Consider the following 72,089-nt stretch of genomic DNA (forward strand, 5'->3'; position numbering starts at 1 on the left):
TTTCAGAGAATCTGAGACAACTTAAAGCTGTACAAAGATTTCCTGGGAGAAATCTTCTCTTCATGTAGAAGCTTATACCTACAGGAATAATTCCAGCATCAGTCCACCACATAATTATTACACAACATTTGGTCTAATCAACGATCACCCTTAAAACTGTTCTGTTTCTGAGAAATTAAGGTTCTGACTAAAATCAAAAAGAATTCACAAAAACAGTGGCTTATTATGTTTTTGGATCTCTTCGACAATCTTTATCAACTCATTTGGAACTGTAAAAAAACAAAAACTATTTACAGTATTCAGTTTTAAATACATTTCACAACTTCTAAAGTAGTTTTATGTTACAAGAATTCAGAGCTCATGGCTTAAGTCCAATTATCAATCCGTCTCTTCTCTTATCCTGTCTTCCCATGACTGTACCTTACTGTGTACAGTTCAAGATTGTATTCTTTCTTGACCAAAAGTAAACTCAAACTACATGTTCATTTTGATTAAACAGCTTCTTTATTAGTCTGAAGACGAGTCATAGCTTCTAATTTCTGTCTGTAGGCCTCTGCCTCCTGTTCTTTTTTTAGAAGCTGCTGTCGATATTTTTGTGCTTCTCGATTTGCTTCATCCAGCTGTTTCTGAAGAGCTTCTCTCTCCTAATTTAAAAACAAAATTTTTTTCAATTTTTGCAAACACATGAACACACATAAATACACATCCTTTAAAATAAGGTGGCAGTTAAAACAACCACTATTGATATTTCCTAGAAATGTTACCTTCCCAACAATTCACTAATAAAATCTCTAATTTTGTGTATCACACCAGGATATGAATAATTTCATAATTAGAAAAAGGACGAACATAATGAAACCATACTACAAAATTTAATGAAGAGCTTGAAGGGGGAAATACACAACCATCTCTTCACATCTGTGTGAGTTTTAATCTAAAGGTAAGAACTACAAAACATTTATTGACTACCCAATATATGACTAAACAGGGTGACTTCTAATAACAAGTTTCTACAATAAATAGGATGTCCATTTTACAGATGAGAATAATGATGTTCAGAGATGGTTTTAGTTTTCCCATGAACATAGTAAAAAGTAGAATTTATGAGGTTCTATTATAACAATTCTGCTTTAAACAACAATCTTCCTTCATCATAGCAAGATTCCTCCCCTCTAAAACAGAGCTGATCTAAACTAGTATTTCCTAAATGAAACAATTTTAAAACCCAGTAAAATAATTTCTCTAATAACGATTCACTACATTATACTGCTATAATACACACATATATATATTAGATTCCTCAACATATTGAGCTGAAACACAAATCTAGTACAACGAAAACGATATTCTTTCTCCATCTCTTCACTGCAACCCAATTTAGTTACCTTACGAAAAACAAGGGTAAACATTTCAAAAAGTCCTTTCCCATACCTCTAAGTACATGGACAACAAAGCACAACCTCATTACAGAGGTCCAGGACCTCTTAGTGGGGTGGAGGCTGATGGAGGCCTACTAGCCACAAGGAAGTCCAGGCTCACACTGGACAACACACTTGACCAGAGGGAACTGAAGGTGAGGTGTCAGCAGCCTGCTGGGGAAGAGGATAGCATGAGGGTATTTGACCCTTGTCCCTTGTGAACACCAAAAGGATCCCTCCCCTTCACTATTCATTTGGTCCACAGAGGAAGCAAATATAATACTCCTACCTTCCTGTAACCCCAATCCCTCCTCCACACTGGGAATGAAGCTAAATCCAACACTTCACTTAGTTTTTGTATGGGTCTACCAGAGGTGGAAGTGACTGATTAAACAAGCAGTCTCCAAATCTTGCAATTACATAAAATACAGAAGAAAGGTGTGCCCCTTGTTCCAATTTAAGTAAACCCCAAGCCCTACTTACTCCAGGTAAGGTGACAGAATAGGAACAAGTGAGGACATCCAACAGGCAAATCTCATTTAAAGAGTTGACACCAGTCCCCTGACAAGACTGTGAGAACACCAATGGAAGAGGGGAGGGTTGGGTTTTGCTTCCCCAGGACTAGAGAGCACCTCTGGACCACTCATAGCCCTGCAGAAATGTTTTAAACTTTTGTGTGTTCAAGATCCTTTGGTAGTCAAAGTTTTGAATATAGAGAAAAACTTGTCCCGATTTGGCCAGACGTATTGGAAAAGATTAACTCTAAGGTATCTTCTGGTATTAGCTATTTATTCAATTTAGAACCAACAAAGGATTCACAATTACTTCACAAGATGGAAGCAAACTGAGGTAAACACTCTAAAAAGGAATACAACTTAATCCTATTTTCCTTACAGCATATTTTCATTTCAATTAGTACAATGCACCTCAATATGAATGGAAAACAGAGCTCCCACCTGCCATTATGCCAAATAAGAGACTAATTTTACAGTTCATTTCTTTCTTTTTTTTTTTTTTTAAATAGAGGCATGTTTTATTTATTTATTCATTTATTTGTTTGTTTGTTTTTTGTTTATACATGCACTGGGTACAGTCAGAAGCGCGGGAGGGTGAGAGAATTCACCAGAGCCAGAGCGGGGAGCAGAGCAGGCAGAAGGACCGAAGTACACTGCTGAGGGGAGCAGCGGGCGGCAGGAGAGGTCTGCGCGCCATGTGGGACCCTCCTCCGGTGGCCGGGGAGCAGCCGGGGATCGAACCGGCGCCGGAGAGGCCGCGGGCAGCTTCGCAACCCAGCGCTCAACCGCTGCGCCACCGGGGAGGCCCTACAGTTCATTTCTTAACTAAACCTGCAAAATCTTAAAGAAAAACATCACATGTACTTCTCTGAATATATTTAAATCCTTCAGAATGAAAGTATAGTTAATACTATATTTTTAAAGACTGTGTGTTTTCATTTTTCTCAGGAATATAGGTATTTGGGGAAAGAATGATTTTTCCCTCTCACCTTTAAAATCAAATAAAAAATCTTTAAAAGTGGAAAATATCACTTATTTTATGTAAAGAGACCTTTTTTCAAAATTTGTCAAATGCTTACTGAGCATGTATTAAATGCCAGACTGTTCCTTCATGCAAACAATAATTTGTTTATCTCACTCATATACAGTGCAATATTAGAAAGCTGATATATTTATTTAAAAAGAAATACCACTCCCATGGTTTTGACCTTTTGCAATAAAACTACAATAAAAGGATTTTGATTTTGACATTTTTAAATAAACAGACTTTAGTTTGCTAAGATGTAATACTAAAGAATTTTTTACTTCACAGATCTTAACACTGAAGAGCTCTAAGAAAAAAAAAATTCTGATGATAATCAAGATTTGGCAGTAATAAAGGAGATATTTGTCTTACACTACTACTCCAAACCTGAGTAATACATTATATTAGGCAATGGAACAATTGCATAAGGGAAGACTTGAGTTTGCTTTTTTATTTTCAAACATGATTCTTGAATTCTTCTTTATTTATTTTTTTAAGAGGCATGTATTTTTATTTATTTATGATTTTTATTTATTTGTTTGTTTGATTGTTTTGTTTATACATGCACTGGGTACAGTCAGAAGCGCGGGAGGGTGAGAGATTGAAGTTTATTTCTTAGAAGTTTATCATTTTAAATATATAATATTTAAATTTATATTTTACTTTATCATACAGCAAAAATTTATAACAGTGAATTATCTTCTACCATACCTCATATAAATTTTATATTTATCTACTGAGCTTTTTACTATATGCCTGTCTATATACTCGTTCTTCAGATGCATTCTCATTTTAAGCCTACAATATCATCTTTTTTTTTTTAATTTTTTTTTATAGAGGCATGTTTTTATTTATTTATTTGTTTGTTTGTTTTGTTTATACATGCACTGGGTACAGTCAGAAGCGCGGGAGGGTGAGAGAATTCACCAGAGCCAGAGCGGGGAGCAGAGCAGGCAGAAGGACCGAAGTACACTGCTGAGGGGAGCAGCGGGCGGCAGGAGAGGTCTGCGCGCCATGTGGGACCCTCCTCCGGTGGCCGGGGAGCAGCCGGGGATCGAACCGGCGCTGCAGAGGCTGCGGGCAGCTTCGCAACCCAGCACTCAACCGCTGCGCCACCAGGGAGGCCCTACAATATCATCTTAATGTAGGTGCTATAATTTTCTGCTTTTTGCAGATGAGAAAGCCAAGGTGTGAAAGGTTAAATAACTTGATCAAGATCACATGACCAGTAAATTATAATTCAAACCTAAATGTGGTTCCAACCCATATTCCTAATCATTAAAATTAAAAAAAAAAAAAAACCCACACACAGAGAAAACTTAAACGTGTTAGATTCTGTAAAAAGAAGTACTTTTCTAATTCCTTTAGAGCAGAGTTTCTCAATCTTGGCATTGATATTTTTGGAATAGACAAGGCTTGGGGGGGGGGGGTCTGTCTTTTGCATTATAGGATGTTTAGGAGCATACCAGGCTCTACCCACTAAATGTCAGTGGTATGCCCCTAGTTGTGACAACTAAAATGTGATAACTGCAAAATGTCCACTGGAGTCAAAATTGCCCCAGATGAGAACCACTGCTTTAGAGAAAGTCCTCAGGTTAATGCCCAAGCTGTCACTAAACTTCCATTTAAAGACAAGTATAAAAATCTGACTCCAAGACAACTCTATTGTCTACAAGACAACCTAAGAAAATAAATTCAAAAGATTACCTGGTTACATGAAAACATTTGAGGTTCTCTCTTCATTCTACATGCCCTGCCCACCTATACCATCTCTACTCATTCCTTGCTTCAAGGCTTCTCTGGAATAAGTGAGGTCATACAACCTTGGTTTGCACATTTCCAGTGATGGAAAAGAAGATTTCCGTTACCAGAAAGCTCTAATTACTAAAAACAAAACAAAAAACACTCTCCTTTTTAACAAACTAAAACTCCATCTCCTTAAAGTTCTAACTTCTTCATTCTGGTTAATTTATATACCTCATTTCATACTTTCCTGTTATTTGCAATTATTCATCTTGGGTTCTGAAAGTGCACAGAGAAAGCAAGCTAACCTCTGAGGAAAAATAGCAATTCACACTGGCCATTAGGTAAATAAAAGTACAGGCTACACATTGCTTAAAATATAGCTTGTTCAACTGAGCATGTTTAATAAAAATTTAGAAAAAAAAATGACAGTTTTCACTTCCATGCCAGAAAATAAGATCTGACATATCAGAAAAGGGTAATAAAAAGATGATTAAATTTTATTCAGATATTATTCAGTGGAATAAATTGGTAGTTTCTAAGTATTTCAATGTTCTGAAGTTACTTTGAAGTTTTGAAGAAAACAGCTCATCCTCAAGAGCTAAAGCCATAATTTTATTAAACTTTCTACTTAAACCATCATTCAATTCTCCTCAACACAATACTATATTATTTGGATTAAAGCCAAAGATAAGCCAGTCTAATATTTAAATTAACTTGGGCAAGGGCATCTTTTAATTGTCTTTAGTCAGAATTGTTTTCTTTTTATTGACTTAAAAAAAAACCCTCTTTTCTATGATACCATAAACCGCAAGAAAAAATTTCCTAAATATTCACTCACATTTACTATTCACATATATCAATGTTATGAATATGTATGTAGCGAGTATTCTAACTTGTTCAATTCTCATTAAAAACCCTGAATGGAGATATTGTTATTCTCAGTTTCAATTTGTTATTCTCAATTTCAATTTCAAGTCCAATATTCTTTACACTGCACTTGCTCTTTCAAAGTTATTCAAAAATAGTATTGCTTTCAATTGATATAAGTTAGTATCAAACTTGGGGGATATGATTTTATTTCCAGGCATATGAGAAAAAAACCTGAGATAACTATGGCTTAGTTACACTTACAAGCTAGTTTATACTTACAGATTCAGTTGGGGGGGGGGGGAATTGAAAAGTTGAATCCTACCAACAGCTAAATTAATTTAACTTAATTTCCATAAAGAATTTAATAGTGAAATAAGAATTATCCACCACATTTTAAAAATTAACCCAGGCAACAAAAATCAACCTTCTTTAAAAGGAGTATCGTCCAGTCCCCAAAAGGCATTTGCACTTCATCTTTGAAAGAAAAAAAAAAAAAAACTCCCTTTAGTGACTTTTGAGAATGATGTAAGTTTAATAGAAAATAAAGATGGGGAGCAACAACCAAAGACATTCCAATGTTACCATAATGACAGACTTTTTACAAACAAATTCTTCACACTCATTCATTCATTCATTCATTCAATATTTATTTATTGAGGGCTTGCTAAATGTATAAGGCAAAAAAAAATAGACAAAATAAAATTATTTACTTTCGTTCTGTATCAAAACAACATTGTCAGTAATAAATATAAAAGACAAAAATATAAAGAAAAGTAAATTGAATTTATTTTGGATGACTGCAGCAAAACACACCCGGCAAAAGACTCCTTACTTCTATTTCTGCTGACTCCACCCGGTTCTCAATTATTTCGATACATTGTCTCTTAGCTGGTGGTTCTTCACTTATAACAGTTTCTTCAGCAATGTCTGTTGCTGGTACTGTTAATACTAAAATGAAAAAAACATACATTTTATTTTCTGGTAGGTTTAGCAGATACAAAACATTTTGACACTGTAGATTTAAGTCACCTAAAATAAATACATTCTGAAACAATAATTTCAAAACATTTATTTTCTTTTTATTATGAGGATATCTATATTTGCCTTCTTCTTGCTTTTAAAGCTACTAATTTTAAAGTTCCTACTAATTTAAAAGTCATTTTTATAGGTAATATATTCACTCATATGGTCTAAATCAAAACTATTTAACAAGCATATCCTGAGAGGTATCACTTTACCTTTGTTAAGCTATTTTTATTATTCTTGTGTATTGTTCTTGTGTTAATTTGTGTAAAAACAAACACATAAAAGTGCATACATACAAAATATACATTGAAACATACATACAATAGATACATCATTCTGCATATACTTTTTCACTCCCTATATCCAGGATTACCACTCATAGAAAACTTCCTTTTATTTAGCTGCATAACATTCCACTGTGGCTATACACCACCATGAACAATGTTTGTTGACAAACTTTGCTTGTTTTAGTTTGGGGTTGTTGGGCTTTGTCTCAATTTTTGGTATTTCTTTACATAACTAAATATATATAGAGAAAGTTGTTGTCATGCTTTGCACAACAGTGCAGGACCAGAAAAATGACTGTGCATGCTGAAACCATGCAAAGCAATCTTAATAATCAGTGGGAAAAATTACAACTGTTTCATAGCCTCTAAGGTTTTTTGTTAAAACATTAAAAACTCTTTTAGTGTCATTTATAAATACACACAGAAAATGAGACAGTAAAACTAATATTCATTTAGCACAATGAACTTAAATATATTAGAAATATTTGACAAAGTATTTTCTTCTAAGTCATATATTATTATACTTACAAATTAACTCATGAAAGAAGTCAGATGTTTTTTATCTGTTTCATTCTACAGTCTGTGTAGTCTATATATTCATCTTAGTTTCACATTTTTTAAGTATGGAGGCTTTAAAGGTTTATTTTTCAGTAGCTTCCCATTGCTTTTCTTTCCCTTCTTTCTCCTTCCTCCCACCATTAACATAAACACCAGAATCTTTTTGACTAATTCCAAGAAAAGACCTGTTGGTCTTTGTTATGGATTCAATCTCAAGTTCTCCTCAAAAAGAAAATATGGAAGTCCTAACCCACGGTACCTCAGAATTTGGCTGAATTTGGAGTCATTGAAAGAGGTAAGATGAGGTCATTTGGGTGGGCCCCTATCCAATATTACTGTTGTCCTTATTAACAGGAGATCAGGACACAGACAACACAAACAGACTAAGGGAAGAGCATGTGAGGAGACAGCAAAAAGACAGTCATCTCTGCAAGCCAAGGCGAAAGCCCTCAAGAAATCAAACTTGCCAACACCTTGATCTTGGACATCAAACATCCAGTACTGTGAGAGATAAATTTCTGTTAAGTCGCCCAGTTTGAGGTATTTTGCTAGGGCAGCCCTAGCAAACCAATAGTCTTTTTTTCACATTACATTTAAAAATTAGAAAAATTTGAGAACTTTATGATATTGAGCCTTTCATTGCAAAACATGGGTTTCTTACCATTTGTTCATCAATAAGATTAGTCTAAATATATAATGTCAGGTTTTAGAAACAATGTTTTATCTGTTTTAATACAAACATTTTATAAGTTTTCTTCTTTTTCATAAAAGTAGAATTAGCTCTTTAAAATTTGTAAAGCTTTGTGGAAGTACCTTGGTCTGATCTAAGTCCTGGAATAGCTATCAGCACATTTCTGCAGAATAGGAAAGAAATGCCTCCTAGGTTTCCCAAGCCATGGTTCCCTTCACTGCAATAGCGACAAGCTCTTTTCTTGAGACCTGGTCTTTCTATTAATGTGTCATATTTCCTGTCACTTTAAACCACACTTGATTGAGGAGAATTTCTACCTTTAGCCCTTCCCTTCCCTAATTCCCTTACGAGCCTCGACGAGCCATAGGTCTCTGTAATCCTAGTCATTTTCTAAAAGGTGATGTGCATGCACACTTTTTCCAGCTAGACATGGAGCAGGGCTATGCTTGTTCAAATAGGAATTTTCTGCCCTTCTTTTTCCCTCCAGTCTTCATGCCCAATTCTACCTTAGCCCTGGGTATAACACTTCTTACTCAGACTGAGACTTGTCTTTCTGGGACTTTATATTTACTGATGATTTGTGAATTAAACCCTTTTTCTTTTCTTGATGCACCACTGTGGGTTTCCATAGTGTGCTCTTGCCATTGCTGTAATGATGGTAGATGTTTTTGGCAGCTTTTAAAATATGAATCGGGCCTCCCCTGGTGGCGCAGCAGTTGAGTACTGGGCTGCAAGGCTGCCCACGGCCTCTGCGGTGCCAGTTCGATCCCCGGCCGCCGGCGAGGGTCCCACATGGCACGACAGACCTCTCCTGCTGCGCCCGCTGCTCCCCTCAGCAGTGTGTTTCGTCAGTCTGCCTGTTCTGCTCCCCACTCTGTCTCTGGTGAATCCTCTCACCCTCCCCGCTTCTGACTGTGCCCAGTGCTTGTATAAATAAATAAATACTTAAAATATGAATTTTGCAATTTTCTTAGCCTTTTAGTTTCACTGAAAATGTTGCTGCGCTTTTGTTTCAGCCATCTTATTATTCTCTGTGATTTCCAAGAGGAAATACATGGGAATGTTATCAACCAAACTGCAAAAGTAGCTATTATATTCCTACCAGGAGTCCTATGTCCAACTTCGTTCAATGTAGCTTCTTATTACATATTTTTAAAAATTCATGCAATGTGTAAATCGCATTGAATGACCTAGTGTAACAAGATGGTCTTCAGGAAAAGGGAAGGTTCCAGGTTCCCTGACCCACCCAAGGAAGGGTGGAATTGAGCAGGGAGGAGGAGAAGCTGGAGAGGAGACTGAAGGAGGAAGGAAAGAGAGAGGATGGGGAGCAAGAAGGCGATCTGGAGGAGGCACATGGATCAGAGAGACATGTGAAGAAGCTGCACTTGCTTTTTGGTCCTGGGCTGGTTAAAATAGATGTAGGTGAGAGAACCATGGGGAGGTTAACAATGGGCAGCTTTTATCTTGATTTTGATTTTGCTCTTCTCCTCCCAGAGTTGTCTTGCTGTTTCTGACCCTTCTCTATGGGTCCCCACCAGAAGAGGCTTTAGACTTGTGGCAGGCTTTCGGGCCTCAGTGGCCACCCTGTTTGGCTGGGCATTTACCCACAAGAGGAATGGTAACTTTGGGTGCTTGATTTGGAAACTGTATTCTTTGTCTTGTCTTTGTTGCACACTAATTGTATTAAAGTTCCATTCCATTAAATGTCATACACACTAGAGTATGTTTTGTCTTAATGTGGCGGATGGCAGAACCTATTTAGAACAGGCAGGTCTGGGGTTTTGGGGTGCCCCCACACCCTGTCCCATAACACTAGGAAGTTAATGTCCTATGCTGATTTTGAATTATTGAAGTTCACTTTCCAAAAAGAATATTAAGGACTAATTCCCCTATCCACCTAGTAAATACTCAGGAAAAGTACGCTAATTTTAATATTAGTACAGGCAAATAAAATTAGGCAATTAAAATCAATTGCACCAAGACTATAAAATATAATGCAGGCAAAAATAAATGCCTTGAGAAACATCACAATTTCTTGAGATATAGAAGTAGACACAAGCTTTATATAAATGTCTTCTACCAACCTTGCTGTCCATCTGGCATGGTCACAATGATGGGCTGACCTATTCCGCTGGTTGGAATGGAGTGCAAATTTCCAAGCTGAATTCCATCTGTAACTATTGTGATGACTTGCTGACCTCCTGAACTAACTACTTGCTGAATTGCACCATCCACAGATTCTGCGGTAACTACTTCCTCCGTAGCCACTACTGAAAAGACAAAACGTATGTAAAAATCGGTGATCACATCTAAAAATATGAATAAAAGTTTATTTTTGCTTTGCTACCATGGTTTTCACTGCATCTTTCTAACACACAAAAGCTTTTATATGGTTTTTAAATTCAGTTTCCAGTAATGCCTAGGTATCTTTGAATAGTGACTACAAGTCCCACAGTTTTCAGTGAGTTCCAACCTATGCAAATGTGTATTTAAATAAACAATTCCCCTTCATTTAGTTATATGAGATACAAAATTTATAAGATCTCCTAAGGTCACAGATATAATAAAGGCTAAGCTTGCTAACCAAAATTCCACAACCCAAAAGGAAATTTTGTATGTGATTATACTCAGGTATATTTACATGAGTTGATACAAATTTTCTATCCAATAAATATAGAAATTTATATTTTTCAAGTACAAAAAATAAAGAGTATTCCTTTATTGGATTATGTAAGCAAGGCTGCCTTATAATAAGTGATATACACTATGATAGTGAATGATACATTAACACTAAGATGATTAAAATCAAAACTATACTCAATATTTTATGAGGTTTAGAGAAGATTCAGACAGCTGCATATACCACCCCTGGTTTTGCCTAGGTAAAGAAATCACGAGTTACGGGGGTCTCCCTGGTGGCACGGGGGTTAAAGTCTCAGTACAATCAACCTATCACCAGCAACTGCGGCATGAGTTCATTCCCCAGCCAGGAAGCTAACCCACATGGGCAGCAGACCTTTCCAGTCTCGCCCACTGCTCCCCTCAGCAGCTTATTTCAGTAGGTACACCTGTTCTGCTCCCCACTCTGTCTCTAGTGAATCCTCTCACCTCCTGCACCGCTGGCCTATACCTCAGTTCTTGTATGCATAATAAATAAAATACATCTTTAAAAAAAATCACTAGTTAATACTGCCAAAATCCTTTCCCCATAAGCAAACTTATGCCCAACTACCAATCCCAAAAGATATATACAGTAAACTACTTTACTCATTATTCAAAAACCTGAAACAAACTTGAAAAATATACCTATCAAAAGTAGAATGGATAAATTGTGATAGATTTACACATTGAAATCTACATAGCAATTAAAGTGACTAAATGCAAAATACTTAGTCCGAAAAAAAAGCATGCTGAATGATACAAATCATACATAAAATATAAACTGTGTCCTCTACATTTTTAAACCAAACAATGATCATTATGTATTAATCAATAAATGACTAATAGTTTATATTATACACTTTTGTATATATGCTATATTCAATTAAAAAGGAATTATGACAATGATGGATTATAATAGTGAATTTTTAAACATCCGTTTATTATAATACCTCATAATAAAGGAGAAGAGGGGGAAAGAGAAAAGATCTTTATAGAAGAATGACATTAATTAATAAAATAAGAAAAATTATAATTGTGAAAACCAAAGAAATAATTGATGCAAACAACGATCACTAATGAGTATTAAAATCACTGGTGAATATTTTGGAGAAACAAGATGTTCAAATGTTTTCAAAGTATCACACCAAAGGGGAAATGTGTCTATGAAGACCCAACAGCCACCACTCTCACCAAGTAGTCATTATCAGGATGGCCTGACATTATGTGCATACTGATGTGATGTAATGGGAGATTACAAATATCACTGTGCTCTTCCTGGAAATGTTTGATCCAAATCTAATTATCAAAAAACAGATGAATCAGAATGTGGGTGATCCTGCAGACAACTGACACAGACACTACAAAGATTTCAGCATCAGTAAGAACAAAGGAGGTAGTGTGACTGTCCTAGATTGAGGGAGCCGAAAGAGACACAATAACCAAATACAATAAGCTTTGACTGGATCCCGGATGAAAAACAAGCAGCTGTAAAGGAACTTTGGAGGATAATTTGGGGAAACTTGAATATGGAACATATATCAGATGCCACTAAATTAATGCTCAAGAGTTGAGAAAATATAATGGAGCTATGAACATGTAGGAGGATGTCCTTATTCTTGGGGCATGTTAAAGTATTTAAGGTCTTAGTGTCATGATTCCTGAAACCAACTTCCAAATAATCTGGCAAAATGAAAAGAGGAAGGAAGGAGGGGAAAGAAAAAGAAAGAGAACAGATAACATATAAAAGGCATGCATGTTCATCCACAATTTGTCTATGGATTTGAAAACTATCAACATTTTTAAAAATGCTTTAATATAATTAATTCAGAAAAAGAAATGACAAAATTTCTAAATGACATGTTTTTTTGTTGAGACATTTCACAAAAATTAGAACTAAAACCAAGCTCTCCTCCAGTCAAGATACCGTTCAGATACACAGTTGCTCTGAAACATGCTTACTTAGTTGCAACTGACTCCCAGTAGAAGATTATGAATATCAATAAACACAGGATTTATGAAAAACAGAGAGGCCATAAATACACGAAATCCGCTTTTAAAAAAACAAGTATTGGAATCCTAGCTTTCAAGTATATACTCAGGGCAACATGTCTGGCTTTGACCCTATTACTGTGTTCTGTGGTAATCAAAAGTCACAATACAAACTACAGAAGATAATAGCCAAAATGCAAACAACCTTTATGTTTTGAGTTCTCTTATTTGTCTTAAACTATAATTAGGCTTCATCAGCATGCACTTTAGAAAATTTCAGGAAGACAATTATAAAATGAAATATAGGGCATAAACTAGTAAATATTCAATAGAACAACTACTAAGATTTTCAAACACATTAATTATTGCTTTGATTTTAAAAATATCCACATGAAAAAGAAATATTCACTCTGGTTGAATGCTAACTACAAGTACTAAACATTTTGAAGTACAATCATATGTAAGAAATTTCTGAGATCACACACAATCCAGGTGCAGCTCAGGAACTTTCATCTTGGCATTATCTGCAATGACTGTCATTAATATAATAGAGTTCTTGTCTTTCATCTAAAAAGCTTTCTTTTCAAGTTGTGCTACAGAAAAGAATTTAAAAAAAGAATTATAAGGACATCAATTACATAAGACGAAGTACCTCCCAAAAGCCCTAAAAACAACCCAACAGTGAAATGGTAAATCAGAAAGCCTAAAAACTTTGAAAAGTGTTATTCAGAAAAGAATACAAATATATATGTGTGTATACAAATGCACATACATGTCTCCAAAAATAAAAAACACCCTCAAATAAAAATTAACAATATTGGGCCTCCCCGGTGGCGCAGCGGTTGAGCGCTGGGTTGCGAAGCTGCCCGCAGCCTCTGCGGCGCCGGTTCGATCCCCGGCTGCTCCCCGGCCACCGGAGGAGGGTCCCACATGGCGCGCAGACCTCTCCTGCCGCCCGCTGCTCCCCTCAGCGGTGTACTTCGGTCCTTCTGCCTGCTCTGCTCCCCGCTCTGGCTCTGGTGAATTCTCTCACCCTCCCATTCTTCTGACTGTACCCAGTGCATGTATAAACAAAAAAACAAACAAACAAACCAGCAAACAAATAAAGCATGCCTCTATAAAAAAAAAAAAAAAAAATATAAAAAAAAAATTAACAATATTCATTAATCTAATTCAGAAGTCAAACTGTAATATATAAAGTCAATCTAATTCATCTTTGAAAATATCTGATAGCTCTTATTCAGCAAGACTTTTTAATTATAATGCTATAAGATTCAAATAAGATAGGAAAAAACTATCTTTAAAATGTTCTGAAAGACTGAAGATTCTATGTATAAACATTTCAATAAAATAGATGCTGTATTGAAGAAAAAATATTTCAAAGGTATTGTGCCTTCAATTAAAGCTGAAATTAAAAACAAAAAAGCAGAAATAAAGCAATCTTATGAAGTCCAGCAATGTATTCCTTAAACCAATTCACTTTTATTGTTCTATTTTAGAAAGATATAAAAACAATCTCAAAGGGACCTAATTCAAATTTCACTATTAAGATAAAGAAAGAAGACAATTACAGAAGAAAAACAACTTTAGCAATTAGCAGAATTGCTCATAACAAAAAAGGGTAGTCATGGATGTCTACTGAATCAAGGAATAATAGAGCTGGGTCACAAGGAAGAATAAGGAAAAGCAAAGCAAAATCAATGTAGACTGCAGCTAGAGCATAAAAACGGTTTTAGAGAGTTTATTTTGAAAGGAACAAACCAAACTGCAGGTATAAATCCACGTCTAACCAAAATAACTTGCAATTCTATATCCCAAGTAACTCTCAAATATATTCACTTATGATCTCTTTGCCAAATCCTGAAAAGACAAGCTTTTTCCTCATTCAAAAATTCCTCATGTCTCCCGTGCTAAGACATTCTTCCCTCACCTTTTGCCCCCTAACTCCTATCTAATCTTTAGTTTAAATGTGTGCTCCTCTGGAAAATTCTCAGACTAAGTTAAAATCCTGTATTCTTAAGATATAGCATTAATCACATTATTTATCTGGATTAATTATATGGGTGAATAACTGTTTATTATCCCATTCTACCAAAAAAAACAAGACTAATACTCCATACAGGTGGAAATATTAAATCTGAAAGCGAAACCTTGACCAATAATCAATGATATATCTCTTTTTTTCCCAAGTCATTTTGTTTTTTATCGAGGTAGCACTGGTTTACAAGACTGTATATGAATTAGAGGTAAAGGTTCACACCTCTTCAGATATGTTACCACACCACACCCACCACCAAAGCTCCAATAATCCTCCACCATAGTCCAAGGGGGTAGAAGGCCCAATGACTACTGTGAGAACAAAATGAGATACTGCATATAAAACACTTAGCACAGTAATAGGCATATAGCAAGTCCAATAAATATCTTTATTTTTCTATAATTCATTATGCCAAGTTAAATTTGTGGCTAATATCAAATTATTTTTCTATACATTAAAGAGATAAAGAATCAAGAAAATTATGCAAGGAGATATAAAACTAATCAATTTGAAATTTGGAAATACAAATATTGGTTTATGGAGAAAAGAATAAAACTGAAAATATTTACGTGGGAAAATGCAAGGAAGAAATTCAACTTAGATGTTTTAATCATCAAACATTGAAATCTGCACTGATACCTGCTTGTAACTTCAAGAAAAGACAGATATGTCATCTGGTTTCACAATAAAAGTATTATAATAGACTGATTTCAGCTATGTGATTCCCATTGGAGTAACTTGTTTCATATGTCAAGGATGACCTACAGGTAACTAAGGAGCACTACTTAAAGTCATAGCTCCCAAGTGAAATGACCTGGTATCCTCAACTATCTTCTCTCTACATAGGACCATGTCAGTCAGTCAGCTTCCATTTAAATAGTCCATCTGCTGCTATATTCTGACTATTTGATATCCAAACAATGTGTTTAATATATCACTTGGTAAAAGAAAATAATATGAGCATTAATTTAGTATCTGATGTTTTTATATTTGGTCTTGAATCATGTTAAAAAAAAAAAAAACAAAGGCAAAAGAGGAGCAGGACATTTAACAGTCTACAATAGACACCTCAGAAGTAAAGGCAGGAATAGCGATACTTTTGTTTGAAATAAAACAAGATAATCACACAAATATTCTTCCTATCACAGGCCAAATTATAAACATTTTAGATGAGATCAGCCCACTAATCACCTGAAGAAGCAGCACAGAAGAGACAGTATATTGCAGCTGTCACAGACACAAAACTTGGGAAGTGGTGAGACCCTAGCAAACATCCTTTCACCAGTTATTAGCCATGTTAAAAAATTATTTAACCACCACAAACCTCAGTTTCATCATATATGAAATGCAAACATTACTTTATTTCCCAGATCCTAAGATGTCTTCGAAAAAACAAACATTTCTAAAATTAGGATGAGTAGAATAATTGCTGTTAAGAGACACTGGACCATCGAGAGAGAGGGGTAATTTTAGACTGATTTATCTTTGCCTAAACATGTGCAAATTGAACTCTGAGAAGATATTTCTTTATGTCATCATGCATCGCAGTTGAGTTGTTTAGTGCTGGCAATGTATGTACTTACCTGAACTTTAACTTAATTCAAATCCTTAAAAATGTCTTCAAAAAGATTCCAGAATGATGTGGCATTGAAATAATTATTTTGCTCATAGAAGATTGTTAAGTTACATGCAATAAAAATCAATTGAAGTTACTAATTTTTTCAGACTAGACCATACAAAAATAATATATTCAAAGGTAGGAGAAGTTTCAAGAGTTGGTATGACCAATTCATGGAGCCAAACATAAAAGCAAAAGCTAACTATTAACTTTCAAGAAAAGTTGTTTAATTTTAGGGATATGCACTTTGATCAACAAAAAATTTAAGTCTAAGCAAATAGAAACCACCAATGGAATTCATTTTCTTTGATATATTCACACATTAACAAAGATATTAGAGATTCAGATATAGCAGTATGTCAATACAATGGTGCACATAACAACGAATGATCAAAAAGGATTGGGAAAAATCTTAAGATTCCCAAATATAAACATTGATTCAAATAAGACTCCCAAACTTAAACATTGATTACAACATTAGAGAAGCAGAGAATGGATAAATCTTTATTATCAGCAGTTAATAAAGAAAGAAAGGGGAGAGGAGGGAAGAGGAGGGTAAGCAGTAGGTCCTTAGCCTTAGGAAAAAAATACATCTTTTAATCTGCAGCACCAAATCCAGTAACAGCTACCTTTCAGTTTTTTGGTGAGAATTAAGAGAGATCTTAAGTAAAATCATAGTACACGGCACATGCAGTAAGCATTTGATGAACTACTGTTATCATTAAACATTAATCTAAATAATGAATGATAAATTATTCTTTACTTTTAAAAGTAATGATCTAAATGACAAACTATACTAAGAATATGTTTGTGTTTTTTTAAATTCCTAATTTAAAATATATTTAAGTTACATAATAATCAGAGCAAGAACAGTCTGGTTAAGTATAAAGATATGTTTTATCTAAATCAGCTATAAATATTGTCATCATTTATCACTGGGTCCTTTAATGGCAGTGATGGTATGCTGCTTTCAGTGGGCCAGCATTAAGATTTCATGTCATTTGAATAGAAATGGCCAAAATTTAAAGTTACAAAAAAGACAGCAAGTCCATATTTATTTATCTACTTTATTTGTACAAAAAGCCACAGACTAGTAAAACAGGCCAAAATGGCTATATAGACATGTTTTCTATGAACTACACATTTATTTTCAATTTTAATTTCTAAGATTTAATATTCTCTTGAAATCAAGGTTTTATAGTTTCCTAGGAGGAAAATAAAACCCAGAATCTGCAACACGGAGCACCTGCCTATAATAAGCTAGAGAGAGGTTGAATAGCATATGGCCCCCTGTCCTGCCCAACTCTCTTCAGAAGGATCATAATCTCAACCCACCCATTTTAGCCTTTTATATTACCCTCCCACACTTTGCAAGTATTTGAATCTCCAAATTTTAATGTATAATTTTGACTAATTTTTCTAACCTGGAGTTTCTGAAGAATTGGACAATGGAGCAGATGCTTCAGCTAAGGCAGCTAATGTAGCTAATACTGATGTAGAGGAATTTCCAAACTGAACAGCAGATACACCCGTTTCATCTACGAGAAAAGAGAAAATAGGTTTGAATTTCTATGGAGTTTAACCTAAGGCACTTTTCTGATACTCTCTTTTATTTTATTCAACTCTTAACTGGAGCTTGGATAATATTAGTGTTATGAAAAACAAACTTGGATAGCATTAGTTTTTGAAAGACGATACTGCAGTACATTTTGCAATATCACCTTTCTTTTGATTATTTAGTCTCTTAAGAATTTGTTTTTTGCCAGTTATACCAAAGAAAACCAAGGTGGCTGATAGAAGCTTACCCTCTTTCTGCAACAGTCCTTTCTTAAAAGGAGGAATACCTACTAAAGCATAAAATCCCAACAGCTATCCTATATGCATCTCAATACCTGTTGCCTTGGATGAATTTTCTGAAGATACCAGACCTGTTAGGTTCACCACCCCTCCAGGTCCAATGATAAACTGTGGTGTTGCAGTGTGTATCGTCACAGTGTCGGGGCTCTCTGGGTTTGTGTTGATTTGGTTCTGCATAGCAATCTAGGAAAAAAATCACCACAGCGTTTTCAGAATTATAAACAGAACATTTAGCACAAACTCTCAATGTGGTATAGACATAAATATAAAGTCTCTAATTTCAGAAGAATCATATAATACAAAAAGAAATCTCTAATTATGGTCTACTGAGAGTATAGTAGCTAATCAGAGGTATGAGTTAAGTCCCCGTACTAGGCAAAACAGCAAAATCCCGGGAGGAAAAATGGGTATATGGCAGTATTTACAGAACACAGTTGGATGATATTTTGCTTCCCTCTGGCTAAAGAAATTAAAAGAATTAAATCAAATTATTTCCTCTACTTTATCCTGTAACATAAGATATTACAACAATAAAGCATGTCCATCCTGCCCAATTAATTGTTCTACATCTTCAACCCTAGCCCCAAAACTGCACTCTAAGGAGTAAAAGAATTGGAAGATGCAAGACAAAATTCACTTTCTCTAACATAACACCTTTTAAGTAACTAGTTGAAGTTCAATAGAGGTAGAGAGTCTTAGAGAAGAATGGGAAGGAGAAAAAGAAGACAGGCAAGAAGAGGCAGTCATAAGATAATTCATATCTTTGTTTAGCTGAAGAAAATTAATTTTTAATTACTAGAAAAACTAACCCAAAAGCCATACATAACTATACTCACAAAGATTTTTTTGAGTATGGTTAAAAATAAAATCATAATTACATTTCTGCATCACTCATTCAGGGGTCATTGTTATGGTTGCTAAAAAATAATTTAGTGGGGAGTACAAAAGACTGAAAAACCATGTAGCAACCAAATATGCAAAAGAAAAAAAAATAATAAAATGTCTAGGAGGGAATTTTAGGAACTTAGAAACCATCTTCTCTAATCTTCTAATGTTTCATAAAAAGACTATATTCTTGGGCCTCCCCGGTGGTGCAGCGGTTGAGCGCTGGGTTGCGAAGCTGCCCGCGGCCTCTGAAGGCCGGTTCGATCCCCGGCTGCTCCCCGGCCACTGGAGGAGGGTCCCACATGGCGCGCAGACCTCTCCTGCTGCCCGCTGCTCCCCTCAGCAGTGTACTTCGGTCCTTCTGCCTGCTCTGCTCCCCACTCTGGCTCTGGTGAATTCTCTCACCCTCCCGAGTTTCTGACTATACCCAGTGCATGTATAAACAAAATAAACAAACCAACAAACAAATAAATAAATACATGCCTCTATTAAAAAAAAAAACAGACTATATTCTTACAATCAGGAAAATGAACAGTAACGAGCAAAGAAATGAAATCGGAAAAGTCCTACCCAAATTAACAAAATCCAGAACTGAAAGCTACAAGCTAAATAGTTCAAATCATCTGTCAAATCTGTCAAAAGACAGAGATTCTTTATTTTCTTAAATTAAAAGATGAAAGTTACCTGTAATATCTCTGCTAAATCTTCATTCCCATTGTCTATTGAAATATCAAATGCAGTTTTACAAAATTTACTTTGCGTGTGTACATCAGCACCATATTTGATTAAAAGTTCCACCACTTCTTGATGATTGTGTTCTGTGGCCCAATGTAGAGCTGTCATCTTTAACATGTCCTTTGCATTGACATCAGCACCATGCTACAGAAATATTTCAAAATAAGAAATTTCTAAAATATTAATTACAAAGAGTTCCTGATACAAAAATACTGGTCACTATACTTTAAAGGAAGAATTTGTTATTAACATGATCAATTCTGTCTTTTTGTGTTGAATAATCTCTATGTTTCAGGAATCATCACCTGTCAAATCAGTTTTCCATCATGTTGACTTCCCTCATTACTTTCCTTCTAATTTCTAAGGAATGTGACCATTATTTTTCACCCAGTTATGAATGTGAATAGCACAGAGGTGAAAGAAACGATGAGTATTCTGCCAAAATCCTCTTTAATACATAGGGGGACTGGTCCCATAATTCCTTATTTACTCAAAATATCCTTTGCTTTCAAAATATCTTTTGCAGAAAAAGAAAAATACCGGATGGTCTCACTCATAGCAGGAATCTACAAAACTTAAATAAGGGATCAGGAAAATGAATAACTATAAGAAAGTGAAAATCAAAATCAACAAAAAACTATGAACCAGAGACACTTTTTGGGGGGTGGGGGCCGGGAGGGGAGGGATTGGGGTCAGAATGGGGCATGTGCAGTTGTATGGGGGAATATAAAAATAAAATTTATTATTTAAAAAAAACCAAAAAACAAAGTATCTTTTGCTTTCAAAACCAGCATAATGTAAAGAATTAAAAAGGAGTTATCTACAGGTACACAGCCCAGGTTGGTAACTACTAGACACACACAGCTATTAAGCACTGGAAATACACCTGTATACGCAAATACAACTGGAATTCAAAGACTTGCCACCCAAAAAAACAATGAAAAAAAACCTCATTAACAATTTTTAAATTGGTTTCATGTCAAGATTATATTTTTATATATACTGAATCATAAAATATCAAAATTACTTTTACCTTTTTAATTATAGCTAATAGAAAATCTAGAATTACATGTGGTTTACATTATGCTGAGAATGAGCTAAGAAATCAATTGTTTAATTTAACTAAGAAGAGGCCTAGAAGAAGCTTTTCTTCCCTTTCCCTACCCCAGAAAGGAAAACTTTAAGATAATTTTCACCTGATGGGCTTACATATAAAAAATGAGATAACATAGGTAAAATATTAAGTAGACATTCAACAAAACTAGTTCCCTTTCTTCCTTACAAAACCGTAAAGTCTTTGGGACCGAAGTTCAAGAAGAGAACACATACCTTAAGCAAAACTTCTACTATGCTGGCATGGCCCTCAGAAGCTGCCATATGTAATGGCGTTCGGTCCACTTTGGTCCTGGCATCCCTACTTACACCAGCTCGGAGTAGTACTTCTGTGGTGGAATAATGTCCGTACTGTGCTGCCAGATGAAGTGGAGAAGTTCCCAGCTATATCAAAAGAAAAAATATCCACATTTACAGGTTGTGGACAGGCCTTTAACACACTTATAATACTACCTTTTATGTTTTCTGTTTATACAGATTAATCTTTTTTTTTCCCTGTTAATCCAGCAATTCCAAACTCAAAAGAAATAATTTATGCTTATCACCTTCTCTTCATAGAGTCCTTCAAGTATCCCCATACACCTCTCAGTGAGGAAGAAAAGTCACTATTTCAAACTTGCTTTCTTCATTTTTATTATGTTGCATTTTTCATACTAATGTATAATTGACATATTAGTTTCAGGTGTACAACATAATGATTGGATATTTATATATATTATAAAATGGTGAACACAATAAGTCTAGGTAATACTCATCACAATATGTAGTTATAAATTTTTTTCTTGTGATATGAATTTTTAAGAGCTACTTTCTTCCCAACTTTCAAATATGCAGAATAATACTATTAACTATTGGGGCCTCCCCTGGTGGCTCAAGACACAACCTATGTAGCTATCCGCAGCCACTGTAGCATGAGTTCGATCCCCAGCCAGGGAGCTAACCACATGGCGCTGCAGACCTCTCCTGTCTCACCTGCTGCTCCCCTCAGCAGTGTATTTCAGTACATCTTCCTGTTCTGTTCTGGTGAATCCTGTCTCTGATGAATCCTCTCACCCCCCATACCTCTAGCCTGTACCCCAATTCTGGTATGCATAAATAAATCTTTAAAAAAAATACTATTAACTATTGGCACAGTGCTATACTTTAATTCCTTTGACTTAATGATTTTATTACTGGAAGTTTATACCTTCTGTCGCGCTCACCCTTCTCTCATTGTCCCCATTCTCTACCCCTGCAATCACCAATCTGTTCTCTGTTTCTATGAGCTAGGTTATCTGTTTTTTCTTTAGATTCATATTTGCCTTTGTCTAACTTATTTCACTTAGCATAAAGCCCTCAACTCTTCTTTATTTTGCATTTGGAAGCACTGAAAATCCCACAACTGTCTAATTATCAAGGCCCTCTGGATATTCCAAAAGACCAAGACAATTCTTTAGCACATGACATTTGCTAAAATCACTATTATAATAACAGCAACAAAGGTGTTTTTTTTAAATCATTTTCCATGCCAAGTACTATTCTAAGAATTTTATCTCATTTAATCTCCTCATAACATAGATACTATTACTATCCTCATTAGGCAATAATAACCTAAGCATAAAAAGATTACTAATTTGTGTAAAGTCACACAACAAGTATGAGTTGTACCAAGCTTGGCATGTGCTTTCAATACATAGCAAAAATGGAAATCACTTATCCTGGGAAATTTTTATTGCTATTAAAAACCTTGTATTTTTAATGGAAGGTTATTCGAGCAGCTCGAAGGAGATTCTTTTTTTAATGATTGATTTATTTATGCATAGTAGAACTGGGGTGCAGGCCAGAGGTGCTGCCTACCTGAGACAGAGTGGGGAGCAGAACATGAGGATTTACTGAAATACACCGCTAAGGGGAGCAGCAGGCAAGAAAGGAGAGGCCTACTGCGCCATGTGGATTACCTTACTGGTGGGGAATCAAACTCAGGCCACAGAGGTGTCAGGGCTGAGACTTCACCCCTAGGCCACCCAGGGAGGCCCACAAAAGACATTCTTGAGCAATCCTTTCTTTCTCCATTCTTTATCACAATTTTCTGTAACTGGTCCTTTCTAAACTATTAAATTCTCATATTTAATGATCTGTCTCAACAACCCATTTAGCAACCATAATTCTGCTCAGTGCATTATTAGGATTTACTGTGCATTTTTTTAAAAAAATTTTTAATTGAAGTAATACAGAGATACCCCCCATCAAGTATTACTACCACATTCCACCACCACAGACCATTGTGCTTCCTTCCCTCTTTGTTCAGATCCATCCCCCAACCCAGCCCTCTTGGTGCTTCAGTTTTGTGGTGAGCTATCAAGAGTTAGTTTCATTTTTGTGTTTTTTTTTTTTTTAAAGATCCATTCATTCATGCACGCAAGAGCTCGGTTGCAGGCCAGAGGCGCAGGGGGTGAGGGGATTCACCAGAGACAGAGTGAGGAGCAGAAAAGGCAAACTGACTGAAATACTGTTGAGGGGAGCAGCGGGCAAGACAGGAGAGGTCTGCCATTCCATGTGGGCCAGCTCCCTGGCTGGGAATCAAACTCGTGCTGCAGTGGCTGCAGATTGCTTCATAGTGCTGAGACTTAACCCCTTGTGCTACCAGGGAGGCCCCCTCAAGGGTTAATTTTTAAACTTGTCTTTATGAGTTACTTTGCACATATTAGTTGACATCATCCAGTATTTATCTTTCTCCTTCTGACTTATTTTGCTTAGATTATCCCTTCAAGCTCCATCTATGTTGCCACAAATGGCATGAGTTTATCATATTTTAACCGCTGAGTAATAATCCATTGTGTATATATACCATGTCTTCTTGATCTACTCATCTGTTCTGGGGGAATTCAGTTGTTTCCATAATTTAGCTATAGTAAGTGGTACTGCATAAACATGGGAGTGCAAGTTTCCTTCTGAATTTGTGTTTCTGAATTTTTTGGGTAGATAACTAGGAGTGGAATTACTTGGTTGAATGGTAGATCCATTTTTTAATGTTTTAAGAGACCTTCATACTGCTCTCCATAAGAGCTGGACCTGTTTGCATTCCCACCAGCAGTGTAGGACAGTTCCCTTTTCTCCACAGCCTCAACAGTACTTGATGTTTCTGGTCTTTTCAATATAGGCCATTCTCACAGGTATGAGATATCTCATTATGATCTTGATTTGCATTTCTTTAATCAGTGATTGTGAATTTTTTTCATGTGCCTGTTTTAATGTGTTGAATTGGTCATTTTAGTGTCTTCTTTGGAGAATTGTCTAATTCTTTTGCTCATGTTTATTGGGTTGTTTTGCTTTTCTAGAATTTTAGGAGTTCTTTGTATATCTTTGATATTAATCCTTTTTCAGCTATATGGTGTGCAAATATTTTCTCCCATTCAGTTGGGTGTCTTTCCATTTTAATTATTATTTTTTTAGTTAGATGTAGTCACAGCTGTTTATGTTCTCATTTGTTTTCCTTGCTATTGGGGATGAACCACTGTAACTTTAATTTCAAAAGCTTATGTCATGACATGTTTTACCTTTGTTTTCTTCTATGTATATATGGTTTTAGGTTTTACATCAAAGCCTTTGATCCATTTTGAGTTGATTCTGATGTATGGTGTGAAATCATGTTCTAGTTTCATTCTTTTGCATGCACTTGTCTAGTTTTCCCAACACCATTAATTAAAGAGGTTATCCTTGTGTATACGTTTTTGGCTCTTTATGTCATAGATAACTGTCCATATATACGTAGATTTATTTCTGGGCTCCCAATTCTATTCTGTTAGTGTGTGTGTCTGTTTTTGTACAAGTACTAAATGACTTTATAATGTAACTTGAGGGCTAGAAGTGTGATACCTCCATTTTTTTCCCTCTTTGTTAAGATCGCTTTCATATTCACGGTCTTTTGTGACTCCATATGAATTTCAGTAATGTTTGCTCCAGTTCTTTGAAAAACACCATTGTAATTTTTATTGGAATTACACTGAATCTGTATATTGCTTTGGGTAGGATGGCCATTTTGACAATGTTGATTCTTCCAATCTATAAGCAGGGCAATTTCCTCAGCTTTATACAGTATTCTACTAATGAATAAGTCAAAATTAATTTACCCAATCTACTGAGGAACATTTGGATTGTTTCCAGTTTTTTGTAATTATGAATAATACTGCTGCCAAAAACAGTCTTGTGTGTGTCTCAAGTACATGAATCAGAGTTACTCCTGGGAATATTCTTAGAACTTCAACAGCTACATTACAGAGTATACACTCATTCAAACTCACCATGTACAAACTGTACTCTAAAATGTTGATACAAATTCAAAGATCTCCTCATCAGTGCTTGTACTGTCACTTTTTTTTTTTTTCCCCTAATCTGGTGAATATGAAATATACTGCATAGTGTAAAATAAAACCATTTCATGGACAGAATATTTGGATAACACTGGCCAATATCAAAGGGAATGAGCCATTCCCTTTAAAAAATAGCTATAGTTCTAAAACTACAAATACATTTGCGAAATAACAATTTTACCAGTTAAAACATAATAGTCACTAAACTTTACCTGGAAAAAAATTTTTAAATAGATTAAGGAAAAAACACCACCACAATAATAAAATCATTTTTTACCCAGTCTGTAGTAAAAGGAGCTCCATTTGCCATCAAAATACGAACTTCATCATCTTGACCTGCTCGCGCTGCTTCTAAAAGCTTCTTTCCCAAATCTACCAGGGACATCTAAACAAAACACATGAAATGAACATCAACATCTCCATTTATCTATTATGACATGACTTCCCCCATCTTTATTAATAAGTCAATTCTCGATTTTCCCTTCAAAAGCTGTAATATGGTTATCAAAAAATAAAGATCACACAAAAGAAATTTATATTTTAATTTTTAAAACAGATTTTCCTTTCTCATTAAGATTTAACTTAATGAGAATATTAATGGTAATATAATTAATTTGAATGGTGCAAATATTCCTGATAAAAGAGAGAAAAGTTAAGTAGCAGAGAAAACTTGTCAAGAATTAAAAAGGGCCTCCCCGGTGGCGCAGCGGTTGAGCGCTGGGTTGCGAAGCTGCCCGCAGCCTCTGCAGCTACGGTTCAATCCCCGGCTGCTCCCCGGCCACCGGAGGAGGGTCCTGCATGGCGCGCAGACCTCTCCTGCTCCCCTCAGCAGTGTACTTTGGTCCTTCTGCCTGCTCTGCTCCCTGCTCTGGCTCTGGTGAATTCTCTCACCCTCCCGCCCTTCTGACTGTACCCAGTGCTTGTATAAATAAAACAAACAGATAAATAAATCTTAAAAAAAAAAAAAAGAATTAAAAACAACAAATTGTTTTCCCTGGAGGAGTTGTACAAATAAAGTTTTTCACAAAAAGTAAATAGAAATAAGGTAAAAGACATTGTCTTATGTAACTGGTACAAGTTAAAATAAATCTTCTATAACTTTTTTTTGCAATGGCGTTCTGAACTTTGAAATATGTATTTTCAACCTTTTTACAAGTAATGCTCATTAAAGTCTTCCAGAAAAGAGCACAATTCACATTCAATGAAAATACTGAAAAGTGAACTTTAACTATTATAAATAGAGTATATGTCTCATTGAGAGACTAAAAAGTACAAGTACAGCTTATATCTTCAATTCAAGGTATCTGAGAAAACTAATGTGTTAGGAAAAGGAGCTGGTGAAGAAAGATTTGAATGTATCAGAGATGCTAAAATTCCAGGGACCACAGTTCTGAGACATTTCCCATCTAGAATAACTATTCAGCTGGAAGACTACTTGCTGCAGGAGGCCTTATTGCCCCAGCCAGATAGGATACTGACAAGCAGCTAAGAAAAAGGGCCTCACACCGTGGGGCTGAAAATCTAGCATCCCTTTGCTTTTTGTTCATGAACATAAAGAGAGAAAAATTTATCAGAAAGTATATTAGGCGGGCCTCCCCGCTGGCGCAGCGGTTGAGCACTGGGTTGCGAAGCTGCCCGCGGCCTCTGCGGCGCCGGTTCTATCCCCGGCTGATCCCCGGCCACCGGAGGAGGGTCCCACATGGCGCGCAGACCTCTCCTGCCGCCCGCTGCTCCCCTCAGCAGTGTACTTCGGTCCTTCTGCCTGCTCTGCTCCCCGCTCTGGCTCTGGTGAATTCTCTCACCCTCCCGCGCTTCTGACTGTACCCAGCGCTTGTATAAATAAATAAATAAATAAAAATTAATCTTAAAAAAGAAAAAATATATATTAGGCAATAAATTATATGTATCAGCATACTGTAAGTAAATAGCATGAAAAAGTGTTTGTTTAAAAATTAATTGTTGGGCTGTTTGGCTCACTTGACAATGGGAGACAAGTTATTAAACATGCCTGACAAACATTACAATACAACTATTATTGTAAGTCCTTCTTTTGCCTTCTCTTGAAGTTTCTTGAAAAAGTTTTTAAATAAAGCTATTTGAGTTAAGGAGTTTCTAGGTAAAAAAAGTTCTAATAGCTGAGTAACAGCCAGCCCCTACTGTAAAGGCCATAAAAATAAAAAAAGTTCTTTCTTTGCTTAGGCTTTAGCTGATAAAAATATTCCGGTGGCTATCAATTGTGTTAAGCTATTGTTTAGCAAAAACGCAGCAGTTTAGGATTTTTCCTTGTTTTTAGAAACTGGTTTGTCCACCTATTTTAATGATTTGTAAGTGTTCTTATATACATTCTAGGTATGAGTTCTCTGTCAGAGAGTATCTGTACTATAAATATTTCCATTCAGCAACCTGATTTCTCAACTCTCCATCTGTTTAATTTCTTTGAAATCATATACTGTCTTCTAATGGTAAATAAAGTACTGAGTCTCATAAAAATATGAAACTTTCATGCATTATAAAGTAAAATAAAATCAATGGCAGCAAAGGAATATTGCAACAAAAAATGAATGTAAGTAACATTAATAATTTCATTAAGAGATCTGACTTGAAATGAAAAGGGGGGGGGGGAATAAGTACCAAGAACCAACAGATCAACATAAAGGACATGACCATACACTTTCCAAAAGAGCAAACAGAAGTAATTACAAGCATAAGCAATGTTCAGTGTCAGTATCTGTCATAAAACATAAATAGCTTAAAAATAGTACCTGATATAGTCAAGGGTGAAGGTAAACTGTTAATTTCACCTATTGACATATATATATTGATAGCAGTAAAAATAGATCAACTTTATCTTTAATGTCAGTTTGAGAATACTCAACTAAAGTTACAAAAATGTCCAATCAAATGACCCAATAAATGATCTCACTTCTGAGATCTATCCTAAAGGAAAAACAAGAATACATGGAAACAGATCTACCAATAAAGATATATATATATGTAGATAACTATGTGTACATATTATATATAAACATTTTTATAATATGAACAATGAAAGATAGGAAATGGTTAAATTGTGGCATACAATAAAATGATGCAGTAATGTACAATAAGATCTATGCCATGTTAAATGAACATATACAACATTAATTTTTGAATGCACAAAATTATACTTAGAGAAAAAATACTGAAAAATAATAACAAGTGTTAAAGTGGTATATTATGGGAAATTCTGTCTCTATCTTACAAAGTTTCTGTACTACTACAGTATTATCTTCCTGATTTAAAAAGTGTTTTAAGAGACAAATTACATTATATGACTGTCAATTAAGTTAATGTTGACATTAAGGAAAGCTATATACTAAATAGGAAAAGTGGAAAAAATAAAGAAAATGTAGGATTTGGGTGACTTTAAGAAAAATGTGTTTATCTGCTTATTAAGAATAGCACAAAACGATGATGCCTTTGAACAAAATCAATTTCTCCCATAATTCTGCAATTGCCTTAATTATTCAAAGCAAATTATATTGAAGGACCGAGTATACTAAAGTTATTGTAGTTTTAAAATCACACAATAAAGCTGTTAGATTAATGTAGCTGGATACATTTTAAATCAGTAGTTTTCAAAATGATAGCAGCACTGCCCCCTTGAGGGTCTTCTGGATTATATGGAGAAATTTGGGGGACTGAAGTGAAGAGAGGTGGTGTGAAAGTTCTACAAATATTTCATGGGCAAGTGCCAGGGATATTAGAGGCCCAGCAAAACAGGGAATATGGTATAGAAAATTGCCATGTGTTCTGGATGACTTTCAAAGGTTCCATTAAATATACCTAAGGCTAGACCTGATAATGTAAACAAAATGTATTTCTCCATAGTATTTACATACCCCAGATTTTCTAGAATAAAACCCTACTAATAAGTCTATTTGCTTGGACCAAAATCTTACTAAGAATTGTTCACATTTAAGAAAATCATGTCACCAATATTGATACCACTTGGGTATGTGAATCACCAATACATTATATGTCAGTCAGCTGCCACACAGCTATCATATTCATAGCGATTCTATGTAATGAATAGCAAGCCTCTGACCACTTCCTGTACCATCTACTATAGTCAGCTAAAGTATTTATATACTGAGGAACACATATTGTTATAAACTGCTTTCATTTACTTTCTCCTTTATAATTAGGGCATTATAATAATTTTTGGAAATTATTCAGATGGGTAATATTTACTACAATTCTCATTTCCAGTTAGCAGAGGGGGCAATGCAAAATACTTAGTATAAAAAGGCAGCAACGGATCTAATTAGACTGAAAATCAATGGTAGAAAACACACATGATGAAATAAGAACAAAATCAAATATGCTCCAATTTCCTAATCAAGATAATTAATAAAAATTAAAATAATGAAAATGCCATGGTAGCAATTTCACTTGAGTCTCATCTGAGAAGACCCACATACATCATAGTAAAATAATTCTGACCCTTACAGGAACTTAATTGCTTTTGTTATTAGGATAACAAAACGGACCAGAAGGGTCAGAGCTCCAGGTCAAAGTCCTGAATTTACTTAGTTCATTCACTACATATTAAAGCCTCAGAAATAGTGTTAGATTTAAATAAAATGACTTAAAGACTAATCAATAAATACTGTGGGGTTTTTTTGGTATGGCAAGTAACTTTCCCCCAATCAGCTAAAGAAGCATAATTTAATGGAACAAACTTTAATTAATATTAAAAATACTTTCTGAAAATATATTATGTGAATGGCACAGAATACCATCTACTTTCAATACCATCTATTCACCCCAATATCCACTGTAATAAATTCCACCTTGAATTTCTTTACTACTTCCAAAAAAAATTATACCACAATCTGATACAAACCATTATTTTCTAAACTCCAATTAAAATACATTTTAAGGGCCTCCCCGGGTGGCGAAGGCGGTTGAGCGTGGCGCTGTGAAGCTGTCCACAGTCTCTGCAGCACCGCTTCGATCCCGGCCGGCCGGCAAGTGTCCCACATGGTGCAGCAGACCTCTCCTGTAGTGCCCGCTGCCCCCCTCCTCAGCAGTGTATTTCATCAGTCTGCCTGTTCTGTTCCCCGCTGTGCCTCTGATGAATCCTCTCAACCTCCCGCGAATGTGGCCTGTACCCTGGTTCTTGTATAAATAAATAAATAAATCTTTTAAAAAAAAAAAAACAAAAACACTTTAAGGGGCCTCCCTGGTGGCGCAAGGGGTAAAGACACAACCTATGAAGCTGTCTGCAGCCACTAGATCACGAGTTCGATCCCCAGTCAGGGAGCTACCCACATGGCGCAGTAGCCCTCTCCTGACTCGCCCACTGCTCCCCTCAGCAGTGTATTTCAGTCAGTCTGCCTGTTCTGTTTCCCACTCTGTCTCTGGTGAATCCTCTCACCCCCTGCATCTGTGGCCTGTACCCCAGTTCTTGTATGTATAAATAAATAAATCTTTAAAAAAAATACATTTTAATAAGGTCTAAGGGGGAACTTTTAAATGTCTACAATTTACTTTTGCTCAAAAGCACATGCTGAGAGGGCCATCTAGTGGTAACAGAAATTCTACCAATTTCAATCTCTAATCCACAGTTCTGAGCTGTTGTAAGGATTATTTTACTGTATATGAAAACTCTAAGAAAAAAACTTTAAAGTATTAGCTCCATATGAATTTTTACTAGAACTCTTAAAATATAAGCCTATTACAATGTACTTAATTATAAAACTAGATTTCTCATTAAAAATTTTAGAGCAAACTTGAAACATTACTCCTATGCTGGATAGGTACAATTATAAATCCAATAAAAAAACTCTTCTCAAGTTTTTCACCAAGCAATTCAGTACAATATATGCATCAAAAGCCTTTAAAATGTTTGCATCATTTGGTCTATTAATTTCACTCATATAAATCTATTATAGGGATACCACCTGAAATATATCTATATTAAGAATAATGTTATAGGGCCTCCCCGGTGGCGCAGCAGTTGAGCCCTGGGTTGCGAGGCTGCCCACAGCCTCTGCAGCGCCAGTTCGATCCCCCGCCACCGGGCAAGGGTCCCACATGGCGCGCAGACCTCTCCTGCCGCTCGCTGCTCCCCTCAGCAGTGTACATAGGTCCTTCTGCCTGCTCTCCTCCCTGCTCTGGCTCTGGTGAATTCTCTCACCCACCCGCGCTTCTGACTGTACCTGGTGCTTGTATAAATAAATAAATAAATCTTTAAAGAAAGAAAAAAGAATAATGTTATATAAAATAGAGTAATGCTATAATTCTCTGCTATAAAAAATAGTTAAAGAAATTAAGGTAGACCATAATGGAATATTATAGCCTTTTATTTTTATTTTTTTACTCTTTATTATGAAAAATTTTGAGCAAAGAAAGAACAGACACAATAGTATAATGAATTCCCACAAAGCTACCACCTACATTTAATATTATCAATTAATGGTCTATTCTACTCACATACTATTTTGAAGCAAATATCAGACATCTTGTCATTTTATCTGTATTACAGACAAGAAGGTCTTCTCAAGGTCCCCACTCCCCAAAGCTAGAAGACCCTCGAACCCAAACCTAGCTCTTCCTAAAGTCAAAGTCAAGTGTCTCTTAGAGATAAACATAACACTTAAGTCATTTAAATGTATTATTCACAAATAGTATGCAACAGCATAAGAAACAGGAATCTAAGATGAATATACACCATGATTTTTTTTATTGAAGTAACATTGGCTTACAACATTAACTAACTTCAGGTAAATCATTATAAGCCCACACCCAATATGTACTACGTTAAAAGTTCTCTACTGAACGTCTAATTCCATGGTCGCCATACAATTGACCTATTTTATTCAATTTCCCCTCCCCTCATTTCCCTTCTGGTAACCACTAATTTGGTTTTATAATCTAAAAAGGTTAATTTTGTTTTATGTAGTAATTTGTTTTGTTCTTTTTATGTATCACCTATGTGTGCACCATGATCTTGAGTATGCTTAAAACTCACAGAAAAACCTAGGGAAAATATAATAATGAAAATTATGGATTTTCACAATTTTTCTGTTTTGTAGAAATTGAAAATAACAAAACAATGAGAATCTCCTGGGAAATAAATAAAATAGCATGCACTCCAAGGATTTAAGCTGAGTCTCTCTTTGTGTAGTTCTTTTGAAGGGAAAAATCATCTGAATATGAACTCTGGTATATTTTGAATTTTCTTCCATCCTCATTTTACCTAGTGGGTTTTGGTTTCTTCTTAAAAACAAAATGATATTTTCAAACAAAATATCTTTAAAAAATTATTTCCATATACTCTTATCTCAGAAAGTCACTAAAAGATGGACTTCACCTAAACCAGAGAAAAGAAGAATCAAAGGCTTCAGGATCCTCTAGGTGAGGTAAAGGGAGAGCCCAAGATAACAGCTACACAGCAGGCCTGGAAAGTAAACCAGATTGCAGCCAGAAGACAGAGGTTCCAGGAAGGTCTCTAAGGAAAGGACAGTCTGGTGACTTTTCCTAAGAAAAGTATGAAACTTCCAGTGACTAGTTTGACATGAGTTAATGATGGGCACAAGAAAACTAAACAAAAGAAAAAACTAGACAATTTATTTTCAGAGAGGGGGAAATAAACTGCAATAGAAAAAAAATGTATTCCTAATATATGTGTAATATGGGGTAGCAAAGAGTAATAGTTCCAGGGTCCCAGGGTCATAATAACCGGTGAATAGTAATCCAAACAAATTTTTTTGCTGTAATTCTACAGGGAGGATGAAGGGAGTGAAAAAATTTGTTTGGTATAGTTTGGTTTAAGAGAGCTAAAGCGCCATCTTCCTAAACAGACAACGATTTCAACGATTTCTAATAAACAAAAAAAAAAAATCAAGAAGTAGCTTAAACTTATTATTTACAAATATGGAGGGAAGTGCCAGGGAAAAATAACTTAGAGACATAGTAGTAAGAGATGATACAAAGGATTGTGGACATTTTTAATATAAGCCTTGTATTTCTTATTTTTTCAACTAGATTTCTACATACTTTCATAAAATTACAGTATAAAATATATGTTCACTATATACAAGAAATACACAGTTAAAATTTAAAGCCATCCCCACACTTCTGCATGGTTTCCTCCCCACAAGTAACCCTTTACATGTTTCCTGTATACTTACATATCTTTCTATGCTAACAGGACACAAAGCTTATTTCTTTGTAAACAACAACAACAACAAAAAGCACACAAAACGGGTTACACTATGTTTTGCAACTTGTTTTTTCACTTAACCAGGATCCCCTTGTTTTATCAGTGACACTGTTCCATCTAAGTATATATATCTAAACTTTTTTTAAAAATTTACCATGTGACATTTTCATTTCCTGCCTTGGTGATTTTTTAAGTTATTTATTTTTGAATATTTTTATTGAGTTAATATTGGCTTACATTGTTGCTTCCATTAAAGAAACATAGGATTCTCCCCTCCCCTCTTTTCAGGCATTGTTACCACAGTGCACCCACCAGCAAAGAACCCAGAATAAACCACAATAAACTGTTGTGCTCCTTCCCTTTTTTATTCTCACCCTTTCCCATCTCCCTCCCCTTATCCCTCTGGTTGTCCCCAGTCCACAGTCAGCTTTTTAGAGCTCTTTTTTTCTTTTTTTTTTTTTTCTTTTTTTTTTTTTTTTTAGTCTGGCTTTATCTGATCCTTTTTTTTTGTTTGTTTGTTTTTCTGTATTCCACATGTAGGTGGTACTATCCGGTATTTGTCTTTCTCCTTCTGGCTTATTTGACTTAGTATTATCCCTCCCACTCCCACACTATTCCACTTACTATATTCTATTTCCCAATCCCACACTGTGAAAAGCAAAAGTTTATCTTTATGGATAATTGAATAGTACTCATATGTGTGTGTGTGTGTGAATGCATTCTCCAGTGTCATTTTTTTCATCCACTCGAACACTGAAAACTTGCTCAAAACCGAGTATGTTTGCATTAAGTTCCATAGAGGAAACATTCCTTCTCAGGAATCTTTCACTTCTCTGGTGCCTTGCTGCCGGGGGCCCACATCTGACCCACAACTCACCAATTATTAAATGATGATTAATTCCTAATATATGTATATATGGGAACAGCACACTAGGTGTAACGTGTGTGTGTGAGAGAGCGCACGCATGCAATTACGCCAAATGTAGAATTTTACACATATTAACTAATTCAGCCTCACAAAACTACAAAGTAGTAATTATTATCATCATATTACAAATAAGGAAACAGAGGCACAAAAGATCATGTGGCCCATGGTCATAGTGCTAGTGGGGATTTAAACCAAGTGTTCACAGTCACTACCACTGACCAGATATACCACTGACTGCAGCACGACCAGTGAATGCACACACTACCCATGCCAATTCCCTCCTTAAACACTAACCACCAGCTCTGCCCACCTAACTTCATTTCGCATGAAACACAAAGGTGGAACAATAAAACATGGAATCAAATTACGCTCTGATTTGCCCGGTCTCCAAATGGTTCATGTTTGTGTTTTATATAAATTATACATTGCCCGGATGGTAGCTTTCAATTGATTCCGTTTCTTCTCCCCTTAAATAGTGGCAATTCTATGGTGTTTCAATTTTTAGTACTCTTTTTTCCTCTGCACATTCCCTCCTCTAGCAGATTTTATTCTTAGCCATGATTACCTGATGACTTCCAAATCTAATTTCAGTCCAAACCTCTTCCAGAGCACAACCTACATATTCTACTACACACACACACACACACACACACACACACACACACACACACACACACACACACACACACACCCCCCGTAGATCCAGAACCCGAGGGTTCCGGGCCTCCCCGGTGGCGCAGCGGTTGAGCTCTGGGTTGCGAAGCTGCCCGCAGCCTCTGCAGTGCAGGTTCAATCCCCGGCTGCTCCCCGGCCACTGGAGGAGGGTCCCACGTGGCGCGCAGACCTCTCCTGCCGCTCGCTACTCCCCTCAGCAGTGTACTTCGGTCCTTCTGCCTGCTCTGCTCCCTGCTCTGGCTCTGGTGAATTCTCTCACCCTCCCGCGCTTCTGACTATACCCAATGCTTGTATAAAATACATACATAAATCTTAAAAAAAAAAAGAAACCTAGGGTTCCCCCGTAACTCCATCCTCTCCTCCTCTAACCTCTTTTATTCCAATCAATCAAGATTTGTCACTTTACATTCTAAATCTCTCTCAAATTCTTCTACCTCATTTCACTGATACAGAGCAGATCTTCACCAAATATGTTAACCGGCTTCCCTTCTCTGACACAATCTTTGCCCATGCTGCCATTCTTTCTCTCTTAGAACACCTCTAAACTAATGTCTTTAATTCCATGTTTGCCCTCTTCTAGTTCAGTCTCCATTCTGCTACAAACTACTTTATAATTTTTAACAGAAACCATATCTTCCTCAGTTAAACAAGATCAGTAAAGTGGGTCAAATCAGTACCAAAGTTTCAAGTGAGTGTGTTCTACAACTGAGCTGTGAAATACAGCAGCTGCTAATTATATGGGGCTACTGAACACTGAAATGTGGCTAGCACAAATTGAGATGTGCTATAAGTGTAATACATGTCTGTAAGACTTAGTACCAAAAAGAATGTAAACATTAATAACTTTTTTATTATGTTGGAACAATATTTTTTTACATATGGGATTAAATAATTAAAATTAATTTCACTTGCTTCTTTTTATTTGTAACATGGTTACTAGGAAACTAACTATATTTTTATTAATAAAGTATATTTCTATAATTTATATTTCTATTACATAAATAATATAATTTACATTTATTATATTCTATTTCTATTGGACAGAGCTGCTTCTTGAAACATTAGTCAAAATTTCTTAAAGACAGGGCCTCCCTGGTGGCCTAGGGGTTAAGTCTCAGCACTAATATTGCGATGGTCCACCTCGATGGCCTGAGTTTGATCCCTGGCCAGGGAGCTAACCCACACGATACAACAGACCTCTCCTGTTTCGCCCACTGCTCCCATTAGCAGTATATTTCAATAGATCTGCCTGTTCTGCACCCTATCTCTCTCTGGTGAATTCTCGCACCCATCCCCACTTCCATACTTCGGGCCTACCCACAGTTCTTCTATGCAAAATAAATGAAATAAATAAAAATCTTACAATAAAGAAATAATTCTTTTTTTAAAAAAGTCTTAAAGACACCAATTATAAAATTTGCAAAAAGTTGCAACATTTTTACATAACATACAGGGCATTCTTTTAGAAAAAACTATCTCAAGAACATCCCTGTTATGACACTGGATAGGCAAGCTTTCCTTCAAAAAAACAAAGATGTGCCCTTTGTCCTTACAAAACTTCACAAACTCATTTGGGGATGAAGGCACCCATAGATTCTACTAAATTCACATCTTTGCAACCCAATATATTTTTGCCCCATTCAATTACGAGTTTCTTTGAAATAACACACACTAATCCCAGAAGAGGGGAGATTGAGGCTTAAAAAGAGTACACTAGAAGGATGAAGATAAGGCTAGAATTCTATTGGAATTAGGCCAAAAGGTGGTTCTGAATTCATCAGGGAAGCATAACTTTGAATAAACAGGGAAGCATACCTTACCTGCTTATTACTATAAAGTGAAGCCAACAAACTGCTAGATGTTATAAATTCCACAGTGAACCATCAATATCCTGCCCAACCAATAAGAATGCATACAGTTTGAGCCTTTCTCTCCAAAATTTCTCATTCATCCCTACTCTCTACCTCTAGTCTTATACATTCACTGCCTCATACCTTAAACATCATAATAGCCTTAGATGACCTAACTCTCAGTTTCTCTAACATGCTGCCAGGCAATGACCCCCCAATACAATTTCATTCAATTCAAATATTTCTATCGTGTGTCTTTACACAGATGCTGCCTCAAGGAATTCACCGTGCAATAGGAAAGACATACATAATTCCCTTATCATTTCTGAAGAACAATTTATCAATATCTACTTAATACATTATAGAAGAAATTACAATTTAAATTGTCTTAAGCTGTTAGGTCGATAGCAAAAGATTTTAAATTTTTATCATAAAAATTTTCACATACAGATGTGTATATATGTACGTAAGCGCACATGTGCGTACACATAAACACACCCACCCACATGCCCATCAAAAATAAAAGTTAACTGTCTTGCTTACCCCTTTATAAAAAAAAATGAAAAAGAAAAAATGTACTTTACAGTAGACACACACTGCAATTTATTATTACATCTCTTTTTTTCTAGGGCAATTTCCCTTTTCCCTCATCTACTCCACACGTGGTTTTCTCTCTCATGACATTAAATGGGGAGTCCATCTGTAACTCACATTCTGGGCTTTTCTGATTGCTTTCTTTCTCATGGTAGTACTTTCATCTCCCTTATTTCTTACAAACTGAAAGTATTATAAGTCTGACTAAACTCAGATTTTAAATTTTGGACAAAAAGATTTCACAGTTGATGCTATTTAGATACTTGATATTGAATCACATGAGGAAGCTCAAATTTTTGGGTTGATTTTTGGTGATATTAAGATGAGTAAGTGGGTTAATGACAGCTAGCTTGATCCTTACACTGTATATTGTTTTATACTGAGACCACTTTGCAGAGTGATAGTGACACCACCAATTCCCAGGGAACTTTTTGCCTAATTCTAGTACCCTTTAATGACCTTGGCACAAGTGAATTATTTCATATTCTACTTTGTGTGTATAAAATTGTACAAAAATAAAAATACCAATGTTACAACTTACAATGAAGTAAATAAAGTTTGAGTTCTCTGCAATTCTTTTTGTCCTTACCATATATGCAATTTAATTAAAATTCAAGCCATTTGAAATAAAGTTTTTCTCCAAGTATTTAAGTAACTATTTTGATATAAACATAAGCTCATTTTTAAAAAAAAATTATTTTCATTTACACAAGAACCAGGATACAGGCCAGATTCGAGGCAGTGTGAGAGGACTCACCAGAGACAGATCGGGGAACAGAACAGGCAGACTGACGAAACACACTGCTGAGGGGAGCAGCAGGCAAGACAAGACAGGAGAGGTCTGCTGCACCATGTGGGACCCTTGCCAGCCAGCCGGGATTGAACCAGCGCTGCAGAGGCTGCGGACAGCTTCACAGAGTGGCACTCAACTGTCTGTGCCACCAGGGGAGGCCCTAAGCTCATTTTAAAAAAAAAAATTATTTATTTATGCACACAAGAACTGGGGTACAGGGTGAGAGGATGCACCAGAGACAGAGTGGGGAACAGAACAGGTGGACTGACTGAAATATACTGCTGAGGGTAGCAGCCGGGGAGTCAGGAGAGGTCTGCTGTGCCATGTGGGTAGCTCCCTGGCTGGTGCTCGAACTCGTGCTGCAGTGACTGCAGATAGCTTCACAGGTTGCATCTTAACCCCTTGAGCCACCAGGGAGGTCCCTGTTGTTTACTTTGTTCTCATTTTAGGGATTGTTTTTATTGTAACTTTTGAATGTATAAAATACTTACATAACAAAAAGTAAAAACAAAAAGGTAAATTCAGAAATATCACTTCTATCACTGTTCCTTTGTGCCAGTCCCATCCTCCCTCTGCCATAGGGTGCCAACTTTATTAGTTTCTGTTTCCAGTTTTTCTTTATGCAATATAAGCAAATCAGAAAATATATTCTTATTCCCACACACATACTTGCATCAAAAAAGCATGCTATTTATACTGCTCTGCACTTTGCTTTTTTTCCACTTAATAGATACTCTGTTGTTCTGTTTACAGCTGCATAGTACTTCACTATGTAAAAATATAATTTTTAATTTTAAAAAACCTACTAATCTCTTACTCTGTAACAACCAAGTCAAAGACTTCACCTTACAGTTCAATTTCCTTTATCAACTGCCCCAAAATACATGGATCACCTCATCCATTCTCAACTCCCACCTGGTAAATAAAGAGGCCCTGACAGTCAGCAGATTGTAAACAGAATCCACTGTAGCCAAAATGGCAGCAGTGACAGTAGCAGTAGCAGTTTCTTCCTGTTATAGATGCCTTTTCTCCTACATGACCAGAGGTAGTTTCTGGTGCTTACAATTTGTAGTGATCCAGGGAGATGGAATTGCATCTGTTGATATAAGGGCCCTAGTTAGAGTAAAGAAGGATGGCAAGAAATACAAAGATGGAGATACGAATGGACTGCATCCCGAAGGGACTTATAAGTAGTAGTGGAAAGTCTGCATTGTATTGAGCTTACTAAGAAGCTGTTTTAAACAGTACAATGCTATCACATGATATATATTTTTAATGACTTGTTATTATATGAATAACATATAGAGGGAGGTAAGAATTGAAACTGGAATACTAGTTGGAAAATTATTCCAGGCAAGAGTTAATGATGCCTCAGATTAGGATAGAAATTATACCACATTTGTACAAACCCGTGGAAGTATAACAGTAAGAATGGATCAGAACACAACTATGGACTCTGGATGTCAATGCAGTTTCATCACTTTTAACAAATGTACCACTCTGGTGGGAAATCTGATAATCAATCCTAAAGGTTACACATGTGTAAGGTCAGATGGTATATGGAAATATCTGTACTTTCCTCTCAATTTTGCTGTGAATCTAAAAATTGTCTTAAAAATCATTTTTGAGAAAATTGAGGAAATATGAACCCGGCCTAAATATATAATGATGTTATGAACTATGTTGATCTTCCCCCCGCCCCAACCTGGACATGATGATATTACAACTTGTTTACATTTTTTTAAATGTAAAACGGTGTTTTCATTTAAATTAGTAATTAGATGAAACGACTACTATCTCATACCATACACAAAAATTAACTCAAAATGGATTTAAGACATGAACACAAGATCTGAAATCACAAAATACATAGAAGGAAACATAGGTAAAACACTCTGAGACATTGGCTTCACAGATGTCTTTGGAGACTCAATTCCGGCAGCAAGGGAATCAGAAGCAAAAATGAACAAATGGGATGACATCAAACTTAAAAGTTTTTGCACAGCCAAAGAAACTATCTTTAAAACAAAAACTCCATATCAAATGGAAGAAGACAACTGTACATCATACATCTAACAAGGAGTTAATATTCAAGGTCCACTGATACAACTCAACAAAAAGAAAACAAAGAACCCAATCCAAAAAACGGGCAGAAGAGCCAAATAAACTCTTCTCCAAAGAAGACACAAAGGTGGTCAACAGGCACATGAAAAGATGTCCAACATCATTTATCATCAAGGATATGCAAATCAAAGCCACAATTAGATACCATCTCACTTCAGTAGGAAAAGCCCATATTAAAAAAAAAAAAAAAAAAAAAAACAGAAACAAATGTTGGCAACAATGTGAAGAAAAAGGAAGTCTGGCCCACCACTGATGGGACTGTAGACTGGACCAGATGCTATGGAAAATAGTATGGAGGTTTCTCAAAATTCTAAAAATAGGTCTATTGCATGATCCAACAATGCCACTCCTCAGTATCTATGTGAAGAATACAATTCAGAGGGATAGACAAACTCCTATGTATGTTCATTGCAGCACTATTTACAATAGCCAAAATATGGAAACAACCTAAGTGTCCAAAAACGAATGAGTGGATTAAGAAGATGTGGTACACACACAAATGGAATATTACTCATATATATTTAAAAAAAAAAGATGAAATCCTGTCATCTGTGACAACATAAATGGAACTGAAGGGGGATTATGTTAAGCAAAATAAATCAAAAGGAGAAGACCTATACTGGATCACTCGTAAGTACAATATAAAGAAATAAAAAAAACAAGGGGCCTCCCTGGTGGCGCAGGCAGTTGAGCGCCGCACTGTGAAGCTGTCTGCAGACTCTGCAGCGAGGGTTCGATTCCCGGCAGGCCAGGGAGCTAACCCACATGGCGAGTAGACTTCTCCTGTCTCGCTCACTGCTCCCCTCAGCAGTATTTCGTCAGTCTGCCTGTTCTGTTCCCTGCTCTGTCTCTGGTGAATCCTCTCACCCTCCCACACATCTGCCTGTACCCTGGTTCTTGTATAAAAAATAAATAAATCTTAGGCCTCCCTGGTGGCGCAGCGGTTGAGCGCTGGGTTGCGAGGCTGCCCGCGGCCTCTGCGGCGCCGGTTTGATCCCCGGCTGCTCCCCGGCCACCAGAGGAGGGTCCCGCATGGCGCGCAGACCTCCCCTGCCGCCCGCTGCTCCCCTCAGCAGTGTACTTCGGTCCTTCTGCCTGCTCTGCTCCCCGATCTGGCTCTGGTGAATTCTCTCACCCTCCCGCGCTTCTGACTGTACCCAGTGCTTGTATAAATAAATGGGTAAATCTTTAAAAAATAAATAATTAAATAAACAATCTTAAAATAAATAAATAAATAAACAAGGAAAAGACAAAACTAAACTAAACTCAGAAATGTGACAGAATTGAAACCACCAAAGGGATACACTGGAGGTTGGGTGGGGAGTAAAGGGAGGGTCCAATGGAAGAGAGTAAAGGGCTATAGGTGCTTTTGTGGTGGCTGTGGTGTAGTAACATACATCTCAAGAGATGTGAACCTATATATCCAAATCATACACAGGGTAAACCAAAGTAACCTCAACAACAAAAAATTCAGTTCCTTGATCACACAGCCAAATTTCATGTGCTCTATAGCCGTACCTAGCCTGTGATTGCAATACAAATTAAAAAAAAAAAAAAAAAAAGACTTCCATGATTACAAGAACCTGGAACAGCGCTGGTTTGAAATTTCTTTTATTTTTGCTTTCTCTTCCCTTCAGCTTTATGAGGCTTTCATTATTTGTGGGGGAATTGGGGTAAATTATCTTTAATGGACAAGATGTTGGTGACAACCTGTTTTTGTTTAAAATAACTTGATTTCATCATCATTCTTTAGTGATATTTCCACTGATTATGAAATTCTAGGTTGGCAGTTTTGTATGTCATGTTACAGACATCATTTCTTTGTCTTCTGACTTCCATTCTCGCTGTTAAGAAATCACCTAATCTTTACTCCTTGGTTATCTTCCTTTTCTCCAACTACTTTTAAGATTCTTCTCTAAATCATTGGTTTTCTGCAATTTAATTATGATGTGTGTAGGTGTGGATTATTTTTATCCTAAGATTCATTAGGATTCTTAAATCCTGGTTTGGTGTGTTTCACTGGCTCTGTAAAATACCAGTCTTCATCTCTTCAAATGCCACATTTTCTCTCCCTTCCTCTGGAATTCTAATTAAGACCTTCCCTATCCTCTCTTCTTTTACCCTGTCTTCTATACTTTCCATCTTTTTGCCTTTAAGCCACATCCTAGCTAGTTTTATCTGATCCATATTCCAGTTATATTATTTTTCTGTAGTGCACAATCTGCTACAAATTACATAGGTAAAATTTTAATTCAGTTGTTATATTTCTATCAGTTGTATTCAGTTTGTTCAAATCTACAGTACCAATTTTTTATATAGTTTTCTGTTTTCAAGACTGTCATTTATTTCTGTAAACAAAAGTTGTCTTTTTTTTAATCAAGAGTCTTTTCATTCTAATATGTGAAACCTATGAATTTTTTTTGGCTGTCTGTTATTTCTGCTCATTCCCACCCATGTTTCCTTGTCTACTTAAAATCTTTATTTTTTTTTAAAGATTTTTTATTTATTTATACAAGAACTGGGATATAGTCAGAGGCACAGGAGGGTGAGAGAACTCACCAAAGACAGAGTGGGGAGCAGAACAGGCAGATGGACTGAAGACACTGCTGAGGGGAGCAGCAGGGGAGGCAGAAGAGGTCTGCCACACCAGGTGGGTTTCTCCCTGGCCAGCCAGGAATCGAACCCGCATGCAGAGGCTGCGGACAGCTTCACAGCATGGCACACAACCCGCTGTGCCACTAGGGAGGCCCAACTCAAAATCTTTAAATATGTGCTAGTCACTCTCCTTGAAAAATTATTTGTGGGGAAGCCTAAGATGAAGAAGCATTCATCAAAGGAACATTTACATTTGCTTCTGTCAAGCACATAAGGGACACTACCAGACTAACTAACCTAAATTAAGTCATGGATTAAGATTCCCTTACAGTTTTCCTTACTTTATCATGCAGTCACAACTTTGTAAAGACTTTCTTTCCTTTCCCTTTTCTCCTGCTTAGCCCAGTGCCAAAACGACCTGCCTTAATGTCCAGATATCTGGTTACAAGGGGGACAAAGGAAGGGGGAGAGAGGTTAGTTCTAGTTCAGCCTTATCTCTTGTAAGACTTTATATGTCCATTGCTGAGTAGGCTCTGAGTCTTGACTTCTGTCCACAATGCTTATGGACAAGAACCTAAATTTACTGATATCAGCAAATATACTCAGGGCAAAAATAGTTTTAGTTCTGCTAAACTCTCTTGATTTAGACTTACTTCTAGAATTTGACTTATCAGATTCCCCTATCTTCCCAGTTTTTCAAAGCTGTTAAGGTAGTGGTTTATACATTTTATGCAGGATTTTCAGTTTTTTCCCAAAAAGAGGACTGATCTAAATAATTTAGCCAACAATTACCACACACAAGATATATTTCCAAAGTAGAATTAACCAATTTTCCCAGTGTACTTGTGTGTGTGTGTGCTCATGTATGTGTCTATAGGAGGAGTCAAAAACACATCTAGGTTTTATGTTCTATTCCCCACTCTTTTTTCTGGTAGGTCTCTCACCCCCCGCATCTCTGGCCTGTATCCCCGCTCTTGTATGCTTAAATAATAAAATCTTTAAAACATACACACACACACACATATCTAGATTTTGACCTGGACAACTTGGTGAAAAGTGGGATTATTTACCGAAACAAAGATGGCAGAGTGGAATGTCTGGGAGGAGAGTCCAATGTTAATAGTTGGACCAGAGATCCTTCAGTTAGGTTATAAGTTTTTCATGGGGACAAACAAGACTATCTTTCAGGATTATTTGTACCCCTAAATACTTTGGAACAGTGCTATATACATAGTTGGTATTCAACTAATTAAGGTATACCATTTGGGCCTGATAGTTCTTTGCTGTGGAAGACTGCCTAATGCATTGCATGATATGGAGTAGCACCCTGGCCTCAACCCAGTAATTGCCAGTAGCACCACTCTCTCCCATTTTATGAGGTTTAAAAAAAAAAAAGGGGGTCTCTATATACTGCCAAATGTTGCCTGGGAGCAAGATTACCTGATTGAGAACTACTAAATTAAATGCTTCTTGATTTAAAGTTAATTTCTATGCACTATGCTATCATCATTCTTTCACGCAAGTGTACATATTAAAGATACATAAGAGATCCACAAGTCCATCCATGCCCAATTGTAGCCCAGTCCAATGCAGCATTTCTCAGATTGTGCTTCTCAAAGCTCCAGAGAACTTCAGAACTGAGAAAGGCAATGAGTAAAAGGTTAAGTACAAGAGGTGGAGGTGACAGAACATTACCCTCGTTTAAACAAAACCATCAACAATTGTTAGGAGATTCTATATATAAAACACTATTTGCATTTTTTAAAGCATTAAAAAAAAAACTACTACCAGTAAAATGCCTTCTATTCAGATATAAAATGGTTAAATTTTTAAATCTCAAGCAAGAATTACTTAACAGCTCTTTTTAATTGCTATTCCACACCCAAATCCTTATTAACAGAAACCCAGAACAGAACTACTAAATACATTTGCAAGTTCAGGCATGTGTGGTGTACTTTTATCTGTGCTCCTCTTTTATTTTTTTGACTAACCAAATAGAAATCAGGGAGAAATTGTATGAATAAATTAGGGCTTCAAAAATCAGATTCTAGCCTAGGGGTTACGTCTCAGTGCTATCACTGCTACAGCCTGAGTTCAATCCTGGCCTGGGAGTTCAATCCCACATTGGCTCAGCAGACCTCTCCAGTCCGGCACACTGCTCCTAGCACTGTATTTCAGTAAATCCACCTGTTCTGTGCCCCACTCTGTCTCTGGTGATTCCTCTCAACCCCTACACCTCTGGCCTACACCCCTGTTGTTTTACCCCCCAAAAGAAATAAAAAGTAAAAAAAAAAATTTTTAATCAGATTCTGAAGTACAACTCAAAGGAAATTTTAAACCCTAGTTAACATAGCAAGAGCTTGTTTCAGGCAGTGTCCACAATGCTATGACTCTGTTTCTCCTTAGATTCAACCTTTGTCTTATTTATATTCAGTTATTCCCAAATGTACTATATAAAAAAATACTTTTATGCTCTACTTTAAAATTCCCTGAGCCGGTACTAATACTATTTTAAATATTACAGTATAATCTCATCTACCCTTAGATCACTTCCTTATTCAAAGCTATTTTTGTTTCTTTGAATTTCAGGTACCAAAAGATGTAATTAAATTGGAACCAAAAGTTCCTACTTCTCACATAAGTTATGCATTTCTCAGATAAGCATTTTCTATTTCTCTATCAATATTCACTATGCATACCAATGTGCCTATCTGACTGCAAAAGTATGATGTCATTACAAAGCTGTTCTCCATAAAACCTAGAATATAACTCTTAATACTTAGCCCTACTCTACCCCCCTTCCACCTTCTCATCTTTATGTCAGTAAGTAATCCCACTTTTCACCAAGTTAATTCAGTCCAAAACTGGGTGTCATCCTTGGCTCCATTTCTTTTTTAATTTTACTTTATATATAGTTTACATCATTCTTTCTGTGCAATGCATGCTTTCACCTCTCAGGTGCAGCCCCTGCAAAATTCCCATCACAATTCACCCGTGCACCATCACCCTAGTACTTTATGTAAAAACACATTCCCTCCCCTTTTTTGATCCCTCTCTCCCCCTTCCTTGCAGGGTGTCTCTGATTAATAGTAGCCCGTTAATTTTGCTTTTTAATTTATTATTATTTTTCTCCTGGCCCTTTATTTGGTTCCCCTACATTCCTCCTATAAGTGAAACCATCCGATATTTTTCTTTTTCCGTCTCACTTATTTCACTGAGCATAATCCCTTCCAGCTCCATCCATGTTGCTGCAAATGGCATGAGTTTGTCTTTTTTGATTGCCGAATCGTATTCCATTGTGTATGTATCTACCCAAAGGACACAAAAACATTAATTCAAAAGGATACCTGCACCCTTATGTTTATTGCAGCACTATTTCCAATAGGTAAGATATGGAAACCACCGAAATGGCCAAAACTAGATGACTGGATCAAGAAGATGTGGTACATATACATAATGGCTCCTCCTTTTTTAGACACTGGCATCTAATACATTGGAAAAGTTGTAATCTAAGGATAAAAAACATTTATTGATGACTCTAACATTTACGTTTAAGGATAAGCTCCCTATCTACAACAAACACAATAAGTGGGGAGTAAGCATTCCTCAATTACTGTGTCCACAATTTCTCACCCACAAGCCAAAAACTCCTGTATTCTGGTGAAGATACCAGCCTCTTTACCTCTCAAATTAGAAAATGGGAGCTATTTTACTCCTTCTCTCTCATTTTTCTACATACACTTGGTCAACAAGTCCTATAGGGTCTACTTCAAATCTTTCTCTTGATTTCCTTTTTTAACAGGCAATACTTACATGTAGCTCAAAAATCCAAATACAGTAATATATACTTTGAAAAGCCTTAATTGAAACATTTACACTATACCCATCATCCTCCCAGCCACAACCAGTAACCACCTCTACTAGTTTCATAGGTAGTTTTTCATTGTTTCTACAATTACCAAAAGATGGTATTACCACATACACTGTCCTGCACTTGCTCTTAACACATACTGGAAAGATCTTTTCCTATTAGTTCACATAAAGCTACCTCATTTTTTGTACAGTTGCTTAATATATCATTGCATGATTATATCTTAGCTTATAGACACTACTGCTATTATAAGCAAACTGCAATTAGTAAATGCATAAATGGACTGTTTAATTTCATGTAACTATAGGATAAACACCCAGAAGCAGGATTGCTGGGGCAAAGGTAAACTAATCATTGTAATTTTGATAGATACTGCCAAATTATCAAGTCATTTTTATTTTTTTTTATATATAGAGGCATTTTTTTTTTATTTATTTGTTTATTTTTGTTTATACATGCACCGGGTACAGTCGGAAGCGCGGGAGGGTGAGAGAATTCACCAGAGCCAGAGCGGGGAGCAGAGCAGGCAGAAGGACCAAAGTACACTGCTGAGGGGAGCAACGGGCAGCAGGAGAGGTCTGCGCGCCATGTGGGACCCTCCTCTGGTGGCCAGGGAGCAGCCGGGGATCGAACCGGCGCCGCAGAGACCGCGGGCAGCTTCGCAACCCAGCGCTCAACCACTGCACCACTGGGGAGGCCCCTTATCAAGTCATTTTTAAATTACTTTTCTCATCATTCTCTTTGCCACATACTTATAAGGCACAAATAATACAGGTACTCATGCTTACATTAATGAAGTACTCCCTCAACTGACCTCCCACCTTCTCTACCCATTGTCCATCCTATTGTCAAACTGATCACTACTTTTAATATTTTTGTTACATTTTTAAATATACACTGTAACATTTTAATTTAAAACTTATAAGGATGACTGAAAAGGTTAAAGTTCCCTCTGATTGATTATCCCTATTCTATTACCAAAACACAATCCTCTATCCACAACTCAAGAGTTAAGCACTATTTTCAGTTTAGTATTTATCATGCCAGACCTACTATTTGCATGTATATATACATACCCTCTCCTAAAAAAAATAGTATTGTTTTGTTTTTTCTTATTTGTAAATACTATCATATTTACTGCTCTACAATTTATCCTCAGCAGTACCTTTAGTCATATTTTTAAATCGTAACATTATTCCAAAGTACTAATATACTAGTTTACTTGTTTATTTTCCTACTTACGACCAGTTTTTTTTGGTTTATTTCTTCACTATTCTAAAGAATGCTGCACTTGCTTTTCTTTTTTTTTAAGATTTATTTATTTATGCATATTAGAGCTGGGGTACAGGCCAGATGCAGGGGGTGAGAGGATCCACCAGAGACAGAGTGGAGAACAGAAACAGGCAGAATGACTGAAATACATGACTGAAGGGAGCAGCGGGTGAGACAGGAGAGGTCCACCTCGCCATGTGGGTTTCTCCCTGGCTGGACGGGGATCGAACTCGTGCTACAGAGGCTGTGGATTGCTTCACAGTGTGGTGCTTAACCCCTTGCGCCACCAAGGAGGCCCTGCACTTGCTCTTCTTAATGCAACCCGGAACTTACACGTTACCTGATACACATATACATATCCAGGTTCCTCTAATGCAGAAAGCAGACAGATTCATTGAGAGTAAGCATTTTATTTATTTTTTTAAAAATTTATTTATTTTATGCATACAAGAACTGGGGTACAGGCCAGAGGTATGGGGCATGAGAGGATTCACCAGAGACAGAGCGGAAAGCAGAACAGGCAGATTTACAGAAATACAGTGCTAAAGGGAGCAACAGGCAAGACACGAGAGGTCACTTCTCATGTGTGTCACTTCTCTGGCCGAGGATCGAACTTGTGCTGCATTGGCTGTGGTAGCTTCATAGTGCTGTGTCTTAATCCCTTGTGCCACCAGGGAGGTCCCAAGAGAGTAAGCATTTTAAATTAACAAGTTGCCTAAAACAATTTATACCTCCAAACTGGATATACTAATTTATAATCCCAACAATACTTGGTAGTACTTATTATTTCTTCACACTATAGCCAATCTTAACAACATTACTGAGCTTTTTAAATTTTTGCCTGTATTTTTTTTAATATATATCTTTCAAATTACTAATGAGATTGCATATCTTATCAAATGTTTGTTAGTCACTTATATTTCCTCTTCTGAAAATGCCTACTCATATTCTTTGCCTGTTTTCCTATTTTTCTGTTTCTTTGTAGGTGTGCACTATCTATACTTGTAGTTTATTTTATATGATCAAATATTCCTCCCAGTCTGTTTTAAATGACCATATTTTGAATGTTGTCATAAAATCTTGAGCTATGGTTTACTCCAATTTACTAAAATATCTTGATTATATCTAAATCATGGATATAATCATGGTTCCAATTACCTATAGAATATAGTAGAATTTAGCTCTATGTTTGTATAACTTGAAGTGAAAAATAATTTAAATAGTTGACCACCTACCATTCTACTTTACAAACATAAGTCCTAAAATTAGTCTGAAATATGAGTCTCCCTTTTCCTCAAAAGGTCTCAATTCTCAAATGCGCTGCAAAAGGGAAAAGTTTAATACTTAAAAAGGCTTCTTTTTGTACAACATAGCCCATAAATATAGAACAACTTCCTCTAGGGCACAACTGAGGAAATAGCAATATGTTTCATCACTAGAGGAAAAACTGGCTGCATCTGACTGGTTGAGAGATGATCTCTCTACCTCCCATGTGGTAACTTTGAAATAAGCAATTTTGATTGTATATAATTTTCACCTAATTGCATAATCACTGAATAAGTAGTGAGTTCAATGCACTTCAGATCTTTAAGCATATGGTCAATGCCTCATCAATACACCACTTTCCCTTTGGATCTATACTCCAACAATACAGTTACCTACAATAACCCCCACAATACTATTCTATCTCATAATACCATTCCTTTTATGTTATTCTGCCTGAGAGGTCTTCTCCTTACCCCAGTACCTGACCAAGAATTCATATCCTTCCAGCATCCAGATATTACCTCTTTCAACAAATTCCCCTCATTGTGCAATTAGCATATGGTTTCCAATGATATGTTTACAAACTCTCCTCTCTCATAGGGCTCAGGAATCCAGGCAGGGTCTATCTTATTCCTATGTATATTTTAGTATCTGTTTCTAGCACACCACTCAATAGTTTGTTAAATTAAACAAGTCCTCTCTAGCTAGCACTAAAAACCTGCTTACAAAAACTGAAATCACAATCTTTAACTGAAGATATTTTATACCTAGGAGAATGTGTGCACTATTAAAAAAAAGGCACTCAATAGTTCAATTTTTCAGTTTTAAGTGGATATACACTACAGATCAGTTTTTCACATGGTGTGTGTCATCATCCATTAGCAGACTGTGAAATCATTTTTAGTGGGCTAAAGCCAACATTTTAAAAAACAGCACATATCAAATGTAGTAAAAGTCGAGTTTCATGAAACCTTTGTTCCTGAATATATAAACACACACACAATAAGACACATAATGTAAAAAAATAAAATATATTTTACTGTGGGTCACTATAAAAATAATTTGAAAGCTACTTTCATAGTTGCTAAATGGGTTCAGAGCCGCTTTAAATTAACAAAATGATGTAATCAAGGGTGGATTCTTTGATAAAAGACATCTGAAGCATATTCTGGTTCCCTACTAGCTCTCTAACTTTTTTTAAAAAAAGATTTATTGGGCTTCCCCGGTGGCACAGCGGTTGAGTGCTGGGTTGCGAAGTTGCCCGCAGCCTCTGCAGCGCCGGTTCGATCCCCGGCTGCTCCCCGGCCACCAGAGGAGGGTCCCGCATGGCGCGCAGACCTCTCCTGCCGCCCGCTGCTGCCCTCAGCGGTGTACTTCGGTCCTTCTGCCTGCTCTGCTCCCCGATCTGGCTCTGGTGAATTCTCTCACCCTCCGCGCTTCTGACTGTACCCAGTGCTTGTATAAATAAACAAACAAATCTTAAAAAAAAAATTAAAAATTAAAAAGATTTATTTATTTATTTATGCATACAAGAGCTGGGGTACAGGTCAGAGATGCGGGGGGTGAGAGGATCCACCTGAGACAGAGTGGGGAACAGAGCAAGCAGACTAACTGAAATACACTGCTGAGGGGAGCAGTGGGTGAGACAGGAGAGGTCTGCCTCGCCATATGGGTTGCTCGATCGAAATCGTGCTGCAGAGGCTGTGGATTACTTCATAGAGCGGTCCTTAACCCCTTGCACCACCAGGGAGGCCCTCTCTGACTTCTTTTATTACTCTCCTTTATTCATTCTGCTCTAGCCATAAATTTTAGTAATTACTTGAACAAGCCAAGTAAGTTGCCACTTCAGGGTCTTGCACATGTTGTTTCCACTGCCTAGTAAGTCCTTCACTTAAATTGCATACTTGACTCCCTCATTCCAATACACCCAAAAAGGGAGGCTTTCTCTGACCACCTAAAATAGCAACCACCTCCCACCATGCTAACCCCTTATCTTTTTATTGTCCTCATTACCACCTGACATTTGTTTACTGTGCCCCTCCTCCCACCCCACCCCTAACAATGTCTGTTCCAAGAAAACAGAGACTTTGTCTTCTGTTTTGTTCATTACTATAACACCAGAGATTACAACAGTGCCTGGCACAGGGCAAAGATTTCTGAATAGGCTTTGACAAGCAAGGAAAAGGAAAAGGAAGAACACATGGAGTTGTGCCTCTGCGTGGTATATTAGGGCAAACACTAGCTAGAAAACGTTAAGGGCTAAGGAGTAAGGTTGAGGAAGCAGAATGTAATATAATAAGAAAAAGTTTGAAAGACAAAAAGTAGACTTTGGACTTTATCCTGTAGACAACTGGGAGTCATTCAACATTTTGAGCAAATGGTGATCTATTCAAACATTTATTCAGCACATGTTCAATTCACTTTGTTTGGCACAATGAAGAGAGCAAAGATCAATAACAGCACATGGTCTCTCCTCTGGTTGCTCAGTTTAGTAGCAAAGGGTTCAAAACTAGTTTTAGGAAAATTATTCTGCCAGCCATATGAAGAATGCATTTGAAGAAGGAAACTCTGAAGTTAGAAAGAATAAATAATAGGTGATGCAGAATCCCAGCACAAACTGATATAGTAAAAAGTAATCTAAAGAACTCTGCTGTCTAGTGGATATGAAAGGAGAAGTATGCATCACAGAAAACTTTAAAATTTAAACATGATGATGGTGAAACTAAAAAATAGAAAAGATTGGGAAGTTAGGTAATACTAAATATAAAAATGATGGAAATTCCTTGAGCTTCCCAATGGAAATATTCAGTCAACCACTGGAGATACAGACCTGGAGGACACACACTTAGGAACCACCAGCATATACAACAGCCACCTGAGAGAAGACAAAAACAGGGGAGCAGAGGGCTAAGTACTGATGGGAACAATGACAGTGGTAAAAGGATCAGCAAACAGCAAAGGAAAAAAAAGTGGTCATAAAGGAAAACCAGGATGGTATATTATCATGACGGGCAAAGAAAGAATGTTAAGCAGCCTAGGTGTAAATCAACCAACATATGTTGGTTGAATAAAGTCAGAACGAAGTAAATGCCATCAACAAGAAGCAATATTCTCACAATGATATTACAAGACTGCAGTAAATAAGGAAAAGCAGTAAAAGAGCTGAGAGTAGCAACTGTGGTCTTAAATTTGAAATAAAAAGGAGAAATGAGGAAAATTGTTGGAATGAACACAGCAGTTCATCAAAGTTGTTATTTTTTCTCTCAAAATATGACAGTCTGTATATACCTGAAAGGACAGAAAAAACATTGCAGATAATGAGTTAAGTGTGAAAGCAAGGGTTCTAGAAAAGCAAAAGATCCTTTCCATTCCATTTTACAAAATAAAAGTTATCATGGTACTAATAAAAGAAAATATTCAAGCTTAACTTTTTTTCCCCCAATTAAGTAGATATCAATGGCATCTTTTGGGAAAGAAGACGTGTGACAACTGAAAAAATAGGAGATTAATAAAGTGCCAGGAAGGAGCAAAGGTCCATTGGAATTGCTCAGCATAAATTGACAATATCCAAGAAATCTTCATAACTATCTACCTTTCTACAGAAATAATGCTGTGGCCTGTGAGGGGAAATTAGAGGCAATAGATGTCAGAAAGATTTGACAAACAGGGATCCCAGAAAAATATAAGTGATTCATCTGTCAAATTCAAGCTCTATCTAGTGAATACAAGAATAAGCTAAGGGAGGGAAAATGAAGTCCCTATGAACAGAATGAATAAAGGAACAGAGAGGTAAAGCAAATATCAAAGAATTCATACAAGTTAATTAAGATATAAGGGAAATTTTTTAAATCGATCACTTACGCGCGATTTGGTGTGGTCTGTATGTTTCGTGTCTCCCAAGTATGTTCTCTGATAAATATTTCTATCCCGAAATGATGGTATTAGGATGTGGGATCTTTAGGAGGTAATTCATTAATTAGTAGGTAATGAATGCAGAACCCTCATGAACAAGTTTAATACCCTTATAAAGAGACCAGGGAGCCCCCTTATCCCTCCCACCATGTGAGGACACAACAGAGACAAGGCTGCAACCTGGTAGAAGGTCTCACCAGAACCCAACCATGCTGGCACCTTGAGCTTAGACCTGCTGGCCTTCAGAATGTGAGAAGTAAATTTCTATTGTTTATAAGCTCTGGGATTTTGTTACAGCAGCTTGAAGAAACTAAGACACTGTTTTGTTGTTGTTGTTTTTACTGGTTGAGTATGTGACAAGCACTGTAGACACAAAAGAGTAGAGAAATGAGAAGGGGCTGCATATCCAATAGTATAATCATGAGAAAGACCTAATTCCTAAGTGCAGTTCTATAATTAATATTATGACCTCGGGCAAGCATCAACCTCAGTTTTCACATCTACAGAATGTCGGGGCAAGTTAAAAGAGAGATACCAGAATGGCCTCCACTCAGCTCCTTTAGACAATCACTGCTAGAGTAAACCAGCATAGTAGAAATACCTTCTCTCTCAACTGTAATGAGAAAGAAAAACTGTTTAGAATGCACAAATCTGTCCTAAAAAAAATTCTACACTATGCAATAGATCAAAATATTGTTGAGTGTAGCATATTTTTTAATCAAAGGAAATGGAGAGGCACATTTTCTGTTATCTTCTTTTTAATATTTAAATAACCATGGATTAGAAAGCTATACTAACATGAAAAAGTGTATGTTTCAATAGTCAAGTAAAACAGGAATCAAAATTGAATAAATATGCTACAAATTCCTAATTGCAATTTTAAAATCAAAAAAGCTCTGAAACCCAAAACTTAGGCTTTAAAATGTAACCTGAACTGACATGAAGCTATTGATATTCTTCACTTAACCCATTTCGTGTAAACGTTTACATTTTGCTGCAGAAATAGTAATGTGTTTGAAGGACGATAATTACATTAGACTTTTGAAAGATTTCATGACATTATTACCTTATCTAAATCTAAAAATCATTTAATTCCAAAATCTATTAGACTCTAGGGCTTTGTACAGCGGACTATTCCTATAATTGCTAACATTTACTGAGCTATTAACTTTGTGTCAGACACTGTTCTGATTATGGTACATGCAATTACAATTACTCAGCCAGTCTCTCAACCACCAAAAGGTAAGTATTATAAATATCCCTTTTTACAAAGAAGGGAAACTGAGGCACAGAAAAATTTCCTAAAGGCACATAGTTAGGGTGACTAAGCCAGGATAAATACAACATTTAAAATAATACACATTAGATGAAGAAAACATAACAAAATAGAGAACTACGTAGGGTAGGATGACAGGAGTCAGTGATAGTTTTCTCTGTTCCACTATTACTTCTAGAATGATAAGGAATCAAACTTTAAAACAATATGAAACACTGGGCTCCCTGGTGGCGCAGGGGATTGAGCACTGCACTATGAAGCAATCCGCAGCCTCTGCAGCACAAGTTCGATCCCCGGCCAGCCAGGGAGAAATCCACGTGGCGAGGCAGACCTCTCCTGTCACGCCCGCTGTTTCCACTGTGTTTCAGTCAATCTGCCTGTTCCGTTGCCCACTCCGTCTCTGGCCTGTACCCCAGCTCTTGCATGTATAAAAATAAATAAATCTTTAAAAAAAAAATATGAAACACTTCATGCACTTACAAATTCTCATTTATGTGCAATTATTAAATCAGCTTGCATAAACTGCACAATATAAAATCCAAACTTCTCAGTTTATGCTGTTTAATTTTTTAATTGAAATATCTTAATATCCCTTTAATTACAAGTAACACACAGTAATAATATTTCAATATGGAAGTTAGAAAATTTGGATATAAACAAAAAGAAAATAATCACCTATAAAAGTACATTGAGAAATAACCACTTAACAATTTTTTATATAACCTTCCAGATGTTGATTTTTTTTTTTTTTAAAGATTTATGTATTTAATTATACAAGCACTGGGTAGTCAGAAGCACAGGAGGGTGAGAGAATTCACCAGAGCCAGAGCGGGGAACAGAACAGGCAGACCGATGAAATACACTGCTTAGGGGAGCAGTGGTGGCGGCAGGAAAGGTCTGTCGCGCCATGTGGGGCCCTCACTGGCGGCCGGGGATCGAACCAGCGCTGAGGAGGCTGTGGACAGCTTTACAGCCTGGCCACTCAACTGCTGCGCTACTGGGGAGGCCCCAGATGTTGATATATATATTTTTTTAATAAAGGGATTTATTTATTTATTTTTTAATAGAGGCATGTTTTTCTTTATTTGTTTGCTTGTTTGTTTGTTTTTTGTTTACACATGCACTGGGTACAGTCAGAAGCGCGGGAGGGTGAGAGAATTCACCAGAGCCAGAGCGGGGAGCAGAGCAGGCAGAAGGACCGAAGTACACTGCTGAGGGGAGCAGCGGGCGGCAGGAGAGGTCTGCGCGCCATGTGGGACCCTCCTCCGGTGGCCGGGGAGCAGCCGGGGATTGAACCGGCGCCGCAGAGGCCACGGGCAGCTTCGCAACCCAGCGCTCTACCGCTGCGCCACCGGGGGAGGCCCGATGTTGATATATTTTAACCAAAGTGGAATTGTGTTTTTAAATCTACTTTTTTCTTTCTTTTTTTAAAATTTATATATGCATAGAAGAACTGGGGTACAGGCCAGAGAGGTGGGAGGGGAGGGTGAGAGGATTCACCAGAGACTGGGGAGCAGAACAGGCGGATTGACTGAAATACAATGCTGAGGGTAACAGCAAGCGAGACAGGAGAGGTCTGCGGCACCTTGTGGGTCACCTCCCTGGCTGGTGATGGAATTGGTGCTGCAGTGGTTGTGGAAAGCTTCATAGTGCTGACGCTTAACCCACTGCACCACCAGGGAGGCCCCAAATCTACTTTTTTCACTTCCCTATAAAAACCAATACATTTCTTCATGTCTTTACCTACTTGTAACATTATTTTAATAGCAAGGCAGTACCACACTCTAGAGATCTATTTTAACAATTCTGTGAAACATTTAGGTAGTTGCCACGACTTTAAAGTATGATGATCCAGTCACTAGATTTGGAGACAAACTGTTTGTGTTCAAGTACGTTACCACTTAACTTTGCTACCTTGGGCAAGCTACCTCATTTCTCTAATGTCTCAGTTTCCTCTTCTGAAAAATGGGGATATTACCTATTTCACAATTACTAAGGGGATCTAATGTTATTAATACACAGCTTTTACTATAAACAATGCTATGACTGGGATCATCAGCTCACTTTTGCACACAGTTTTACTTTATCAAGGTAAGTTCCCTTAAATGGTAATTTCCATAGCAGGAGATAGGCCCATTTTTAAGGCTTTTGAATCTGTCAAATTACAATTTGCCTCAAAGTCCTCACCAAATAGTCTTGCATAATATTCATCCAAGGTGAACACTATGAACTATGATCGAGTTAAGCTAACCAATTAATTTCACTCAATTAAGTTTTGCTCTTCAGCTTTTGTATGTGCAAACCTAGACATATTTCACAAAATCTCAAAATTGTAGGTAACTGGCACAAATCCTTGTTCAACACATCAATTTCTCTCCCTTAGAACTCAAACTTCAAAGTTGTCGAGGGAACAGCCCACCACCCAAAAACAAGGAATCTTTACTGTTTGGAGGAAATTTTTTCTAAAAATGTTGAAACCTGCCTTGTTTTAACTTCTATCCATTAATCCTAGTTGTTTTTGGTCAGATAAACCTGAACTGTGTGTTAGACCTCCAAATACCTTGACAGCTATCCTTAGATGAGCTTTCCTTCTTCAGGCAAACACCCATTTTGCTCATTTCCATTCCCCCCAAGGTCAGCATCCCCTAGATATGCTCTAAAGTTCAGTGATTTTTAAACCTCAGTGTCTATAAGATCCTATCGTGCTTAAGCTTGAGCCTGTGTTGTCCTGTGGTTTTTTTTAATTAGCTCTCCAGGTGATTCTGATATGATTGAGAAATGATGCAAGATCCCATTTACAATATATTATGTTACCTAAAAACTGATCTAATAGCCCATATATTATACAAAACCAGTCACAGTAAAGTAGGGTTAACACATTTTTTCCTATGTGGTCTTCTACCAACTCCAAAATAACATTTTTTAATGATACCTGTTTCAATTCATATTAAATGTACAATCAGTTAAAATGATCATCTTTTTCAGTTTCTATTTGTGTGTTAGCACTTTTGCAGAAAGTTAGGGCCTAAACTTCAAGTTTCTGCCATTATTCCCATTTAAAAAGAAAACCAGGACTAAGTTTTATATTTTTATTTCCAAATGTATTATGTACATATGGATTTACTTTCAGTACAGAAATCACTTCATCCTCCTCTACACTTTTGTCATAGACATACTTAGCCCAGATAAAAGTACACTAGAGTTCAGCCAGTGAACTGACAGCTGATTATAGGAAAGTATCTTCCCTGCACACAGCACTGCTGTCAACACTGAGGAAGAGCTAAGATTCACCTTTTAGAGAGCATGATGGAACAATCCCCTTTAGAAAAGTTAACGTTAATTACACATCAGAGCTGCCATAGAAACATGATCAGTAGTTGGAAAGCTATGGGGCCAAAGAAATAGCACTTATTAGAAAACTAAACTGCCAAGAACTTTTGTTTTTTTAATGTTTACAAAGAGCTGGAACCCATCAGTGAGTTGATCTACATTTGCACAGATACGATCCCCTCAAAATGAATTCATGAGTCAAAATTTCATGTAATGACCTAAATTCCTTATGAGGAATTTTGTTGCTTTATCTGTTACTAGTTTGTTTTGCTTTATCTGTTACTAGTTTGATGAACCAGGTACTTAAGGGTTAAAAAAAAAAAGTTCTATTGGTGATGAGGGCTATTATAAACATTTAGAGATTGGGGCAGGGATGTGTGTAGAAGGAAAGACAAATCAAATTCAAGTAACCAAAATTCAATCAATATTTATTTTCATTTGAACAACAAAAATCAAAAATATACCTGGCATTTTCTAACAATTACATGAAGAATGACCAGATGCTTCCTGTTGATGGAACAGTAGAGGGCTGACAGAATCATTCTAAAGTTCACAGAAACAACTGGAAATGAATTTAGCTTCATTTCAAAATCAATGAACCGAAGTTAGGCCTCAAATTTTCACATTTATCATACAATTGCCTCCCGAAACCAGAAAACTCAAGACTGACTTAAAGAATAGGGAACTCTTAACAATAAGGGTATGTATATTTACTACAAAAGTATAATATCAACTACGTTATCACTAGAGGATTCCTTTAAACCTGGAGCTCCTTTAGTGCTTTCTAAGTGTCCTATCTTCAAAAATTACATTTACAGACTTCACAAGCATACCTAGTATGGAATTCAAGTTTTACTTATGTACACTAACAGTTGTGGGATTAAAAATTAAGTTTAATCACTTAAGATATTTTCAAAGTTTCCAGAGTCTCCAGGATTCGATGCAGCTTGTGAAATCTTTATTCATGTTTTTGCAGCTCAATTCCAAAATTTTGGAAAAAAAGTTGGGTTCTATAAAAAATTAAGATTCAACCTGCTTATCAGTATTTTTTTTAAATGGGTCCCTTTATAATATGGAAATTTCACTTGTATGGTAAACTGATAGGACACATTTCTCAGCTTTAAAAAAAGCACACGTGTACAGTGGAGGTTAGGTAGTGTGATAACACAAGATTGTTAGAAGTAGATTTAATAATCCAGCTGTTCTGTATTAAACCAGACATTAAAAAGACCAGCAGAAATGCAAAACAATGTCACTCTTGCCTAATATATAAGTGGCTTCATGTTAAGTTTTTATTTTTCGCTAGATTTTGGAAAAAAAAAATTTAAGAAAAATAAACCTATCTATAGTTTCCTTAAATTAAAAGTTTAAGACTGAAATTGGATCAAATCTGATGGTTTTATATCAGTGAGAAAAAAATGTAAACCAAGTTGGGTGGGTCTAGACGTTAGAGAGAAACTGTGCAAAAAGAATTTTTGATCACTGACTTATGCATCAATGCATTTTAAATTCTGAAATAGCAAATAACTTGACAAGGATCATTCACTGACATCAAACCTTTCTCCCGGATAAAAACTGTGCTTCATTCAGAAAGTTTCCTTAGTTCAAAGCTGGAGCCAAAAGGTAGCAATATCCAGGCCGCAGGCTTTATTTAAGTCGGTGAGACAAAATTTAAACAAGTTGGGTGGGTCTGGGAGATAAAAGCAAACTATGCAAAAAGAATGTTTAACCGCTGACTTCTGCATAATAAATAACAATGCACCTTTAATTCCCAAATGGCACATAACTTTTACATGGGTCACTTACTGACTGCATCAAGCCTTTTTCAGCAAGAACTTGAACTTCAAAAAGTTAACTTGCCTGAATGGAGACAGCAAATCAGTGTCCGGAGAGAGCACCTAAAAGTATTTCCTCCTTACCAAGCCCCCTTCCGAGGGACTGTGGTCTCGGCCCCTCTTTTTGAACAGAAGTCAGCTCGCCACAGTCCAATCGGCTTTAAAGCGAGCGTATGTGTACTGAAAACAAGCTGCAAGTGGGAACACACACACAAAGCAGGCCTCGACCATTCCTTTGGTTTCAGTTTCCACGCTGCACCCCGAGGCCAGCACGCTCACTCCACCGGGCAGGCGCTTCCACGAAGCACACGACCTGCACCCCAGGGCACCCCGGTGCCCCCCGGTGCCCGGGCAGAGCTGACCTGGCACACTGCTCGACTTCTCTCTCTCCCCGGGGCGCGCACCCGCGGGTCCCGAGCGCCAAGCCCCAGGCGCCCACGTCCCGGGCAACCCAGCGCGGCCGGCTTCGCCCCCTCGGGGCCGCCAGTCCCCGCGGCGGAGGCAGTGGCCGAGGCGGCCCCACGCGGGCCGGGCCGGGCCGGGCGCGCCCGCGGGCCTCGCTGCCCTGCGCGCCCGGGGCCGGCGCTCCCGCCGCCCCGGCCCGGCCCAGCCCGGCCCCGGGGGCCCGGCGGAGCCCTCAGGCCGCCAGACAAAGAGGCAGGCGGCTCCCGGGCCGGGCCGCGCCCGCCTCCCTCCGCCCCCCGCCCGGCGCCCGCGGAGCCCCCGCCGCCCCCAGGCCCACCCCGGGGCCGCCGCTCGGGGCGGCCGCGGCGGGCCGGGGCCGGGGAGGGGGCGGCGGCCGCCACCATGTCTGCCCGCCCCTCCCCGGAGCCGGGTGCCCGCGGACAAAGCGCGCCGGCCGTGCGGGCGGCGCGGGCGCCCAGGCCGACCCCGCCGACCCCCGCGGAATAAGCGGGGCCGGGAGCCCCGGAAACCCGGCGCCTTAATGCAATAAACAGGAAATCGCGGGGATGATCTGGGTTCCGGGGGAAGTGGAATTATTTTTTACCAGCGAAGAGATCAACTTCCACATCCGGTGGTAACAGGGCCCTACACAGACCCGCACTGACCTGGAAAAGCTTCGGGAGCGGCGGCGGGGGAGCGGCGGGAGGTGGTGCGGGGACCCGCAGGCGCCTCGTTCCCGGGCGGGCTGACGCGGCCCCGCTACACGCGCCGCGCGCCGGCTGCACAGGGCGCGATTTTCCGAAAATGCCGCGTCTGGTCGGCGCCCAAAATCCCCACCGAAAAGTCCCCCGTGCTGCGCGCGGAAGGACACATGGTGTGCGAGTGAGTCAAAGCTCCCAGCATCCCTCCCGGACCCGGCCCCGGCTCGGCCTGCCCGCCCCGGCCCTCCTCAGCGGACCCCGCTCCCGCCCACTCCCTGGCCCCGTTCCGGCGGGAGGAAGGGGGCGAGGAGGTCTGAGTTGTGTTTTTGACGGAGAGGAGGGAAATAGGCCATTTGTGGAGCGGCGGCCACACAAAGAAAGCGGCGGAATGATCCGCTCTCCGCGGCCGCAAGTCCCGGCTCGCCCGGCGCCTGCGCGGCATGGGGGAGGCGCTGCGGCCGGCCATGTGCGCCGCGGAGGGGCCCGGCCGGCGCGGACCTTCCCGCGTCTTTCGGGGCGCTGGGGAGGCGGGGAGCTGAGGTGCGGGTGCGGAGCCCCGTGGCGCCCCGATATGGTCGCTCGGGGGACTGGGAGTCCCGACTTTTGGGGAATTCAAGTGTTCGGCCTCGCCGAGTGCTGGGACGCGGAAGGGCGGCTGTGGGGCCGGGAGTGAACTTCAGCGGCCATGGCGCCCGCTAGGCCGCGCGGGGCGGGAGGCGCTTTTGGGAGGAGGAACGAAGTTTGGCCTCCGCTTCGCTTAAGTTGGGCAGGGAGGTTTTATGATGAAGACGTCCAGATTCCTGGAGCTTTTTCTTTTCTTTTTTCTTTTTTTTTTTTTTTGTTAACATGCTGAATGTTTCTAATGTTTCATTGACCATTATAACTGCTCGCTGAATTCCCCGGGATAACTGTCATCGCAGGGAGAGATGTTTTTCCGAGGCTGGAAATCAAGATTTTTGTGATTTTTTTTTTTCCCCCTCCTCTTAAGAAAGTAACAAGTGTACTTGGAGATAGTGACTGGCAAAGTATAAGCATTATGAATTTAATTTACATGGTGGTGATTTGCTGAGAAACCTACACACATTGGTGTTTTTTTAACAGGAGCCTGGGAGTGATTTACCCAACCTGCTCACGTGCAATCTTGCAGTCTCTATCTAGGAGTTGGGAATGTCTGAGGCAGCAACCAAGAGTTTAATCCAGGCAAGCTGACAAACCTGAGCGAGAGCTATGTTCCCTCCTGATTTTGTGTGGCTTCCGATAAGTAAGCTTTCCCCTTTTATCCTTTTGTCATACTGATGATGTAGTGAAGATCTGTGAAAGGTGTGTAGCTTATTAAATCAGTATGTCTAGAATAGAAGCAAAGTAGATGGCATTTGAGCCATGTTCTGATAGTTTCATTACTTCGGTTGATAAATATAACTCGTATTTTATGTCATGTTCTTTTAACATTGAAGTTATTTGAACAGGCCCCTAGTGATTGCTCTAGAATCCTTACCTTCATTAATTTTGTGCTGTAGAATGCAAACAAGGAAATAGGTATCTGTCAGGTTTATGATGAGGGTGAATTGCTGAATACTTAAAATCCCAAGAGGAGGAATCCCTTGCCTTGGAGGGAAGAATGTAATGGCACTGGAGAAGCAATTAGCTTTAATAAGAGAATTTAGAAAGCAGTACATTAGGAAGCAAACTCTGGAGTTTGAAGATACTGCTGTTTCAGAATAGAATGCCTAGAGGTTCCTGAAGAGAGAGGTCTGGGGACTTTGATGCCATGTCTGAAATTTTGAGAATCGAGAGGAAACTTTTGAGAGATACTAGGGAGAAGCGTTGTTTAAGATTGCATTTGTATTTTAGATCACTCTTATGGGAAAATTGGATGCATGGGAAACAGTTTGGACAAAACAGTAATCTGAGAGAGCAGTGACATAAACAAAGTGGCAGGAAGAGTGAAGAAAATTTACCAAAGCCATTATGTAGCACTTGGCAACATGGTTGACTGGATTAGGGGAATGATTGAGAGGGAGCTGTCAAAGATGAATGAGGTGTGTGAGGTGGGAGGGAAGAATTATAATATCTTTATTGAGATTAGAGAGTGTTAGAGATGGAAGAAGGTTCTGTTTTAACTATGTAGAATTTGAATTGCTTTAGAGCCAAGGAAGCAGAAATAGGTAATTAGATGTGTATTCATTTAAGTTGTGTCAGTGACACTCATCTTGTAAGTGGTTCCTTTCCATATGCCGGGATAGATGAAGCAGCGATAAAACCATAAGTTTTCTGCTACTGTTTTTAGTGAAAGGGACAGACCAGAAACAAGTTTTACAAAAGAGGAAAGATAATATCCAATGATATGTTCCATGAAGAAAATAGAATGGTATCTGGAGAAAGCGTTTCTTTGCAGGAAGAGAAGAGGCAAAACTTTGGTGGTTGATCCAAAATGGTCTCACTGAGAACGTATTTTCTTTACCAAGACATAAATGGCAGTAAGTTAACAGCAGTATTTAAGGCCAAAGGAAATAGAAGGTAAAATACTAAGGTGACTAAGAGTTTGTTGTGTTTAGTGAGGAGTGTAGTATGACCAAAGTCTAGAGAGCAAAAGAAATTTTAGAAGATGAAGTCTTCAACTTTGAAAAGTTTAAGTGCTCTAGAAGCCAGCTGTTGACGTAGTTTAGGAATGGAGTAACATACATAGTATAGATAAAGTGGGTGATTGAAGATACAGTTTGTGATTGGAGCTGCTCTGTTTTGCTAAAGAAACAGAAACGAATAGTGAAGAAAAGAAAGGGATCGAAAATGATTCCTAATTTGGGGGCATGGTTGTCTAAGTCAGTACCTTTTATAGTGAAAAAAAAAAGAAATTAACTTTGCTGTCTCTTTTTTGTCCCATATATCCAAAAGTAGCATCATTTCATATGTGATCAGTATGAGAAAGTATCAAATACTTGCTATAAAAAAGTATTAAAGACTTTTAATACTTTTTTAATACTTTTTTTACTTTCCTTTTTCATGACTAAGGAAGCAGATTTGTATTTTACATTTACAACTTATCTCAGTTCTTGATTTTATAAAATTTACAATTGAAAAAGATTCACATACCTGTCATTCCATACATACAAAAAGTTTGCAGTAATTGAGTTATGTATCAGATTTTTTAAATCTAATTTTAAATTACAGTTAAGATTAAAATTTCAATTCCTAAATTAGCCACATTATCTACTGTACTGGATAGTGCAGTCAAGTGAAATAGATAATAGTGGAAAATCAGGCTTAACAAGTTGTGTGGTGCAGCCTGAAAGGTCTTGGATACCATATTAAAATATTTGGATTTTATCTTAGAGATAAGGAGAACAATGGGTGGTTTTGACCTAGGGTGCAACACCATTGTGCTTGAGGCTAGAAAAAGGCCACTAGGTGGCCAGTTGATGACTCAAAATCAAGAGCAACCCGTTAGTTTATTCCCCATGTTCCAGACTCTGATCTCAGACCTTCAGACTCAAGTCTGATTTTTATCAGTGCTCTAGTCTAGTGCCACTAAAAGGATGGTCCATAGGCCAGTTGAGAAGAATAATTTACACTTGATCTTAGCCAAAAGGCCAAGAAGCGATGAGAAGAATAATTTAGAAACTGGTATAGCAATTCACATTTTATGTGTAGGCCTAATAAAAAATTGGGGCCTTATAGTTTCCTTTTCTGGTAATTTTTGTACTTTATGAAAGTGTGTTTTTTAACCACATGTAATTTTTTGGGGGCCTCCCTGGTGGCTCAAGGGGTTAAGACGCAGCACAATGAAACTCTCTGCAGTTACTGCAGCATGAGTTCGATCCCCAGCCAGGGAAGTGACCCACATGGCAGAGCAGACCTCTCCTGTCTCACCCGCTGCTGCCCTCAGCAGTGTATTTCAGTCAGTCTGCTTGTTCTGCTCCCCACTCTGTCTCTGGTGAATCCTCTCAACACCCCCCCCCAACATCTCTGGCCTGTACCCCAGCTCTTGTATGTATAAATAAATAAATCTTAAAAAAAAAGAAAAAGAAAAACTATACATCCACAATATTGGCTAAAATGACAAGAGTTGGAAAAGTTGAAACTACACTGCTGTGTATAATGTGACTACTTTGGAAAATTTAAAAATTTGACAAATAGTTTTGGAGGAATAATACTTAGGAATGGTTCAAAGAGCTTCTGGGATACTAGTAATGTTCTGTTTCTTTACCTGACTGGGGGTTATAAGGATGTTTACTTTGTGATTCACTGAGTTGTAGCTTTTTGGATGGATGCACTGTATTCCATACATTTCATGGTTTAAAAATTTTGCTCAATTTAAGTTAGAAAAATATTTCTGGACCATGCTGGCTGTACGTTATCAGTTATTCCTTAGTTGACCGAGACGATCTATATCTGCATTACTAGTGTGAAAGAGTAAGAAAGGCCTGAATTCTGGGGGTGGTGGTGGTGAAGGAGAGGAGAGACAGATGCAAAAATAACTGTAGAACTTAAGGTGGGACAAGCAGGTGGAAGTATAGCAGTAGTAGGAGTAAGGAGCCCCAGGTTCAAGTCTTAACTGGGTTTTAGTCTAAGCTCTGACCCTTCTGGGCATGACTCCTCCCTTGCCTTTTCATTTTTTCGCCTGGGGGTGAGGGTAAGAAATAGTTCATTAGACTGATGTCTGTTTCCTTTAAAACCTTTTGTGAGCTATTAAAATGCCATATAAAAAAAAAGTCTTCTTGATGTCTGATTCAATGCGAGGGCAAGAGAGGAGTTGAGGATGATTGCAATTTTGAGACTGAGCAGTGGAGATGATACGGACAGTGTAAATGAAATGAAAAAAATCAAGAGAAAGAAGCAGATCTGGAGAAAGATGACATTCAGTTTCATGCATGCTGAGTTTAGGATCACGCCAAAACTCTGGTGGGACTATTAAACAGATAAAAGCTTGAGATTTGGTATTCTGAAAAAAAGTCAGAATTGGTGACAAAATTAGAAGTTCTCCACATATGGGTAATAATTACAACAATGGGAGTGAGTGAAATCAGTGGGAGAGAATATAGAAGAGTACTAAGGACAGAAGGGGAGAAGTAACGGAAAAGAAGCTGGCGTTTACTGAGCATCTATTAAACTGCCAGCTGGTCTACACTTCTTATCTCAGTTACTTCCTTCAAATTCCAAGGGTAACCGATGTAACCTCATTTGCTATACTGATTCTGGAGACTAATAAGATGAGGAACCACCGGGTTTTTTTTTTAAGATTTATTTATGTATTCAAGAGTTGGGGTAAGGGCCAGAGAGAGGGGAGGGTGGTGAGAGGATTCACTAGAGAGAGTGGGGAACAGAACAGGCAATCTACTGAAACACACTGCTGAGGGGAGCAGCGGGCAAGACAGGAGAGGTATGCTGCGCCATGTGGGTAAGCTCCGTGGCCGTGGATCGAATTCATGCTGCAGTGGCTGCGGAGAGCGTCATCGTGCTGCATCTTAACCCCTTATGCCACCAGGAAGCCCCAGGAACCACCATTTAAAAAGTGCTTGACTCCAATAGTACAAGGCAGCATTCCTGGACAGCCAGGTGTCTCCTACAGAAGCCCATGGGAAGAATTTGAGTCAATGAAAGATAAGCCTAAGGAACAACTGTTGAAGTTTTGTGATTTGTGATCAAGAGTTCCTGGAACAAGTGCAGTAGCACCCTATTCATTGTGCTTCTGGGAGAGTGGGTAATCAAACATTTGTGTTCTCTACCTCTGGCAATAAGAAACAAGTCAAGATGGTAACTAAAAATCAGTGCAATTAAAAATACAAAGAGATATAAAATATCTTCCCAACCAGGAGTTTTGAATCTGAAAGCTTGAAAAAGAAGAGAAAGAGGCCTAATTCTTACAGTGTGATTCGATGTTGTTTGCTGCCTTGTGTAGAACTGTCTTGAATGTCATGAGTGATGTGGGTCTCACAGTGAGAAACACTGGAATGGTATGTAATTTTGTTCATGTTTACAGTACAATTTCAGTCACCTGAAATTCTAAGGGAAAAGATCAAGGTGACTTTGCCAGCCAAGGTCACTAAAACTTTCTTTCATCTTTCCTGTGCATGTCTATTGAATAATAGCAGTATGTTGGCAAAATTTAGACTAATCCACTGTAATCGATGAAGAAGACTACCCCTACTAGTTTCATTAAAACTTTACTATTAAAATATTTTAACATTAAAGAAAAACATTTGACATTTACTATGAAAATAACATTTTAACACCACACTAAAATTATTGGTTTCTTCCTGCATGATTTTAGATTCACAGATGACTAATTTGTAGATTTTAGGCAAACAAACCACTGCAGAATTTTAAACATTACAGGAGCATGATGTCATTCATTCATTCTTTCCTACCACTTCTTTTTGACTTCTAGAGAAGTCCTCCAGTGAACCAGTGGAGGGAAACTTTGTTTTTTAGATTTATTTATTTATACAAGCAGTGGGTACAGTCAGAAGCACGGGAGGGTGAGAGAATTCACCAGAGCCAGAGCGGGGAGCAGAGCAGGCAGAAGGACCGAAGTACACTGCTAAGGGGAGCAGCGGGCACCAGGAGAGGTCTGTGTGCCATGTGGAATCCTCGCCGGAGGCCAGGGATCGAACCGGTGCTGCAGAGGCTGCGAGCAGCTTTGTAGCCCAGCGCTCAACCGCTGTGCCACCAGGGGAGGCCCGGAAACAAATTGTTTGTCAACGTAACTGATCTCACTATTTCCCAGAGGCACTGATTTCCAGGAATTGATTAGGCACAACCACGTCACTCAACCTTATAGTTCACATCCGAGACTTAGTTGCATTTTGGAACACCTTGTTTTCTTATTCTATTTTAAGGAAAATTGCATATAATAGCTATTGTTGAATTACAGCTTCCAGCCAGATTTTTAAAAATTATTTCACCATCAGCTGGTGAAAACCTTAAACTCATAACTGCCTTCTCTCCAAGGTAACTGCTGCTTTTATTTTCTTGTGTATTCTTCCACAGCTTTTTTCATGCTTGTCTGTATAAGGAAATTGTTGTATTTCCCCATTTCTATGTAAAAAGGAGGAACTCATACACTCGTCAGCACCAACACTTAAAATATCTTGGGTTTTTTCATATAAATGCATAAAAGAGGTCAGTCTTACCTGCAGATTATGTAACCTGACATTACCCAGTGGAGAGACCTGGGGTTTTTAACTTTTGTATTCTAATCAGTGCTTGGGTGAGATTCTTTGGACATAAGTATTTTTTTCTTTATATTTAAGTATGCCTCATCTCATTTCCCACGTGGAATTGCTCTGCAAAAGAGCACATGTGTAGTTTTGATTTGGGTAATGACTACCATATTGCCCTCCATGTACCAAATATCAGCATTGCCAACAGACTAGACTGTTACTAAATGTTGGGACTTTTTTTCCTGCCAGATTTTTAACAGCAGATTATTTCAGGTTCTACCTAATATTTTGGGTGCCAATAACAATCATTTGGGTAAACTGGAGTTCAGTTTAAAGAAATTTTTTGTTGCAGCTTATATAGTTACACACCCACAACTAGTGAAAACAGGGTTGCTAATCCAGCCAGCAGAAATGACTACAAACAGCTCCACCTACCTTTTTTTTTTTTTTTTTTTTTGGCAAATGTGCAAGCTTAGCAGATCTTAAAAGATCCTTGGGCCTTTGTTTGAATTGCAGAGAATTAACCTGTTAGTATGGAGGAAATTATTCATCTAATGAAAAATTTTCCTCATAGGAGACAAAAATAAATCTTAATTAAAGTTGCTTTAGTCCTGAGGTGGCACAGGAGGGAGAAGGTAGGGATGTTAGGCTATCAGTTCCATCTGAATTGGGTGGTTCAATCAGGGTGTAATTAAAGATTTCCAGGAATGATGATCTCAGTTACATGGAGACAAAGTAACTTAGAGAAAGAAAGAAAGAGTTAGATGTGACATGCTAGCTTACTGACTTCAAATTTTTAATTTTATAAATTTATGGGTTATGAACCAGTCCTTCCACTCCCATACTTTTATGTTACTTTTCTCCAGAAATTAAGTAACATATACTGATATTTCACTTCTGTGTTCTAACAGTCTCTTCTTAGGAGAAAAAACTCTTCTCAAAATGCCTCCAAACAGTGCTTTTTGAGGAAAATGCTGAATTACTCTGAAAACATGCACTAACTCTGAAAATTCCCATCCATATGTTGAAGCCCCAAATCTTAGTGGGATGGTATTTGGAGAATAGACCTTTAGGCGTTAATTAGGGTTAATTGATGTCATAAGAGTGAGCCCTCAGGATGAAATCAGTGCCTTATAAGAAGAAAAGAGGGCCTGCCTGGTGGCGCAAGGGGTTAAGCACAGCACTTGGAAGCTATCCACAGCTTCTGAGGCACAGAGTTTGATTCCCCTCTCCCCCGCCAGGGAGCCACCCACATGGTGCAGCAGACCTCCCTTGACTTGCCTGCTCCCTTCAGCAGTGTATATCAGTCTGTCTATTCTGTTCGCCATTCTGTCTCTGGTGAATCCTCTTACCCCCCATATCTCTGCCTGTACCCCAATATCTCTGCCTGTACCCCAGTTCTTGTATGCATAAAGAAACAAATCTTGCCTCCCTGGTGGCGCAGCGGTTGAGCGCTGGGTTGCAAAACTGCCCGCGGCCTCTGCAGCGCCGGTTCGATCCCTGGCTGCTCCCCGGCCACCGGAGGAGGGTCCCACATGGCGCGCAGACCTCTCCTGCCGCCCGCTGCTCCCCTCAGCAGTGTACTTCGGTCCTTCTGCCTGCTCTGCTCCCCGCTCTGGTGAATTCTCTCACCCTCCCCCGCTTCTGACTGTACCCAGTGCTTGTATAAATAAATAAGTATATAAATCTTTAAAAAAAAAAAAAGAACAAGAGAGACATGTCAGCATGAGCACACTGAGGAACATGGGTAAAGGCCATGTGAGGACACAGTGAGGAAGACTTCAGCAAGCCATGAGAGAGCTCTTTACCAGGAACTGAATCAGCAGCACCTTGGCCAACCATGACCTTGGTCTTGGAACTGTGAAGAATACATTTCTGTTATTTCAACCATTCAATCTGGTGGTTTGTTATGGAAACCTGAGTTGACTAAAACAATGCATTTTGTTTTCCATATATTCATAAGGATCCATCCAAAAAAATTGTCAGTAATATCCTGTCTTCAAATTAACTGTGGCTAGCATATTGTGTGTATAATTTCTGCACAGCTGTGAACAATGACCTCTTTAGGCATGGCAAATGGACTTAAACATTTCTTCCTTAACTTAAGATGCAGTTACATCCCAGTAAAGTGACCAAAAGTTGAAAATATGATAAGTCAAAAATGCACTTAATGCAATAACCAAACCAAACATCATAGCTTAGCCTACCTTAAATGTGCTCAGAACATTTACATTAATCTTTAGTTGGGTAAAGCCATCTAACAAAAAGCCAATTTTATGATAAAGTGTTGAAGATCTCAGACACAGCTGGGTATTTTTATTTATTTATTTTTTAAAGGATTTATTTATATAAGCACTGGGTACAGTCAGAAGCATGGGAAGGTGAGAGAATTCACCAGAGCCAGAGCGGGGAGCTGAACAAGCAGACCAACAAAATAAACTGCTAAGGGGAGCAGCAGGCGCAGCAGGAGAGGTCTACGCGCCATGTGGGACCCTCACCAGCGACCAGGGATTGAACTGGCGCTGCAGAGGCTGCGGGCAGCCTCGCAGCCCAGCGCTCAACCGCTGCGCCACCCAGGAGGCCCTACAGCGGGGTATTTTATAGGCAAGATAGGATGTGAAAACACAATTCAAAAAAACTGCTGTTAACAGTAATAAACTGGAGTATCAGTTGTTTACCCTTGTGATCACATGCCTACTGGTGCTTCCTGCTTGCTGCCACTGCCCAGCATCAGGGGAGAATATTGTTCTGCCTATTACTGGCCCAGGAAAATTCTAAGTCAGGAACATGTACATTGCGAGACCCTCCCAGTTTTTTAATTTGCATTTAAAGATTGACTTGGAATTTGGAATCCTGTCTCTAGAGTTGAAATAAGGTATTATTGCACTTGGTAGCTCACTCATTAAATGGGCTGTATTTACAGAATTGGTGATTGACTGGTTTTGATGATACCGAGTAGTAATATTTTGTTATGATGGTTTGTTATGTTAATAGTGTTGTGATTAATAAGATTTTTAAACAATAATCTTAGAGACTGAAATAATCTTACATTGAAATATTTAAAAGGAATAATGATATCTGGGATTTATTTCAAAATAATAAGCAACAGTGCAAATTGTTGACTACAGAAGAAGCAAGTTGTTGGGGAAATCAGTTGTAGAAGCCAGATAATGACTATATGGGGTTCTTGGATGCTGTCTACTGAATATGTTGAAATTTTCTAGAATAAAAAGATTTTAAATAATTTATGGTTGTGTATAGCTAATGTCTACAAATATGCTTTCATTGTGTTCCATTCTGCGTGATTATGCTGTCTGCTAAAATTAACAAAGAATCTTAACTAGAATAGAAATTAAAGTGCAGGCATTAGCATGTATTGGACTTGATTTATCAAACTTTTATTTATCAGCAACTACTAAATACCTCCCATGATTTTCTCATTTAACCTCTGCAAATGTAGGTAATGTCCCCATCACACAAATAAAATATAGATAAAGTGATAAATGGATAGAAAATAGCAAAATTAGGGCCTCCCCTGTGGCGCAGCGGTTGAGCGCTGGGTTGCGAAGCTGCCCGCACGCAGCCTCTGCAGCGCCGGTTCGATCCCCGGCTGCTCCCCGGCCACAGGGGGAGGGTCCCACATGGCGCGCAGACCTCTCCTGCCGCCCGCTGCTCCCCTCAGCAGTGTACTTCAGTCCTTCTGCCTGCTCTGCTCCCCGCTCTGGCTCTGGTGAATTCTCTCGCCCTCCCGCGCTTCTGACTGTACCCAGTGCTTGTATAAATAAATAAGTAAATAAATCTTTAAAAAAAAAAAAGAAAGAAAATAGCAAAATTAGCATTCTTCCCCACTTGATCCACCTCCCTGATCTCATGTTGAATTTGTATTACCCATACTGCTTCTCAGATATGA

The 72,089-nt window shown here is 37.9% G+C and overlaps 1 protein-coding gene across 14 annotated transcripts; it reads right to left on the reverse strand.

Annotated features, from left to right (window-relative positions):
* Nucleotides 1–395: 395 nt before the first annotated feature.
* GABPB1 (GA binding protein transcription factor subunit beta 1) lies at nt 396–25,765 on the reverse strand (the record flags this gene model as incomplete). 14 transcript variants are annotated; one of them, XM_084240376.1, is made up of 8 exons in its annotated part: nt 396–644; nt 6,406–6,521; nt 10,220–10,402; nt 17,866–17,979; nt 18,370–18,481; nt 19,868–20,062; nt 21,248–21,415; nt 25,658–25,765. In XM_084240376.1, the coding sequence occupies 8 exons, from the start codon at nt 25,763–25,765 to the stop codon at nt 492–494; spliced, it is 1,149 nt and encodes a 382-aa protein (XP_084096502.1). The 14 variants fall into 14 exon arrangements, with proteins under 14 accessions (XP_084096502.1, XP_084096501.1, XP_084096500.1 ...); XM_084240375.1 differs by having other exon boundaries at nt 10,220–10,405; XM_084240374.1 differs by having other exon boundaries at nt 18,334–18,481.
* Between the last annotated feature and the right edge of the window lie 46,324 nt (nt 25,766–72,089).

The sequence above is a fragment of the Talpa europaea genome, assembly GCF_964194135.1.
Source record: "Talpa europaea genome assembly, chromosome: 8".
NCBI lineage: Eukaryota > Metazoa > Chordata > Mammalia > Eulipotyphla > Talpidae > Talpa > Talpa europaea.